Source organism: Anguilla anguilla, chromosome 2, assembly GCF_013347855.1.
Source record: "Anguilla anguilla isolate fAngAng1 chromosome 2, fAngAng1.pri, whole genome shotgun sequence".
In the NCBI taxonomy this organism is placed as follows: Eukaryota; Metazoa; Chordata; class Actinopteri; order Anguilliformes; family Anguillidae; genus Anguilla; species Anguilla anguilla.
This window is the reverse complement of record NC_049202.1, coordinates 24,882,668-24,954,756: the sequence shown is the minus strand read 5'-3', so window position 1 is coordinate 24,954,756 and position 72,089 is coordinate 24,882,668. Positions and strand designations below refer to the sequence as shown.

Below are 72,089 nucleotides of genomic sequence, written 5' to 3'. Positions count from 1 at the left end.
TTGATTGTTTTTTGAGTTCACCTGTGTCTTGTTACCCCTTGTCTATTTAAGTTCTCTGTTCCCTTGACTCGGGTGCTGGTTCCTTGTGTTTGTTTCCTGACTTACATGTACCTGCCTGCTTGTGTTTGTTCCCGAATTTGTTGCAAACCGTATGTACCTGCCTGTGTTTTTTACCTGTTTGTGTTTGTCCCAACTTTTGTTTGTTTCAGACCCAATATACTTGCCTGTGTTTTGTTCCTGACTTGCGTTTTGTTCCTGACTTGCGTTTTGTTCCTGACTTGTTGATTTGTTCCTGACTTGTTGATTTGCCCTTGTGTTCTGCCTGCCTGCGTTCTGCCCTGCCCGTGTTCGAGTTCCTCTTGTTTTCTGTTTTATTTAGATATTTTTTGAGTTTGTGTCTTTTCCCTTTGCGGCCTTGTCTGTTCCCTGCTTGTTGCCTGTCTATAGTAAAGTCTTTGTTAATTTTCCCTTTTTGAGTTTGTGTTTTTTTTTTTTTCCCCTCAGCGTTTGGGTCACCCCTACTCGCGCCGTGACAGGGACAGCATAATCAAAATGAGACCCGCCAATCAGGACCAGAGCTCTCAAATGACAGGAGTCCTTGTAGTTTCTCTTTTAGTTCAGTCACCGAAGTGGAAGTGGGTGAGGCTCTTTTAATAGACCCAAAAAAAAAAGTCTACTGGGGCTGACTTTCTGGGGTTAGCTGCTTCAGGTATAGCTGGGCCCTTAACACATATTTTTAATTTTTCCCTTAACTTGGGGATTGTTCCAAAGATTTGGAAAACTGCTCATGTGCTTCCACTTCACAAGGGTGGAGACTGTAGAGACCTTAATAATTACCGCCTAATTTCCAAGCTATCGTGTTTAGCCAAGACCCTTGAATCTTTAGTTAACGGTCAGCTTCATTTGTTCCTGAGCAGAAATTGCATTTTATATACTTTTCAGTCTGGTTTTAGACCTGGTCACAGTACTGTATCAGCTGCATCCCTTGTTGTAAATGATATTGTCTGTGCTCTTGACAATGGACAGCACTGTGCTGTTCTGTTCATTGACCTGTCCAAACCTTTGATACAGTTGACTTTTAAAAGATAGACTAGCCACCAGTGGCCTAGATCAGAACGCCTGCCAGTGGTTTGCAAGCTACTTCTCAAATAGAACCCAATGTATTGCTGCTGACTCTATTCAATCCACTTTTTTGGGCTCAGTGTTAGGACCTTTACTCTTCACTTTGTATATAAATAACATTGTCTCCTTTGAAAATGGCTGTAAGGTGCATTTCTATGCCGATGATACAGTACTTTATTCATCTGCATCTTCAATGGGAGGAGTGCTATCTATTTTGCAGACAGCTTTTGACTCCATCCAGTGCTCACTCCTAGAGCTCAAACTCAAACTTAAAGCAAAAAAAATATATGCAATTCTCTAGATCACGCTCCTTGAAGGAAATTGACTCCAATATTTGCACTTTGGATGGTTCTGCAATTGAGAGAGTGCCCTCCTACAAGTACCTTGGGATTTTTATTGATGAAAAGTTGTCTTTCAAAATGCATGTTGACGAACTAACTAAAAAGCTAAGGGTGAAACTTTGGTTCTTTTATAGAAATAGATCATGTTTTTTGTGTGAAAATAGGAAGCTTTTAGTACAGTCTACTTTCCGGTCAGTACTTGACTATGGTGACATTATCTATATGCACGCTGCCTCTACCACCTTGAAACAGCTTGACACTGTTTATCACTCAGCACTTCGTTTTATTACTGGTGATCATTTTAGAACATTGTAACCTGTATCAGGCAGTGGGGTGGCCGTCCCTGGCCACTAGGAGAACGCAGCACTTGCTCCTATATGTTTACAAAGCAATCTTACAAAAACTACCTATTTACCTGACATCCCTCATCACATGGCGTTCTAGTCATTATCAGACAAGGTCTCGGGATTGGTTAGTTCTTGAGGTCCCTCAAGTCAAAACTGAGCTAGGAAAAACTGCTTTTAGTTATTGTGCTCCTAAAGCATGGAATGAACTTCAAGAGATTTTCAAATTGGATGCCTTAGTCTCAATAGGTAAATTCAAAAATGCGATAAATGAATTTCGGGTCGAGGCCTGTGCATGTTTTAAATAATGTTGCCATAACGTTTATCAGCTTGGATGTATTGATGTATAATGTTGTTGTATTGTTTTTGATTGTATTGTTTTTATTGGTGTTTGCATTGTTTTTATGGGTTTGTATTGTTTTTATGATTGTATTGTTCTTATGATTTTATTGTTTTAATGATTTGTATTGTTTTTTATCACTGTATGAATGTTTGTAACCAGGGCACCATTGCAAATGAGACATTGGACATTGGTTCCCCTGGGTAAATAAAGGTTAATAAATAAATAATAATAATAAACACACTCGCACACACAAACAAACATGTTTTGCATAAATGATAGAGTATGGTCTGAGACGGATGTGCTGTGGAACATTCTGTCACCCTTTCTCCCTTTTAACCGTTCAACTTTAGACCAGAATCCCCTGCAGGATAGGAAGGCATTTCACAGTGTTAGGATATTTTGCCCTTATTCGTGGAGTCAAATGCAGGACGATGAACACGCTGACAAAGTTTCCTCAGAGGATTTGTGGTTTAATTCAATGCGCAAGGGAGAGACAGACCCAGCACACTCGGGCGCTGCGCTGAGAGAATCTCTGCCCATCACACTGTGTGGTGTCTAGATATACAGTTTTCATTCATACACATCAAAAGGTTGAGTTAAGTGGCGGAACGGAGACAAATGGTCTTGTCCCTTCCTGTGGACCCTCGCAGCCATTTAGCATAGGAATGTGACATCCTTGCCGCAGACACTAGAGGTGTTATATGGAGACACACTACAGAGGTGCTAGACATACAGGCATACAAACTACAGACACAGCATGGTAGGAAAAGGAAACACAATACACTACATACAGTCTAATATATATATAGTACTACATAGTTACATGAAACCTGTAACTAAAACAGGGAACCTATCAACAGATTGGTCTCAGCATGGTGGAGAGAAAGAAATTGGAGAGGCAGAGAACCTTTTAATTGCTCCTTCGTAAAAAAAATAAAATAAAAAATAAAAAACGCTAAAACTAAAATTGTGTCTTATTGAAAATTAGGGACATTTCATACGCCAGGCTGTTGGAAGGGATGCACTGCACCTGGCCATAAAAATGAGATTGTTTCTTTGTTATTCTTTTCAATCTGTTAAATTCAGTGAATAAAAAGCAATTGTACATTCAAATTTACATATGTCATGTTGAAATTTATTCCCTGCAGAGGTTGTGTTAACTTCCTCTCACATAAATAATGCTTATTGCTTTATTATTGCATTACCATTTTTTTCAAAATACTCATTATTTATGAACTGTATAAACTCAATGGCCACTTCATTAGGTACAGCTATCTAGTACCATGTAGGAAGGAGTCTCTGAATTCTTTGTGGCATGGATTGAACAAGGTGCTGCACACATTCCTTAGGGATTTTGGACCCGAGAACATCACACAGTTTCTGCAAATTTATTGGCCACACATTCATGCTGCTAACCACCTGTTCCACCTAATCACAAAGGTGCTTTTTTGGATTGAGACCTGGGAACTGCAAGGCATTGGAATAAACTGAAGTCACTATCATGTCCTTGGAATCAGCTTGAGATGATACGTGCTTTGGGACATGGTGAATTATCCTTCTGGAAGTATCTATTTGAAAAAGGGTACACTGTGGCCATAGAGGGATACAAATGGTCAGCAGTAACGCTTAGGTATGCTGTGGCATTCAAATGATGCTCAATTGGTTTTTATGCGCCTAAATTGTGCCAAGAAAACATTCCCCACACCCATACATCATGACCACCAACTTACACCATTGGACACAAGATATAGATGCATTCTCTTTAAACAAAATTCTCACTCTACCATCTGCATATCGCAGCAGAATATTAAATTCCTCAGACCAGGTGATGTTTTTCCAGCCATCACTTGTCCAGTTTGATAGAGAATGGCAGCTATCAATTAAATCGACAAATTTGTTGATAGGTCTGTCTACAGTAGCCTGGTGGAACAAAACAACAAGTTAAAACAGGCTCTGTATCATGTCTTAAAATGAAATAATTTAGCCTATTTGTAATGAGGCCAAACATGAGTATATGGGGAGGAAACATATTTTTAGGGGTCCAAGCAGCGAAGCTGGTGGAACCCCATTGTATCTGTTAGGATTATTATTATTATTAGGGGTCCAAGCAGCGAAGCTGGTGTCTTGTGTCTACAGCTGCAGTTTCTCGCTGCAAGTACTTATATTGAATATAAACAAAAGACGCAATTTATGCTGTACTCTGCCAATGTCTAAATAAATCATACGGTACTCTGAGCGCAGGTAGCAGGGATGGCGAGTTGATATTTAGTTTTTTGCTACTAAAAGTTTGTTAATAAAAGCTTTGAGAGGATGAATCATTACTTTTCTTTGGCATGGATCCATTTGAAGACAATATCGGGTGAGTTCATTTAGTCTTTGAATCCGTCATTATGCTGAGAGAAATCCTATTCCGTAGCAACAAGATAAACCCGACATTAGACCTAAAATATGCCAATACAGCAGTGAAAACGCTGCTCACTGAATAACGAAATAAACGAGACAAAGTTTTTAAAAATTATACCATGTCATTCTACAGTCAATATCTGGGACTAAACATTGAATAAAAATACAATCTTACCATTGGTTTTACGCGTAGAGATGTCCCTTTTGCGACTGAGTGGTCATATATTGTCTTGGACAATCCGTTTGTGAAATATACATGCATTTGTGATGCCTGGGTATGCTACCTTCAAAAACAGCTGTGCGTAATACTACACCTGTTGCTTACGGCGTTGTTGCCCTTTTTAGTAAAATTTAGCTTGATTGACAATTAATTTATTCAGTAGGTGAGAGTATAAGCTTTCTAACGATGTGTAACATGTCTGATTTTGCTTTTGGAATAGCGTTTTATAGGTCAGCGTAACTGAAAATTTTCTTATCTGCCAATGTCTAAATAAATAATACGATAGGCTACTCTGCGCGCAGCACGCAGGTCGCAAGTTGATATTTTGTCTTTTGTTTCGTTTTTTCTCAATGTCGTATTTATTATTTGAAATGTGTATTTATGTGTTATTATTCTATCTGTCTCTGAGGCGCTCTGAAATGTGCATTCTCTGCTAAGCTGAGCAATGGATTGGAATATGTGTCTGACATAGTGTTGCATGGTATTCCGAAACTTCAGCACTTTTTCGGTACTTAAAAAAAAAAAGAAACTGTTCGGTATTAGAATTTTCTGACGTTCGGTAGTTTTGTGTCAAATGTAAAAGCCAGGGAAATGTGTCTCACGCATTACTGATTTAGAGGATGAAAAGTGTAATTTGTCAGAATCTTCGCTAGATGGCAGTAGTAACTAAGGTTGCCAAGAGAGGTAACTTGCGCTTGTGCACTCAGCTTGTTGATACAGCGCAAGCTTCGACTCAGTTCACTTCAGTAGCAATAGGTGTTCCAATTTGGAAATATTTTATTATAGATAGATGCTGTATTGTTATTAAAATATGCTGTTTTTAAATCTATTTAAAGGTGAAAGACCTGTTTTAAAGATCATTTAGTTTACAACTGTTTAATTTTTAAAATATATTTAATATATTTTTCTATTGTTTAGTGTTGTAACACTATAGGCCTATGCTTATTAATATGTTGAAGAGGCTTCAACTTAAAGGTTGTCAATAAATCAGGTTGTTAATAAACCATGAATTCAAAAATGAGGTCAACCCTTGTGGACATTACGTTTCTGATCTATTAAGGTAATTTCAGTATCGTTAGGTACCGAGTATCGAATCAGCATCGTTTAAGTTTCAAGTATCATTTCAGTATTGAGTATCGTGATACTAAACCTGGTATCAGTATCAACATCAAAATTTTGGTATCGTGACAACACTAGTGTGACGCCTTTTTTAGTTGCGGCACAGAAACACTGCAGCTGTGCATACACGGCAGGCCATCTAAGTGTTACGACATGCCATCTAAGTGTTACGACATAGTAAAGGCCTTTACGGGAAGCGGCCAGGACACATCCATGGTGACGCAACTACGTCATCAGACAGCATGTCTTAGTAAAATATTGATGACTTATGGCCAAATTTGTCAGACACATATTCCAATCCATTGCTCATCATGATATTCAGTAGATATGTTGGGTGAAGGTATATGATCATGAGGACAAAGCCATTTTAAAATCGCTCCATAGGGGGCGCGATAGTGCCAATGCTTGGACCCCTCCCAACGCCGCTTGCGGCTTTAATTGTTTTTGTAACTTCCAACTGGCAGGCCTCAACAACCAGTTCTACATAGACATTATGACTTTATTGTCATTCAGCCTGTCAGCTAGCACCCTCATTGACTGTCCGGCTCACTGAATACCAAGCATCAACAGTTAAAACCCCTCACTTGTCCAACATGTAAAATAAATTTATTAAATTTATTCATTATTATCAAGATATTAATTATCAATTTAATCACTGAATTCACGGATAGGCAGAGGAACCTGTTGGATCAACCAGAAAGTACAACTTACAAACAGATTAAAATGAAGAGATTGATTAAGTTACATGAAGTAGACAACATCTAATCTAAAGATGGTTGGTTGACTACCTGAAAAAAAAATCATGTTACAGACATAAACAAGTTACAGTCACAAAAGAAATGAATGCAAGAAAATATAAAACCACAGAAAACCAAGATTCAAAAACCAAAAGACAGCCGAATATTACAAAAAGCTAGGTGTGAAAAAAATATTCCAGATGAGCTAAAAGACAAAAATGTCAGACCCTGCGCACACCAAACACCAAGAAATACCAGGCCCAGATGCAATGTTCAGATTCCTCAAATGGCAACAGCAGATATCAACCCCTGAATGTCCACTGCAACAGATGTTAACTGGCTGAAGTTAAGCACACAAAAATAAAGAAAACTCTGCATGTTTGATTCTATGATGTTTTCATCTTGATACAATTTTAAATAAGAAAGATTAATTAAAATTTAATTTAAACCTTATTTTTCATGTTTTTTTTAATGACAGTGACAAGGTTTCCAGACTTTCAGCAAATAAAATTTTGCTGAATTCACCTTTTACTCTACCTGTTACTGCACAAAAAAAAAAAAAAAAAGTCTAATTAAAAAAATAAACCATTTAGAAAATAAGAAACTAAAACAAATTTGTGTCACATTACACCGTTAATTCTGAGGATTTCATTGGACTCACGTGCGAGCAGGTTTTTTTGTCAGAGGTAAACCTGTTTTTTCTAAATTTTGCTAAATTACATTAGAAATCCACAGAAGTGCAAATGCCCTTTTGAACCTTGCACCTTACTATCTGCTCAAACTACCCGCTGTTAAACAAGCAAGTGGATATGGTCAAACCCTAATGCACTTACGCCATACATTTTAGACCCTGCACTAAGATCATTAGTATAGTGCCCTCTGATGTAAGGTCAAGATCACTTCTCAGTAATTGCATTTAGTTTTATGAATAAAAAAATGAATAGAATGTAAAGGATCTTCTAGCATTTATGCAACCTACACAATGCACATTATGGTAGTAAATTCAAATCGTTCCTAGAATCACATTATAATTTGCATGGATGCACGTGTGTCTCTTTGTATGGCTAAAAATAAATTCCAGATCAGTGCCATAGAATTGCACCATATCTTTTATTTCGACCATCTAAGTTCTCACGGTGTGTAGTGTACGTTGTTTTGTTGACACAAAAGTGTAGAGAAAGAATCTGTCTACATGAGGAAAAGCCTCTTTCTAGATTTCAAGTGGCTTACATTTCCCTACAGGAAGTTTTAGCTAAAGCTCATCAAATATTAATAGTCATCTTGTGAAAAGCTAAAATTTATCTTCATTAGAACATACTATAAAATGACTATAAACCAGTTTGTGATGGTTATGTGACATGTAGTTAAAATACTACTCATATTGCTTTACTCTCATTTATATACGTCTATTTCTTTAATCTTTAAAACAATAGTAATTATCAAAACTTGTTTGTGATTGTTATGAAAATTAACAAGTTAAGTACCACAGATGATATACATGTAATTTTTATTCTATTAAAAATATAACCCAGAATAAGTGTATTTTCAAAAAATAAAATAGAAAAAATAAAATAAAAATAATATCAATAAAAAAAAAGTAGTGTGTATGAATATGCACCAAGGTCAGTATACTGTGAGTAAAACTGTCAAATGCTATGAGTGGTATACTGCTGAATAGAGGCAGGTACAGTTGACAAAACGCACCAATCTTTGTATGACTTTCAGTCTTTTTATGAGGTCAGATTTAATATCAGATAGCTTCCTCAATTTTGAAAATGACAAAAACCTGACTCCCAGGAAGCAGAAGCCCATTGATCAGTGGTTTGTTACTTCATGATGCATGCCAATGAAAGAAGAAAAGGATCTTGTCTCTCAGCAGATGACAATGTGCAAAATAACTGCATGTCCTTGCACACAATTTGTTGCTTCAGGGAAAGGTTTGATTGAAAATGAATGATAAACAATGATTTAACATGTCACGACTGTTATTATTTTCAGTAACCATGACCATGGAGGGCCCTGCAGGGATCTTTTGAAGAGCAGGTGCTCAAAGTGAAAGGGCACCAAACTAGAAAAAACTTGATACCCAGTTATTGTACAGAATATATTCACATCAACATATAAATCAAAATACAAACATTTATTATTTCTAATAAATATTTAATAAAAAATTATCGTTATCTTTTTTTATCAAATCAAAAGGGCACACCAGACACTTGGCACAAAAGGGGCAGGTGCTTGTGCATCTAGGGCAACCCCCTTCCCTCCCTGTGCCTGACTATGAAACAATCAAATTTTCCCTATACTTCATTGTATCTGATATGAACTTGAAAATAACACAACCGTAAACATACATTTTCAAGCTCCTTATTCTGATTCATACATTCTCTTTATAGCCTAATTATCACTGAGCATTCATGCTAGCATTAAATGGAAATGAGTCTGGCTTTCCATTGATAAAAAATATTGTATTACATATTTAAAAATACAGTTTACAGTGTGGAGCTCATCTAACATCAGTAAAGAGGGAGAAAGTTTCTGGGAAGCAACACAATGAAGCAAAACAACAGTAGGCGATTTTCTAAAATACAATAAAACACACCTTAACGCATTAGCTATTGACACAGCCTCATTATTTCTTATTGGGATGGCAGGTATGCCATCCCGCCAAGTTACGCCTTGGCGGGGGCATGCCCCATACCTATACAGCATCGAGAGTTTGGCACTTTTCAGGGTTCCCCACAGAAATAACCACACCAGCCACAGACACTCAGCCCTTAAAAACATTACATTCTGTACATTCTGACCCCATTTCAACAAACAGATTTCACAAACAACTTCACATGTCCACACAATAAAACCCCAAACTAAGGGGATTTTGCGTTTTCTCCTTCTTCTTCTCATTCTTATTTTTCCTGCCGCCTATCCCACTAATAACATGTCTCCCCATTGGACATTTCACCGACACCCGCCAAATCTTCACCTACACGACCCAATGAAAAACTTGCATACACACGCAAAATACCCATACCTTTTTACTCTGAAACATTTTCAGTATAAACAACTAGTCCGCCTGTGGCCTAGTGGGCAAGGTTACAGTCTTGGGAACACAGGGTCTTAGGTTCAAACCCAGCTAGGAGCGCCTTTCTTTACAGGAGTACCATGGTGATTTTCACACTTTCTCGGTTTTATGTGCTATTTGCACAAGAGGCATTGAAGAAACACAATGAGTAAAGTATTAAATATGTCCTTTCTGCATTTTTGGAGAAATATGCGTTTTCAATTTATCGTCCTATTTTCAACCGGTTGAGAAAGTTGTCAACTTGGTGCATCGAACACAGTAACCACTCCCCTTTCCACGCCCCGTAAACCCACGGATAACTCCAGAGCCATAGTTTGCGCCGCTGGCTTACAGGCAAGACAATGCAAATATTTGACTAACGTTAGGTTCACTTAAATTAGAGTGCCTTTTAAGGACTATTAGATTATTTCTGGTTATATTCATTTAGCTAGCTAGCTAACGTTAGCTAGCTAGGTAGTTTGCTTTCATAAGGCAATGTCATCGATAACGTTAGCTAGCTAGTTTGCTTTTATGAGGACGTTATAGTTCTGCTTTTATCTTAACTTGGCTAGCTAGATAGCAAAAATTATAATTGGATATAAGTCAACGTCTTTACCTTAGCTATCTATCGGTACTTCATATACTACTATGGACGGAGTGTGGCGCAGTGGGTAAGGAACTGGGCTTGTAACCGAAAGGTCGCAGGTTCGATTCCCGAGTAAGGACACTGCCGTTGTACCCTTGAGCAAGGTACTTAACCTGCATTGCTTCAGTATATATCCAGCTGTATAAATGGATACAATGTAAAGTGCTATGTAAAAAAAGTTGTGTAAGTCGCTCTGGATAAGAGCGTCTGCTAAATGCCTGTAATGTAATGTAATGTAATACTAAGCTAGCTAGCTTGTGAAAAGTCTCCCAAAAACAGCACGTATCATGGGGGTAGCTATGGTAACGGGGCACGGTCTGTCAATCATAGCTAACTGACAGTTCTCATTACCACGCCCAGATGGTTCGGGCGAACTTTTATAGTGGGAAATTTAGGCTTAGAAAAATACGTTTTAAAGTACATTTAAATGACTGAATAATTAAAAAATAATGCACATTTGTTTTGTTGTTGCCTAAAGACAACTGGGAAGTGTCACGTTCAACCACCATGTTACTCCTTTAACCTGCTTTTACCCTCACTAATAATTGTCTACTACTTCTCAATTATTGCTTTTGCACCATATGCCGTTCCCCGAACGTATACACTGTATTATGACGTACCGTCTGCACGTTCAATTGTTTACCGGCTACAATATTGCAAAGCCATATGGATTCAACGGGAGCTCTTCTGCGCTTACTCGCCTGTGTTCTTCTTTAAAACCAAGCACAGGTTTGCTAATGATATTTCACGCATTGCATAGCTATGTCATGGTGCTGCCCCTAACAAAGTGACAGACTGGTAAACCTCCGGTTAAACGATTGAATCCCGCCTCGTCCTCAGGCAGATAATTTCCTCTTTTACACTAACGTTCTCTTACGCTTATATTTGCTTTACCAAAACTCACTCATGGCCACCCATATGCATTTTATGACGGCAAATGTATTCCTTTTATTAAAAAGTTACACCAGTTCACCGCTGTGCCATTTCTACTAACTACATTTCTTCACTTGGCTACCGTACAATACCTTCTTATCACCAAACGCCACGTACCTCGCCCTGTTCTCTATCTAGCCACATACAAACCATTACTACGTATGTACGTTCTGCAACTCCCCATTAAAACATTACATTTAAAATCATGATTCACTCATAATTATAACTACTAGTACTGAACATGAAAAAACACAGCAGTGCAATAGATTTCACACGTTACTTAACCCTCCACTTTAATGGTTAACACTGTGTAGCGACTGTTATACCGTTCGATAAGGAATATAAGCTCGCTCATGGTCACTCCATTTACTTCGCACTATACTCCATGATCATGTCAACCTTCACCTACATGCCCATTCTGCTAAAAACATATTGTTTCAACTACGGAATTTCGTAATTTCATCCTAATTTCTCTCACACTGTTGTTATTCTCTTATATGCAAAGCCTGCTGGGACATATGCGTCTGCTCCTATTCTCCACTATCATGTTTTCCGGTTCTAGTTTAGCAAAACAGCGAAGAGGATTCCTACCTGCAGATAAGCCTATCAAAATGCCTTATAAACCTTACAAACACTAAAAGTGCATCTCCACGAAATAACAGACAACGGAGCAGGACAGAAGGATAAACCTTACAAACACTAAAAGTGCATCTCCACGAAATAACAGACAACGGAGCAGGACAGAAGGCTACACAAGTTGCGACCTAGGGAGTTATAATTCTACGGGCTTGCTGATTCTTTTGTCAGTCAAGGCTCGTTGGATGGACGTCAAATCTGTGAGTACATACCATATTTCATCTGTGTTTCTGATGCGTTTACGCTTACGCCACTGCATCCTTTCTCACAGCCACTGTTTTACATATATAGCAAACCGAAACTGCTGAACGGTACACGCTCATCAGACTGTACAAATTCACACAACGATAGCCATAATCCACAACCGTTTCTTACAGGGTCGCATTTCTCACTCTCATAATAAAACGCTTTGCAAAAAGAAATGATATCTCATAAAAAACATGTTTTCAACGTACAAAAATGCCAAGTTACTCAAAAGTATTGATATCAAAATGACGCCAAGTTACGGTACTACAAACAATATAGGCTATCTTGCCTCACCGAAATGACATAAGATGTATTTCAAAGCAATGCTACCCAATATTTTCTCAGTTCTTTCAAGTCACTTGGCCCTGTGTTTTGTAATCTTACTATTTTACAATGTCATGCAAACTTTGTGTCAGATCAAAGAGTCAAGCATATTTCTCCAGAAAACATGTTTATACTTGCTTCTGAACTGAATTTGAGTACATGTGCAAGTTATTGTATAGGCTATTTGCTACGTACAATAAATACTGCATGTAAAATACATATTGTACATACATACATAAACAACTTCTTTATCCCCATGGGGACATTTCCCTCGCAGCATGTTACATTCACATTTACGAACACACACTTATACCAAGAAACATACTATCATTCACGCAACTGAAAGGCTGGGCAGCGAAATACATGCATACCAATACAAATTGGACATATACACGCCTATTCAATCAATCTTGACTGTGAGAGCCATCCACACATATGTTTGGCCTGTCCATGTAGTGCATGCTTATACACAGGGCCAAGTGACTTGAAAGAACTGAGGAAATATTGGGTAGCATTGCTTTGAAATACATCTTATGTCATTTCGGTGAGGCAAGATAGCCTATATTGTTTGTAGTACCGTAACTTGGCGTCATTTTGATATCAATACTTTTGAGTAACTTGGCATTTTTGTATGTTGAAAACGTGTTTTTTATGAGATTATATATTCTCAGTAAGTTAAATGAAATATATTTTCTTATTTTATTTCTACTACATGATCTCAAAGAGTAAGACATTACCTAGCGGAACTAATGAGTGAATCAAATGTAACGTTAGATGAAATTAAATTGACTGGATGAAATACGTGGAAAAAACTACAATGCGCTTTCGTGCAGGTTACCCACGCTAACTGTTGGTTGATTCACTTCTCCAACAGCAATCCTTCTCTCATGTTATCACGACAAAGCTAGATAACATGGCTTAAAATGATCCACGTTAGAAGTGTTTTATCGGCGTTTCTACTGTCTGGTTAGCTTGCTACGATGACGCGTGACTAGATGACACACTCGCTTGCAATAACGCCTTGGCTATTGACACAGCATCATATAGTAGCTAATATCATTATCTCAGATTTAAAAAAAACAAACACAGCATCATATAGTAGCTAATATCATTATCTCAGATTTAAAAAAAACAAATGTGTGATGCCTTCAATCACCATTTTATTTTGGCTGGTTATTTATTTGAGAATACAGCGATGTCCTCTGGAAATGTAGATCCTACACTGCTTATGTGCTCACTGCCACTTCATAAAGGCTTGCTAGCCAGCTAGCTTGCTAAAGTGAACCAAATATGTTAGCTAGCTCGCTCGCTTGATAATGAGGATTGATAAACATAGTGGTCGTATGAACGCATTTAATTAAAAACTTTCACTAAATATACATACCTTTATTGCGGCAATCAAATTTGTGCAGACAAGTCTTGCAGTGGAGAATACTGAATGAGGCACGAGTGACAAACATCTTATTACAGAAGTAGCGCGTCAGCTGCTGCAGTTCACACTTGTATTAGAGCTCCCTCTACTGGATAATTCTAGTCAATAGCAATTACAACGTTCGAACAAACAAGTACAGATAAATAATCAACGTTTTTTTTGTTTATTATACTTATTTAAAAATCGGGAAACATCGGCTGCATAACTGCCGATCCCGATGTCGTCAAAAAAGTCAAATAATGGCCGATATATCGGCCAAACCGATATATAGGTCGGGCTATAGTGCGCAAGTTTCTGAGTGGTTAGCCGGAGAGGATGCCTATACGCTTCACAAGCCTGCACGCATTAACTATAATAGGAACAGAGTGATGGTATCGGCATTCAATTTCAAGCTGACCTGGTTGATATGACTATGTACTCAAAGGAAAATGACCACTTCAAATATATGTTGACTTGCATAGATGTTTTTAGCAAATACGCATGGACACGTGTTTTAAAAAATAGAACAGAAGCGGACGTAGCGAAAGCATTCGAATCCATACTGAAGGAAGGAAGAATACCTCAAAAACTACAGACTGACCATGGAAAGGAGTTTTTTAACAAATATTTTCAGGATGTAACAGCCAGATACAATATTCAACATTTTGCCACAGGCAGTGAGCTAAAAGCTAGCATTGTTGAACGCTTCAATAGGACTATTGTTGCAATAAGTTACAATCTTGAAGATTTCCGTTTCGTTCTCTTTGGCAGTACCAATGGCGAGAAGCGGTAATTGCAGGTGTGTTTTTGGACCTCACTTCCCATAGATCCAACCGGATCCAACCAGTGTCGCCTGTGTGACGTCAGTCAGTTGGGACCTGGGCCACACCAACTTACTATTTAGTGAATAAAAAATGGTTGTTATAAAAGTAACGTTATGTACATACTCATTCATTGTCTAACATTAGGCTAACTTAAGCTGTCTTTACACTGCTGAGCCGGGTTAAAATGCTGTAACAGACCTGGGGTAGAATTAGTGATGATCAATTTCCACAAACGTTCTTTATCCACCTTTTGCCCGGTATGAACATCTTTACACTGCAGAGAAGAATTTGCGGGATTCGCTGTGGCTCGTGCAATTATGTGTCTTGTGCACAATAAGCAGTCTTTTTCGTGAATGATTGTTGTGTGATATTTTTGAAACAACTGCCTTGCAAAATGTTACCCCTGGTCTTTCTGGTTTTGCTAGCTAAGCTGTTCGAGGATAAAGCTGAACTGGGTGTTAAATTAGCAATCAGAACAAGAAGAATAAAACAAAAACAAAGGAGATTTCATCCAAAAAGGCCATCAAGGCTGAAGGAACATATGAGGAAGCGTAATAAAATAATAACAACGCTAATCCATACTGCCGTATTCTTTTATTTAGTTTTCTCTGGCTTGACATCTTTACACAGAAATCAGACCCGGCTCTGCTCCACCTATACCCTGGCTTTATCCGATCATTATAATATATTGATGAACGTGATGGCAATTTAAATAACGGTAACGTTAAGGCCAGTTCAGATCAATGATTCGCAACGAGACGAAACGGTTTTAGAATGTTGCCGAGAAAATAGCAGCGGTGTGAACTGATTAGTTTCAGAGCGTCTGAAGCCGTTGCCTGGGGTCTCAAAAGACCCACTTTGTCAAATCACCAAGTGCAGTTTTAGAACTTTTACAATCAGACGTCTTGGAAGGATTTTGCAAGTTGCATCCAGTCTCGTTGCGAATCATTGATCTGAACTGGCCTTTAGTTAGCTACATTGCAACGTTGTCATAAAATTCCCGACCGTGAAAACTGCCTGACTTGTTTACATTTTGGACAGATGTGGCTACAGAGTAAATCCATCATTGTTTCCATCGCAGCACTTTTGACTCAAGTAATATCGGAAAAATCCTAAAAATTATTCTTACGGTGAAGAGCGGCAACCGTAGAAATGTGTTAACACAGCGGCAAAATTAGGCTATATCTAGAAATACCTTTGGGGAATAAACACTACGGTTGAGGGTCGTGGCACTCTTCACTGTAAGAAGAAATTTCAGGATTTTTTCGATATTGCTTGTGTCTAAAGTGCTGCAACAGAAACAACGATAGATTTACTCAAGAGCCACATCTGTCCAAAATGTAAACAAGTCAGGCAGTTTTCACGGTTGGGAAAAATTTTATGACAACGTTGCAACAAGGTAGCATTGCATTCAACAGACGGTTTGCGAGGTCGGTACCGGTCGGTAGTGTTAGCTAGCGTTTTTCTAATTGTTAGCTGACATTAGATTGTGTTAATTACATTAGCTAGCTAGCTAAAGCAACGTTACCTGATATGAGAGATGGGTACTGTGCGCAACATTGTCTAAACTAATGTTGCCTTTCTTGACATGGTCCGGTAACTAGAGTTAGCTGCTGTGCAAATAGCTATGTAATTTAGTAACGTTAAAATGTCATCAAATGTAATATGAAATCTACATAAACAAATAATGACCTCTCATGTTACACAAAAACTTTTTAGGGTTCCATAACCCCCCCCCCCCCCCCCCCCCCCCCCCCTTCTCTGTTATTGTAACGATAGCAGACACCGGAAAAAACAGTACGCCGCTCACACACAAGTGAGTTGAAGAGCGAGCCTGTTGAGCGAGCTCCGCCTACCCTCTCTGGCGGACCAACCACTGATGGGTGATGGAAAATGCGTCACTAACTATGTGCCGCTTGTGATTTTTTCCCGGGAATGTAGCCACAGACACCCAGTTCTTTAATCATAAATTATTATAATAATATTAATATAAATTAATATAATAATACGCTCAATCACCATTGTGTTACCTAATTCGGCAATAGATAGTGACTTAACAGACATTTATTTTAATGAAAATCTTCGAGATTATTACTTTAAGGGCAGAATGTGGCGGTATCTAACAGCCGTCAATTCCAAGCGATATATTGATATCTTGCAAGATTTAATTACCTCCTACAACAACAGTTATCATTGGAGTATCAAAATGAGACCCGTGGACGTATCCAGAGAAAACAAAAATAATTTATTTAAAACCTTGTACGGGCTGAAGGATGCAAAAGATAAGAATGTTGTGTTTAAATACAATACAGGCGATATTGTGCAAATTTCCAAAGTGAGGGGCCCCTTTACAAAGGGGTACGAGCAAAATGATCAAATTTTTCACCATATCAGAACGCATTCCACGAACTCCGCCAGTCTACAAGTTGAAAGATTGTGACGGGGAAATAATAGATGGATGTTTTTATGAAGAAGAGTTGCAAAAAATCAAAGTTGATAGGGATAAAAGTTTCAAAGTTGAGAAGATTTTAGAAAGAAAGAAAATGGGGAAAAAGATCATGGTTTTGGTAAAATGGCTTGGCTGGCCTTCAAAATTCAACAGTTGGGTTCATGAAGAAGTGGTTAACATTTAAAACCTTTTTAATTTGTGTTTTTGCACACTTTCATTTGGGGGTGAACAACAGCGACCGCCCACCCCGGTGCCCCCATGGTTGAAAAAGCATTGCTAAAGTGTCCTCTAGAGTGGCGAAAACGAAAGGAAGTGCCCTATTGGCTGCCCTTCACATGGGAAAAAAATTATTGAGTGCCCTCTAGCGTGCCCCTTCATGCAATAAATTATGATGATGTGCCCTCTAGAGCAAGAAAATTCGATAACGTGTCTTAATGAGTGCCCTTCTAGTGGAGAAAACGTGATGCAGTGCCCTATAAGGTGCCCTTACAATGGTCTAAACTTGACATTCCCTATGGGTGCCCTTCCAATGGAAAAGGGTACCGGTATGAAGTACCCTCTATGCCACCCCTACATGACAGTATCCCAAAGGGTGCCCTTTCCAGTAGAGAAAATGGGATGCAGTGCTGTATAGGGTACTCCTACAGGTCAGAAAACATCATGAAGTGCCCAATTAGGTGCTCCTCTAATGGGGAAGTACCCCTCCAGTGGATAAAATGTGATGCAGTGCTGTAAAGGATGTCCCTACATGCGTGAGAATGTGGGGAAGTTTCCTAATGGATGCCCCTCCAGTGGAGAAAATGGTGCCATATAGGTGTCCTTACAATGCGATAAACTTGAGGTTCCCTACAGGTGCCTTTCTGATGAAAAAAACTGTCCTCTTAGATGCCCTTCCAAGTGAGAAAACACGATGCATCATAGCTTTTTGCGCACTGGTGGGGCCCCATGTCGTGCAGTAGGTGCCCTTTTTATTTTTTCGCCCCTGCCCTTCAAACAGCCTGAGTCCGCCACTAGTGATGACGGATTTTACATAACGCTACCTTGTAATTCGTCTCATTCAGTGTATCCTGCTAATGAGATATCAAAGTACAGAACAAAACTATTCGGCCCATTAATACTAAAAGGGGATTGGCAGGTCAGGTTAATCGAATTCCAGTATCCAAGACCGTGGGAGACTTTTCGCGATGTAGATGGATCTTTTATCCTCATTGATAAAAAATCTAAAGAGTCAACCGGATGCAAACTGCATGCAGGGTTCTACCCGAGCATTACAGAGTTAGTTGATAAGATTAATCAACACTTAGTTCCACACCATGTAAAGTTTGGTTATGACTCTGTAAAAAACAAAATATACATACAGACAAGGCGTGACAGCTCTAAAGTTCTATGGAAAACTCGCAATAATTCTGGGGTTAAATATGGAGGATGTTTTTGACCTGGCTGAACAGCCAGAGACGTCTGAAAGGCATCCGGAAAGAGTTTATGCACTGAACCCCACTGATATATACGGGGGGTTCTACGCACTTTTGTTGTACACCGATATAATTGAGCATCAAGTTGTGGGCGACTACTTTGTACCATTGTAGAGATGCGTACGTATATCAGGGAAAGACAATGAGATAGTCACTATTAGATACACAGGTGCACCACGTACCTGTGTCTAAAACCCACATCAATGACATCGCTATAGAAGTAAAAACTGATCAAAACTATAGCGTGCCATTCAAGTACGGCAAAGTGGTCGCAAAGCTTCATTTTAGGTCTGCGAGACAAAGGGTCAGATTTTAAAAACGATGAAACCGTGTAACCCATACGCACAGAATCCACAACATTATGTGGCTTATTATGAAAATCAGGCCGTGGGGTGTTTTGCCGGATATGCGGGCAGTACTGTAATGTATGGATCAGGGCTCGGTGCAATTTTTCGCTGACTTTTTCGAATGGCCATGCTGCTATTAAAAAAAGGGTTCAACATTGCTAAACCTCATCTCAAGACCGCTGCTAAAAACATTGTTAGCGAAGTGGTCAGTAATGTCATGACAACTGCAACCGGTGACAAGAACCAAGGCGGTTCAGGCATGCTTGTGATGACACGCAGATCTGTGAAAAGACCCTCGGGGGCGAAGCGTGAACCATGTGCAAAGACAAACAAAGCAGTTCGTAAGAATGTATCAGTGTCAAAAAAGAAACCAAGAGGTAAACAACATAGACATGCATCGGGTGGAAAAGGTTTTAAAACCATATTCTAACCATGTCCCTGATACATGATATGTCAGAAGAGTGTTTTAAGTCAGAGTTGGACTTGTTCACATTTCCTTTGACACAAACAATGATAGAAAAAACACATATGTAAAAGTACCCCCTATATTGGCAATATCTGACACAGCGCCATTGGAGTTTTTCATCGCAGGGAACGGTGAAGACAATATTGACCTAAACAATACGCTGTTGTACATACGACTCAAAATCACAAGACCTGATGGGACAGACATCGCCGACGGTGCGACTGTTGGGTTGATAAACTATCCTGGGGCTACTATTTTTTCCCAGGTTGATGTTTCGTTGGGCGGCAGACTGATCTCGCAGAGCTCGAACACTTACCCATACCGCAGTATCATAGAATGTTTAATGAATTATGATAGACACACCCTGGAATCACTTTTCTCAGCAGGCCTTTTTTTACAAGGATACAGCTGGACATATGGATGAAGCAGACCCAGCTGGCGATAGTAATGGTCTGACAAAGAGAGCAGCCTTTACAAATGCCAGTAATGTGGTGGAATTGTTGGCACCAATCCACAGCGATATATTCTTTCAAGATAAATTGCGTTTGGTTAAGATTAAACAGCGTTGATATTAAAATACGAATGACCGATCAAATGATTAATTTTGCCTAATGCGCAGTGACGCTGTGCCATACAAAATAAGCATTCTTACAGCATCCTTATTTGTTAAAAAAGTTTCTGTATCCCCTGCTGTAAGACTAGGTCACGCTCGGGCATTACTCTCGGCAACTGCAAAATATCCTATTGATAGAGCGTATCTGAAAAAATTTTCCATACCGTGTCTCCAATCAGGAGAATTTGTTTTTAGGAACACTACCAAAGTCTATTGTGTATGGTCGACAATGATGCATTTACGGGTGCTTACAATAAGAACCCTTTTGCATTCAAACACTATGATCTACAATTCTTAGCGGTCTACATGGATGGAGAACAATATCCAGCTAAACCTCAGCAGCCCCAATATCTGATGGGGTCAGCCGTACGTGAGTTTTACCAGCTAGCACTCCCTTTTGGACACCTTAAAAATAGAGCCCTAGCTATTGACCTGTAAGGCCCACGGGAACAGGCCTAGAGTGGAATTTCCTCTCTGACTGTCGTAAAGCAATTCGCCAGGTGCAGAGTCTGATATTGTCGGGACAGAGTGACCCGTAAGACCTTGGCATCTGGTTTTGCGACAGTTAACAGGTGACACCTCTTTTCTATGGTAAAGCAATTCTAAAATTATCCCAACATCCTGGAGGTTTCCGATGGTAAGTAATAAAATCACATGGCGAAAATGGGGCAAATTGCTCAGGACAGTTGAGGGACAGCCACAGTGCCCTCACCTGGTGTCACTGGGTAACTTGTCTCCCAACCTTCATAAGGAGAGAAATTTACTCATGCACACTTTTTGTTAGGAAATAAATCCCGATTTGGGTCGAATACATTGATACACTACACTATGCAATCTTGATACACTGTGGACAGACATTGAGAGTTGACAGTTGGTTCATGTAAAAGATTGTACAGTTATTTCATGTTTTTCAGAGTTTTCATGACAATCACGAGAACAAATATTCATATTTGGTATGGTTTTTATGGTCTCTGTGCGAGTGATGCTCTGGTTTAGGTTTTAAAACCAGCAAACCTAGAGAAAATCTATTTTAATAAATTTGGAAGTCAACTGTATTTTTTGGACACTCCTCCTGGTAAATCCATCTGTCTGATCCTGTCTGAACCAAATTCCAATCTTCCCCCCTCCAAGTAAATTTATGGTTTTATGAGCCTTTTGTGGCGACATCCACCTGCCTGCGCTGGGTTCTTATAGGAGAGGAACAGGGCCCTCTGGGAATCTGCAATCAGACTTCCCACACAAGACTCTTTCTGTGTGTAGACTGCTGTCAGGTATGCTCATCTTTATCTTTGATATGATGTACTTTTATTGTTTTACTATTTTCTAAATTCTGAAATGACAAATTGATTATTTTAAGTGTATAACCTACCTGACATTAAAACTGTTAATGACTTGATTTGTGTGGTCTTGGTCAATGTTTCGTTCTTGTAACAGCCCTCTAAGTCGGTTTCCCCCAATTATGACTAGGGAACTGCCCGTTGGACTTGTTTGATCACCAAGTTTTCAGTTAAGGCGGGACCGTCAGCAGAACCAAGTTGATCCTGGGATGACCAATATTGGCCCTTTCGGAGTCCCTGAACCTTAATTAGGTTATACTCCCCATGAGGGAAATCTCACAACCGCTGTGTCGTCTGCAAACAGCTAGTTAAATTGTCGTTACGGGCGTATCCGCGGTGCGTACCGGGTGAAACTGCGTTGACCCTCGGTGTAGAACTTCAGACGAACTGAGGTCCATTCTAAATCAAGCCTAAATTCTAATTTGGAACATAACTTATTAATTAATATGGAGTCAGATATAACGAGTAAGATCAGCGGGGATAGTAAAACATAGATACAGTATTCACAGGCTGCTTAAAGAATAACCTTTTTCCAACAGCAACAGAGGAAGACATTCTGCATAAACCTTCACTCCGAACTATTTCCCTCCTTGGTGTAGTTTCGAGAGCCTACATTTTGGTGACCCCGACGTGATCTGATTGCTGTCTGTGGTTTTTGCCTGCGTGACCACTTTCGTAAGACGACAACTTCCTGTCCTACTGTACATTGAGATGAGGTTTGGCGTCGCTGTCGTTCTGTTCTACTTCCAGCTGTGGTGGTAAGTACAGTCTTTACTACTTTTTAGAAAGTGTTGAGGGAAAGCTAAAACACCATACAGACACATTTGTAGAACGGGTCGACATACCCAATTAATAGACCGGAGACGTAGAAATCCGGTGGTGATTTAATAATTTTAACTGTACCATGGAGTGTGAGGGATTCGATAGCGGCAGTGTAGACCAGGAGGTCATGGAGATGTTTGGCGTGTGTTTTAAAAATGCCATCGTTCGGGTGCGTGATAGAGGAGTTAGCCTGAATTGGGGCAACGCTGAAATACTTCGTTGGTACCAGACAGAGGGTCGGCAGCTGCAACTTAGATCCCAATATCGAAAACTTCCTGCTGTACTTGTTTACCTGTTGCGCCGAAACGATCTAGCTGCGTTATCTGCAAATGTGAGAGCTGTGATTAGCACTAGAGAGTTGGAAAGATCGCGCTCAGATGAGTTAAGAAAACTGCGAGCAGAGGTAGAATCCTTTGCATTTGACAAACAGAACTGGGCAATCCAGAGTAACGCTCTGCGAATGCGAATTACTGGTTTGGAGAGGGAGCTTGAGAAGAGCAAAACCTATGCCGAGGCCTTAGAGGCTTGTTGCGGCAAAGTTGGATTGCCTATCTCGGCCATTCGACAAGGGGGAGTTGAGTTCGCCAGTGGTGGCATGCCTGAGGATAGCGAGGATGAGGATATATTAGCCCTAGGAGATAAAACCCGTGAGGATATCTCTTCTTCGGGAAAATACAGTCATGTGCGTAAGCGGCCTTCTGCAACCCCAAGCATGCCGGGTACGTCTGTCTCTGAGAGGCCTGAGAGTGAATTTTATTATCGTCCTAACCGGCCTGAGGAGCCTAGGCAGCGAAGCCCCGTAATGACTCGTCATAGAACTAGCACAAGTTTCCATAAGCCGGCGCGGATAGCCGTATTAAAAACCATGACGGATGCTGATGACGCTGTTACCCTGATTAGCCGCCCGTTAACTTGCGAAGAATGTTCTAGGCACAAGGAGGTTGTAGGGATGATGCCTAGAAAAGGCCCATTCCAGCCCTACTGGGACAACCTCATGTTGCAAGCCTCGGTATATAATTTAGAGCTTCGGGACATATGGCAGATTATCCTCCTTACGATCCCAGAGGAGCTGAGGTCTAAAATGCCGGAACTGCGATCGGGGAGGATTGTGGTTAAACAGGAGGGTGAGCTAGACAATGAGGTATATGACCGACTTAAGGAGGCTTTGTTGCAATTGCGGGGTCCAACGCATGCGGCGTGGCATAAGATCCTCGACATAAAGCAGGGACCTAAGGAAGCCTTTGAAGTGTATGCCGAGAAAATGTGGGTATCTTTCAAAGAGCACTCGGGCTTGGAGCAAGCGAACCGTGATCAGGAAGTGCTGTTGCAGCTCCTGAAAAACAATGCGGGGTCCCATATCCAGCAAGCATTAGCCAATGGAGCTGACCCACCAGAGAATACCTACCGGTCATTGGTGGAATGGGCTTCAAAAATAGAGAACCGGCTACAAAAGCAAGGCAAGCTTCGCTCTGTTTTTGCGGCTCACTGGGTAGCCGAAGGGAAAGGGGCAAAGGATGCAATAGATGGCAATGGTAGCTCACAGCCGGGATGCGTATACTGTCATAAGACCAATCATAACCTCGATCAGTGCTTCAGGCTAAGAGAAAAATTGGGCCTTCCCAGACAGGCATCCAAAAATGATAAACGCATACTGCTGGAGCTGGGAAAATTAATAATGCAGAGCAACCCGATGGCCAGCGAGCGACGCTCAGCTGAGCAAGCCCAAAAAGCCGTGAGCAACCCCTATAGTGCGCTCCAAGCAGAATTGGCAGCGTTAGCTGCCAATTATGAGGATTCACAATAGGGGTGCGTGGCCTCCCTTGCGCTCGGGAGCATTATTCCTAGTGGAAACCGGATTAAAATACGAGCTAGTCTTGGAGGCCGATTAGTTAATGTTTTAGTCGATACCGGTGCTGCATGCTCCTGCACGGATATACTATTACCTCTTACGGACCAAACTAGTCAAATTAAAGGCATAGCCGGTACCCTTATGATAGCTACTCGGACACAACCCGTTAAACTTAATCTGGGAGTGGTAGTGCTAGCCGTTTTGGTATCTGCCGGGTAATGGAGAAGGGACTATACTGGGCATGGAGATAATGCGGAAATACGGATTTGTGATTCATTGTCTTGAAAAACAAATTGAAATAAGAACTGAAAGGGCTGCAAAACAGCGCCCTCCGGGAAACCGCATTATGTCTATATCCACTGCAGATCCCATCCAGCAATTGATTAGCAAACATAGCGATGTTTGGGCCAATCATGAACATGATTGTGGCCTTGTGGACTTTGAAGTTGGTATTGAGGGGGATCCACCTCCCCCCCAAAAGCAATACCGCATTAAACCAGAGGCGGAGGCCGCGGTACATGAAATAGTTAAACAACTCAAAATGAGAGGTATTGTTCGGCGGTGCAGCTCAACCGCTAACTCTCCCTGTCTACCGGTGCCAAAGCCAAATGGTAAATGGCGTCTCTGTATTGATTATCAGCGTCTCAATCATGTATTGCCCAGGGCCACAGCTATTGTGGCAAACCCATCTACTATCTTGACTCAGATATCAACCGATGCGTGTTGGTTTACTGTTCTGGACATCAAAAATGGCTTTTGGTCCCTTAAGGTTAAGCGAAGGGACCAGTGGAAATTGGCATTTACTGTTAATCAGATTCAGTACACCTGGGAAAGAATGCCACAGGGATACCACAATAGTCCAGCCATTTTCCATAGAGCAGTAGCTGATGTTTTGGGACCGCTGCTGGCAACGGGTGATGTCATCCACTATGTGGATGACATCCTAGTGGCGACGGGGGGATCACTCAAGGACCACCTCCAAGTAGTGGACACAGTAGTACAGACCCTGGGGAAGGCAGGATTTAAGCTTAATAAAGAGAAGGCGCAACTTGCGCAAAAAGAAGTCCACTATTTAGGCTACACCCTTAGTCAAAATCACCGTGCTTTGACGGAGGACAGGCGTAAAAGTATTGCGGAACTACCCCGACCCTACACTTTAAATGCGTTACAAAAAGTGTTGGGAACAGCTAATTATCTACGTGATTTCATCCCGGATTTTGCTGAAACTGCGGCCCCGTTGTACAGCCTGTTAAAAGGGAAATCTAAGCCATCCGATGTGCTTGAATGGACTGAGGAGCACGATGCTGCATTTACAGCTTTGAAACAGCGTTTGTGCGTGGCTCCGGCATTAGGTTTGCCTAATCCGTCTAAACCATTTCATATTCAGGTGGACGCGCACGCAAATACACTTAGTGGCGTGTTAGCTCAAGAGCATGGGGGGTTGTTGCGTCCAATTGCATACTACAGTCGCAAAAAATCTCCAGTCGAGCAGGGATTTGACCCATGTACGCAGCACGTCCTTGCAGTTCATTGGATGTTAACAACAACAGAACCTATTGTGGGGTTTCAACCTGTTGTTGTGCACACAATGCACACGCCGGTTCGAATGCTGATGCAGGGCCAAATCAAAGGCGTATCATCTCACAGGTTAGCAAGATGATTACTGATATTCAGGCGCGTGAGATCACGGTAGAAAACAACCGAATCCTACCGCATCTGCTTGGGGACATAGAAGGTCAGCCGCACATCTGTGAACCGAGACCAGAGGTGCAAAGCCCGGTTGGTGAGGTAGAACTGCCTGGTCAGACCCGAGCGTATATTGATGGCTCGCGGTTCTGGAGTGAGGGCCGATTTCATGCGGGATGTGCGGTCTGGGTCCCTCAGGACAACTCTAAAAATAGCCAACAGTTGTTATTTAAGTTGTCTCCTAGGATGTCAGCACAGGAAGCTGAGCTTGTCGCGTTGCTAGAAGCCATTAAAGCCCACCCCGAATCGTTATGCGTATATACTGATAGCCGCTATGCGTTCGGGGTGGTGCATGATTTCATGGCTCAGTGGCAACTGCGCAAGTTTCTCACGGCTGCCGGAGCGCCGATAAAACATTTTAATATTGTTACTGCGATATGGCAAGCGACTCAGGACCGCAAAGCTCCCCTTTCAGTAATTAAAGTGCGAGCGCACATTACAAAAAATCCAGATGTGCATGAAAAAAATAACAGCATTGCTGATCACCTAGCTAAATTAGCTGCTTCATGCGGTGATGACTGGCAGCAGGAGACTTCATTGGGCCCTGCTGTGAGTGCGATTCAGGTTACTCCCTTTGACCTCAAGCAATATCAGCAGGAGCTGTGGGAGGAGGGGGATGAACTCATACCACACTTAAAGCAGGACCAGCTGGTGACAGTCGAAGAGGGCATAGTGCTACGGGATGGTAGATATGTCGTTCCTGCTAGTCTTCAAAAACCAATCATCGCAATGTACCATGAATATGCACATGTGGCAGCTGATAAAACAATCAAATTGATAAAGCGGTACTTCTGGTGGCCGCAGATGTCTTTGGATGTTAAGCAATGGTGTGATTCATGTCTTGTGTGTGCCACTGTCAACCAGGGTAAGCGTGGTCGCATGAACCTGCGGCGGCCAGACCCTCCAAAAGGGCCATGGGAGTCCCTCCAGTTAGATTTCATTGGTCCGCTTCCCAGTGCCAAGGGGGGGTATCGCTATTGCCTCGTGATCATTGATAAATTCTCCAAATGGGTTGAAGCATCTCCCACACGTAATAACACCGCGAATACTGTGGCACGAGTGCTGGCGAACCAGATTATCCCCCTCTGGGGAGCGCCGATGCAAATTGAATCTGATCAGGGGACTCATTTCACAGGCCAGGTGACTAAAGACATGTGCAAGATGTTGAATATAAAGCAAAAACTTCATATCCCTTACAGACCTCAGAGCTCCGGAATGGTTGAGCGGGTGAACTGCACAATTAAAGAGGGCATTGCCAAACAAATGGCACAGCACCAGAATGGGTGGATTGAGGCTCTGCCCACCGTTCTGACTGTCTTAAGGGCTACACCCTCCAAAGCTACAGGCATTAGCCCATATGAGCTTATGACCGGGAGGGTGATGAAACTGCCCATTGACCCAGCAATTTCCCCTGCCGACCTGGGACCGTTGGTGCGGATAAAACAGCAGGTGGTGCTGGCTCAACTGCAGGAGCGGCTCAAGATGCTACATGCTCAGGCTGTGCTGAGACAGCAGCAGTCTGACCTGCAGAATGAGCGTCAGTTTAACCCCACCTCTGAAACTAAATTTACAGAGGGGGACATGATCATGGTACGAGTCTTTGTGAAGCAAGACGCTTTTGCTCCCCGATGGCATGGGCCATATGAAGTGAAAGCTGTCTGCAACAGCTGTATAGCCGTGACCATCCGGGGGAAGCTAAAGTGGTACCACATGTCCCAATGTAAATTGTTCAAAGGTGCTGAAGAGAATTAACCGTGTTTCCTTTGTGTCTTTCCCATTCTAGGCTTGCTGCAGCAATCCCATGGGTGCCGGATACCAGGAGGGTGTCAGGGGACTCATGTGTGAAGCTGGGGCAGCGTATCCTCCTGAACTACCATCTGAAATGTGGGAGATGGGTGTGGCGATATTTTAAGGGGCCATCCACACCTCATATCACCATACCGCCAAGGGAACCAGTTACATGGCCTCCCGGGATAGCACCGGAACCAAATTGTGCCGCAAAAATTTGCTGTAGGTCAGGTTCCACCCATCTCCCATCCAGGACAGTAACTGGCTACACACTTTTGCAGCCCATAAAATTCACACAACCCAACACCACAGCCTGGTACAAGCTTAAAGAGTACCCAGGCGCTGACATTGGCAGCTTACATCTGCTACATTATGAAAATAACCATGGCTTAGATCCAAAAAAGTGCTACCGCACGATGGATCTAGAGCCGAGCACCTATCGATGCACCCATACCGAGCCACATAATCAAACACATAGGATACACAGAGTTAATTTTCAATGTAACCTCCTCCTCTATTAACGACCGCAGTGGACTTAAAGCCTTCATCTGGACCAGCCGGAAGGAGGGGACATACTGCGTGGGGCGATGCGAGGCTAGTCTGGAGACTTACACCAGTCCCCAGAACTGCACTTGGACTCGGCATCATTGTTTTAATTTAACCACCTGCGGATATCACAAGCCCACGCAGTGTCCTAAGACCTACCCTCTCCCTCCTGGTGGTCTCATTAAGGGAAATGTAAACAAAACCTTATTACATGACGTAAATCTTGTAATGGCGCATGTTAGTTACAATATCTCGAACATCCTGTCAGCTTATGTAACCCATTGTGACATAAAGGACAAAACATATGCATGGCTGCAGGCACGGCTCGATGATTTAGTTTCTGATTATAAAGGCAGACTTGCCGTTCAAATTCCACCCGTACGCTCTAAGCGAGACTTGTTCGGAGATGTTACAGGTCTTTTCGGTTCAGGTAACTCTATTGCAAACACCTATAAAATAACAAAACAATCTCAATACTCAGCATGGTTGGCAAATCAAGTGGCCACTGGTTTCCAACACCTCACTAATAGCAATGAGAATATCATTAAGGCTGTAAGGTCCGAAGCGCAGGTGCTTCTTGCCATCAGCCATTCATTATTCAATCAGACCCGTACCATCGAGCGTGCCTTAGCCTGCAGAACATATGCTCAGGATCTGTTTACTGCTGCCAGACAAGAGATTTTAGACCTTCGTCTGCGCAAACCCCCGAGGCATGTTCTAAATGATTTGATAGAAACTTTAGACCTGCACAGGTGGATTGTGTCAGAAAAAATGAAAGACATAAAGCATGCCGAATTATTGACAACTTTTATGATGTACACAGGGACTGAATGTGTGGGATGTATTGGGTTCTTTGTTTCTTTTCCTTTAATTCACCCAGAACAGGTGTACCCAAATTCCACTACCATACGCTCTATCGGCGTAGTAGTGAAGAATCAGATTCTAAAATTAGATCACCTTACCGGGTATATCACTATGAGGGGCACAGAGACCATATTCACCACTCGCATGTGTTGTCATGAAACCTCTAGCTATATCATCTGTACCTGTAACACCTTGCAACCTTTTTCTCCCAATGATACCAAATTCATTAGTGTGCAGTCTTTGCATGGCCACGCTGACGCTATCCAGGTTTCCCACACACAATGGTGCGTCATCAGCGAGATGAACTCTTTCTCGTATGGAGGTCTGACCTGTCCAGCAAACCACACTTTCTGCTTGGAAGTGACGGAAGATTTGGCCATGGGTCAGATCAACATTCTAGGCCGAGTTCCACTGGAGGGAGACGTCTCCCCGTGGTGGGAGGACACATTCTACGAACAAGGAACGCGGGCCCTGACTGACCTAATGAGTTTGGTAGAACAGATCATCCGTGACACCAATTACCACATCAACCAGGCTCAGGTGGAGGTGAATCTGGCCAAAAGAACAGCGGAGATCCTGGCCAGCTCCTCTACCCGGTCCGCCCAGGACGCGTACACCTGGTGGGATTGGGTGTTCCGAGGGTGCGTCATCGCTAGCGCAGTCATCTTTACCATCACCCTGGTTCAATGCTGTTATTTTCGACACCTAATACACTCTCTGCGCACCTCCACTCATGCTGCTTTGGTTCTCAGCCCCCTCCAGTTGCCAGCGAGACCGGGCTTGAGACCATAAACACCGGACCTGGACTGCTGTCAAAGTTGGGCATTTTCAGTGACCCCTGGGACAGCGTTCTGTTTGTCCCACGGGGCCAGAGAGGGGAATCTGTAAGGCCCACGGGAACAGGCCTAGAGTGGAATTTCCTCTCTGTCGTAAAGCAATTCGCCAGGTGCAGAGTCTGATATTGTCGGGACAGAGTGACCCGTAAGACCTTGGCATCTGGTTTTGCGACAGTTAACAGGTGACACCTCTTTTCTATGGTAAAGCAATTCTAAAATTATCCCAACATCCTGGAGGTTTCCGATGGCAAGTAATAAAATCACATGGCGAAAATGGGGCAAATTGCTCAGGACAGTTGAGGGACAGCCACAGTGCCCTCACCTGGTGTCACTGGGTAACTTGTCTCCCAACCTTCATAAGGAGAGAAATTTACTCACGCACACTTTTTGTTAGGAAATAAATCCCGATTTGGGTCGAATACATTGATACACTACACTATGCAATCTTGAAACACTGTGGACAGACATTGAGAGTTGACAGTTGGTTCATGTAAAAGATTGTACAGTTATTTCATGTTTTTCAGAGTTTTCATGACAATCACGAGAACAAATATTCATATTTGGTATGGTTTTTATGGTCTCTGTGCGAGTGATGCTCTGGTTTAGGTTTTAAAACCAGCAAACCTAGAGAAAATCTATTTTAATAAATTTGGAAGTCAACTGTATTTTTTGGACACTCCTCCTGGTAAATCCATCTGTCTGATCCTGTCTGAACCAAATTCCAATCTTCCCCCCTCCAAGTAAATTTATGGTTTTATGAGCCTTTTGTGGCGACATCCACCTGCCTGCGCTGGGTTCTTATAGGAGAGGAACAGGGCCCTCTGGGAATCTGCAATCAGACTTCCCACACAAGACTCTTTCTGTGTGTAGACTGCTGTCAGGTATGCTCATCTTTATCTTTGATATGATGTACTTTTATTGTTTTACTATTTTCTAAATTCTGAAACGACAAATTGATTATTTTAAGTGTATAACCTACCTGACATTAAAACTGTTAATGACTTGATTTGTGTGGTCTTGGTCAATGTTTCGTTCTTGTAACAGCCCTCTAAGTCGGTTTCCCCCAATTATGACTAGGGAACTGCCCGTTGGACTTGTTTGATCACCAAGTTTTCAGTTAAGGCGGGACCGTCAGCAGAACCAAGTTGATCCTGGGATGACCAATATTGGCCCTTTCGGAGTCCCTGAACCTTAATTAGGTTATACTCCCCATGAGGGAAATCTCACAACCGCTGTGTCGTCTGCAAACAGCTAGTTAAATTGTCGTTACGGGCGTATCCGCGGTGCGTACCGGGTGAAACTGCGTTGACCCTCGGTGTAGAACTTCAGACGAACTGAGGTCCATTCTAAATCAAGCCTAAATTCTAATTTGGAACATAACTTATTAATTAATATGGAGTCAGATATAACGAGTAAGATCAGCGGGGATAGTAAAACATAGATACAGTATTCACAGGCTGCTTAAAGAATAACCTTTTTCCAACAGCAACAGAGGAAGACATTCTGCATAAACCTTCACTCCGAACTATTTCCCTCCTTGGTGTAGTTTCGAGAGCCTACATTTTGGTGACCCCGACGTGATCTGATTGCTGTCTGTGGTTTTTGCCTGCGTGACCACTTTCGTAAGACGACAACTTCCTGTCCTACTGTACATTGAGATGAGGTTTGGCGTCGCTGTCGTTCTGTTCTACTTCCAGCTGTGGTGGTAAGTACAGTCTTTACTACTTTTTAGAAAGTGTTGAGGGAAAGCTAAAACACCATACAGACACATTTGTAGAACGGGTCGACATACCCAATTAATAGACCGGAGACGTAGAAATCCGGTGGTGATTTAATAATTTTAACTGTACCATGGAGTGTGAGGGATTCGATAGCGGCAGTGTAGACCAGGAGGTCATGGAGATGTTTGGCGTGTGTTTTAAAAATGCCATCGTTCGGGTGCGTGATAGAGGAGTTAGCCTGAATTGGGGCAACGCTGAAATACTTCGTTGGTACCAGACAGAGGGTCGGCAGCTGCAACTTAAATCCCAATATCGAAAACTTCCTGCTGTACTTGTTTACCTGTTGCGCCGAAACGATCTAGCTGCGTTATCTGCAAATGTGAGAGCTGTGATTAGCACTAGAGAGTTGGAAAGATCGCGCTCAGATGAGTTAAGAAAACTGCGAGCAGAGGTAGAATCCTTTGCATTTGACAAACAGAACTGGGCAATCCAGAGTAACGCTCTGCGAATGCGAATTACTGGTTTGGAGAGGGAGCTTGAGAAGAGCAAAACCTATGCCGAGGCCTTAGAGGCTTGTTGCGGCAAAGTTGGATTGCCTATCTCGGCCATTCGACAAGGGGGAGTTGAGTTCGCCAGTGGTGGCATGCCTGAGGATAGCGAGGATGAGGATATATTAGCCCTAGGAGATAAAACCCGTGAGGATATCTCTTCTTCGGGAAAATACAGTCATGTGCGTAAGCGGCCTTCTGCAACCCCAAGCATGCCGGGTACGTCTGTCTCTGAGAGGCCTGAGAGTGAATTTTATTATCGTCCTAACCGGCCTGAGGAGCCTAGGCAGCGAAGCCCCGTAATGACTCGTCATAGAACTAGCACAAGTTTCCATAAGCCGGCGCGGATAGCCGTATTAAAAACCATGACGGATGCTGATGACGCTGTTACCCTGATTAGCCGCCCGTTAACTTGCGAAGAATGTTCTAGGCACAAGGAGGTTGTAGGGATGATGCCTAGAAAAGGCCCATTCCAGCCCTACTGGGACAACCTCATGTTGCAAGCCTCGGTATATAATTTAGAGCTTCGGGACATATGGCAGATTATCCTCCTTACGATCCCAGAGGAGCTGAGGTCTAAAATGCCGGAACTGCGATCGGGGAGGATTGTGGTTAAACAGGAGGGTGAGCTAGACAATGAGGTATATGACCGACTTAAGGAGGCTTTGTTGCAATTGCGGGGTCCAACGCATGCGGCGTGGCATAAGATCCTCGACATAAAGCAGGGACCTAAGGAAGCCTTTGAAGTGTATGCCGAGAAAATGTGGGTATCTTTCAAAGAGCACTCGGGCTTGGAGCAAGCGAACCGTGATCAGGAAGTGCTGTTGCAGCTCCTGAAAAACAATGCGGGGTCCCATATCCAGCAAGCATTAGCCAATGGAGCTGACCCACCAGAGAATACCTACCGGTCATTGGTGGAATGGGCTTCAAAAATAGAGAACCGGCTACAAAAGCAAGGCAAGCTTCGCTCTGTTTTTGCGGCTCACTGGGTAGCCGAAGGGAAAGGGGCAAAGGATGCAATAGATGGCAATGGTAGCTCACAGCCGGGATGCGTATACTGTCATAAGACCAATCATAACCTCGATCAGTGCTTCAGGCTAAGAGAAAAATTGGGCCTTCCCAGACAGGCATCCAAAAATGATAAACGCATACTGCTGGAGCTGGGAAAATTAATAATGCAGAGCAACCCGATGGCCAGCGAGCGACGCTCAGCTGAGCAAGCCCAAAAAGCCGTGAGCAACCCCTATAGTGCGCTCCAAGCAGAATTGGCAGCGTTAGCTGCCAATTATGAGGATTCACAATAGGGGTGCGTGGCCTCCCTTGCGCTCGGGAGCATTATTCCTAGTGGAAACCGGATTAAAATACGAGCTAGTCTTGGAGGCCGATTAGTTAATGTTTTAGTCGATACCGGTGCTGCATGCTCCTGCACGGATATACTATTACCTCTTACGGACCAAACTAGTCAAATTAAAGGCATAGCCGGTACCCTTATGATAGCTACTCGGACACAACCCGTTAAACTTAATCTGGGAGTGGTAGTGCTAGCCGTTTTGGTATCTGCCGGGTAATGGAGAAGGGACTATACTGGGCATGGAGATAATGCGGAAATACGGATTTGTGATTCATTGTCTTGAAAAACAAATTGAAATAAGAACTGAAAGGGCTGCAAAACAGCGCCCTCCGGGAAACCGCATTATGTCTATATCCACTGCAGATCCCATCCAGCAATTGATTAGCAAACATAGCGATGTTTGGGCCAATCATGAACATGATTGTGGCCTTGTGGACTTTGAAGTTGGTATTGAGGGGGATCCACCTCCCCCCCAAAAGCAATACCGCATTAAACCAGAGGCGGAGGCCGCGGTACATGAAATAGTTAAACAACTCAAAATGAGAGGTATTGTTCGGCGGTGCAGCTCAACCGCTAACTCTCCCTGTCTACCGGTGCCAAAGCCAAATGGTAAATGGCGTCTCTGTATTGATTATCAGCGTCTCAATCATGTATTGCCCAGGGCCACAGCTATTGTGGCAAACCCATCTACTATCTTGACTCAGATATCAACCGATGCGTGTTGGTTTACTGTTCTGGACATCAAAAATGGCTTTTGGTCCCTTAAGGTTAAGCGAAGGGACCAGTGGAAATTGGCATTTACTGTTAATCAGATTCAGTACACCTGGGAAAGAATGCCACAGGGATACCACAATAGTCCAGCCATTTTCCATAGAGCAGTAGCTGATGTTTTGGGACCGCTGCTGGCAACGGGTGATGTCATCCACTATGTGGATGACATCCTAGTGGCGACGGGGGGATCACTCAAGGACCACCTCCAAGTAGTGGACACAGTAGTACAGACCCTGGGGAAGGCAGGATTTAAGCTTAATAAAGAGAAGGCACAACTTGCGCAAAAAGAAGTCCACTATTTAGGCTACACCCTTAGTCAAAATCACCGTGCTTTGACGGAGGACAGGCGTAAAAGTATTGCGGAACTACCCCGACCCTACACTTTAAATGCGTTACAAAAAGTGTTGGGAACAGCTAATTATCTACGTGATTTCATCCCGGATTTTGCTGAAACTGCGGCCCCGTTGTACAGCCTGTTAAAAGGGAAATCTAAGCCATCCGATGTGCTTGAATGGACTGAGGAGCACGATGCTGCATTTACAGCTTTGAAACAGCGTTTGTGCGTGGCTCCGGCATTAGGTTTGCCTAATCCGTCTAAACCATTTCATATTCAGGTGGACGCGCACGCAAATACACTTAGTGGCGTGTTAGCTCAAGAGCATGGGGGGTTGTTGCGTCCAATTGCATACTACAGTCGCAAAAAATCTCCAGTCGAGCAGGGATTTGACCCATGTACGCAGCACGTCCTTGCAGTTCATTGGATGTTAACAACAACAGAACCTATTGTGGGGTTTCAACCTGTTGTTGTGCACACAATGCACACGCCGGTTCGAATGCTGATGCAGGGCCAAATCAAAGGCGTATCATCTCACAGGTTAGCAAGATGGCTAACTGATATTCAGGCGCGTGAGATCACGGTAGAAAACAACCGAATCCTACCGCATCTGCTTGGGGACATAGAAGGTCAGCCGCACATCTGTGAACCGAGACCAGAGGTGCAAAGCCCGGTTGGTGAGGTAGAACTGCCTGGTCAGACCCGAGCGTATATTGATGGCTCGCGGTTCTGGAGTGAGGGCCGATTTCATGCGGGATGTGCGGTCTGGGTCCCTCAGGACAACTCTAAAAATAGCCAACAGTTGTTATTTAAGTTGTCTCCTAGGATGTCAGCACAGGAAGCTGAGCTTGTCGCGTTGCTAGAAGCCATTAAAGCCCACCCCGAATCGTTATGCGTATATACTGATAGCCGCTATGCGTTCGGGGTGGTGCATGATTTCATGGCTCAGTGGCAACTGCGCAAGTTTCTCACGGCTGCCGGAGCGCCGATAAAACATTTTAATATTGTTACTGCGATATGGCAAGCGACTCAGGACCGCAAAGCTCCCCTTTCAGTAATTAAAGTGCGAGCGCACATTACAAAAAATCCAGATGTGCATGAAAAAAATAACAGCATTGCTGATCACCTAGCTAAATTAGCTGCTTCATGCGGTGATGACTGGCAGCAGGAGACTTCATTGGGCCCTGCTGTGAGTGCGATTCAGGTTACTCCCTTTGACCTCAAGCAATATCAGCAGGAGCTGTGGGAGGAGGGGGATGAACTCATACCACACTTAAAGCAGGACCAGCTGGTGACAGTCGAAGAGGGCATAGTGCTACGGGATGGTAGATATGTCATTCCTGCTAGTCTTCAAAAACCAATCATCGCAATGTACCATGAATATGCACATGTGGCAGCTGATAAAACAATCAAATTGATAAAGCGGTACTTCTGGTGGCCGCAGATGTCTTTGGATGTTAAGCAATGGTGTGATTCATGTCTTGTGTGTGCCACTGTCAACCAGGGTAAGCGTGGTCGCATGAACCTGCGGCGGCCAGACCCTCCAAAAGGGCCATGGGAGTCCCTCCAGTTAGATTTCATTGGTCCGCTTCCCAGTGCCAAGGGGGGGTATCGCTATTGCCTCGTGATCATTGATAAATTCTCCAAATGGGTTGAAGCAATTCCCACACGTAATAACACCGCGAATACTGTGGCACGAGTGCTGGCGAACCAGATTATCCCCCTCTGGGGAGCGCCGATGCAAATTGAATCTGATCAGGGGACTCATTTCACAGGCCAGGTGACTAAAGACATGTGCAAGATGTTGAATATAAAGCAAAAACTTCATATCCCTTACAGACCTCAGAGCTCCGGAATGGTTGAGCGGGTGAACCGCACAATTAAAGAGGGCATTGCCAAACAAATGGCACAGCACCAGAATGGGTGGATTGAGGCTCTGCCCACCGTTCTGACTGTCTTAAGGGCTACACCCTCCAAAGCTACAGGCATTAGCCCATATGAGCTTATGACCGGGAGGGTGATGAAACTGCCCATTGACCCAGCAATTTCCCCTGCCGACCTGGGACCGTTGGTGCGGATAAAACAGCAGGTGGTGCTGGCTCAACTGCAGGAGCGGCTCAAGATGCTACATGCTCAGGCTGTGCTGAGACAGCAGCAGTCTGACCTGCAGAATGAGCGTCAGTTTAACCCCACCTCTGAAACTAAATTTACAGAGGGGGACATGATCATGGTACGAGTCTTTGTGAAGCAAGACGCTTTTGCTCCCCGATGGCATGGGCCATATGAAGTGAAAGCTGTCTGCAACAGCTGTATAGCCGTGACCATCCGGGGGAAGCTAAAGTGGTACCACATGTCCCAATGTAAATTGTTCAAAGGTGCTGAAGAGAATTAACCGTGTTTCCTTTGTGTCTTTCCCATTCTAGGCTTGCTGCAGCAATCCCATGGGTGCCGGATACCAGGAGGGTGTCAGGGGACTCATGTGTGAAGCTGGGGCAGCGTATCCTCCTGAACTACCATCTGAAATGTGGGAGATGGGTGTGGCGATATTTTAAGGGGCCATCCACACCTCATATCACCATACCGCCAAGGGAACCAGTTACATGACCTCCCGGGATAGCACCGGAACCAAATTGTGCCGCAAAAATTTGCTGTAGGTCAGGTTCCACCCATCTCCCATCCAGGACAGTAACTGGCTACACACTTTTGCAGCCCATAAAATTCACACAACCCAACACCACAGCCTGGTACAAGCTTAAAGAGTACCCAGGCGCTGACATTGGCAGCTTACATCTGCTACATTATGAAAATAACCATGGCTTAGATCCAAAAAAGTGCTACCGCACGATGGATCTAGAGCCGAGCACCTATCGATGCACCCATACCGAGCCACATAATCAAACACACATAGGATACACAGAGTTAATTTTCAATGTAACCTCCTCCTCTATTAACGACCGCAGTGGACTTAAAGCCTTCATCTGGACCAGCCGGAAGGAGGGGACATACTGCGTGGGGCGATGCGAGGCTAGTCTGGAGACTTACACCAGTCCCCAGAACTGCACTTGGACTCGGCATCATTGTTTTAATTTAACCACCTGCGGATATCACAAGCCCACGCAGTGTCCTAAGACCTACCCTCTCCCTCCTGGTGGTCTCATTAAGGGAAATGTAAACAAAACCTTATTACATGACGTAAATCTTGTAATGGCGCATGTTAGTTACAATATCTCGAACATCCTGTCAGCTTATGTAACCCATTGTGACATAAAGGACAAAACATATGCATGGCTGCAGGCACGGCTCGATGATTTAGTTTCTGATTATAAAGGCAGACTTGCCGTTCAAATTCCACCCGTACGCTCTAAGCGAGACTTGTTCGGAGATGTTACAGGTCTTTTCGGTTCAGGTAACTCTATTGCAAACACCTATAAAATAACAAAACAATCTCAATACTCAGCATGGTTGGCAAATCAAGTGGCCACTGGTTTCCAACACCTCACTAATAGCAATGAGAATATCATTAAGGCTGTAAGGTCCGAAGCGCAGGCGCTTCTTGCCATCAGCCATTCATTATTCAATCAGACCCGTACCATCGAGCGTGCCTTAGCCTGCAGAACATATGCTCAGGATCTGTTTACTGCTGCCAGACAAGAGATTTTAGACCTTCGTCTGCGCAAACCCCCGAGGCATGTTCTAAATGATTTGATAGAAACTTTAGACCTGCACAGGTGGATTGTGTCAGAAAAAATGAAAGACATAAAGCATGCCGAATTATTGACAACTTTTATGATGTACACAGGGACTGAATGTGTGGGATGTATTGGGTTCTTTGTTTCTTTTCCTTTAATTCACCCAGAACAGGTGTACCCAAATTCCACTACCATACGCTCTATCGGCGTAGTAGTGAAGAATCAGATTCTAAAATTAGATCACCTTACCGGGTATATCACTATGAGGGGCACAGAGACCATATTCACCACTCGCATGTGTTGTCATGAAACCTCTAGCTATATCATCTGTACCTGTAACACCTTGCAACCTTTTTCTCCCAATGATACCAAATTCATTAGTGTGCAGTCTTTGCATGGCCACGCTGACGCTATCCAGGTTTCCCACACACAATGGTGCGTCATCAGCGAGATGAACTCTTTCTCGTATGGAGGTCTGACCTGTCCAGCAAACCACACTTTCTGCTTGGAAGTGACGGAAGATTTGGCCATGGGTCAGATCAACATTCTAGGCCGAGTTCCACTGGAGGGAGACGTCTCCCCGTGGTGGGAGGACACATTCTACGAACAAGGAACGCGGGCCCTGACTGACCTAATGAGTTTGGTAGAACAGATCATCCGTGACACCAATTACCACATCAACCAGGCTCAGGTGGAGGTGAATCTGGCCAAAAGAACAGCGGAGATCCTGGCCAGCTCCTCTACCCGGTCCGCCCAGGACGCGTACACCTGGTGGGATTGGGTGTTCCGAGGGTGCGTCATCGCTAGCGCAGTCATCTTTACCATCACCCTGGTTCAATGCTGTTATTTTCGACACCTAATACACTCTCTGCGCACCTCCACTCATGCTGCTTTGGTTCTCAGCCCCCTCCAGTTGCCAGCGAGACCGGGCTTGAGACCATAAACACCGGACCTGGACTGCTGTCAAAGTTGGGCATTTTCAGTGACCCCTGGGACAGCGTTCTGTTTGTCCCACGGGGCCAGAGAGGGGAATCTGTAAGGCCCACGGGAACAGGCCTAGAGTGGAATTTCCTCTCTGACTGTCGTAAAGCAATTCGCCAGGTGCAGAGTCTGATATTGTCGGGACAGAGTGACCCGTAAGACCTTGGCATCTGGTTTTGCGACAGTTAACAGGTGACACCTCTTTTCTATGGTAAAGCAATTCTAAAATTATCCCAACATCCTGGAGGTTTCCGATGGCAAGTAATAAAATCACATGGCGAAAATGGGGCAAATTGCTCAGGACAGTTGAGGGACAGCCACAGTGCCCTCACCTGGTGTCACTGGGTAACTTGTCTCCCAACCTTCATAAGGAGAGAAATTTACTCACGCACACTTTTTGTTAGGAAATAAATCCCGATTTGGGTCGAATACATTGATACACTACACTATGCAATCTTGATACACTGTGGACAGACATTGAGAGTTGACAGTTGGTTCATGTAAAAGATTGTACAGTTATTTCATGTTTTTCAGAGTTTTCATGACAATCACGAGAACAAATATTCATATTTGGTATGGTTTTTATGGTCTCTGTGCGAGTGATGCTCTGGTTTAGGTTTTAAAACCAGCAAACCTAGAGAAAATCTATTTTAATAAATTTGGAAGTCAACTGTATTTTTTGGACACTCCTCCTGGTAAATCCATCTGTCTGATCCTGTCTGAACCAAATTCCAATCTTCCCCCCTCCAAGTAAATTTATGGTTTTATGAGCCTTTTGTGGCGACATCCACCTGCCTGCGCTGGGTTCTTATAGGAGAGGAACAGGGCCCTCTGGGAATCTGCAATCAGACTTCCCACACAAGACTCTTTCTGTGTGTAGACTGCTGTCAGGTATGCTCATCTTTATCTTTGATATGATGTACTTTTATTGTTTTACTATTTTCTAAATTCTGAAACGACAAATTGATTATTTTAAGTGTATAACCTACCTGACATTAAAACTGTTAATGACTTGATTTGTGTGGTCTTGGTCAATGTTTCGTTCTTGTAACAGCCCTCTAAGTCGGTTTCCCCCAATTATGACTAGGGAACTGCCCGTTGGACTTGTTTGATCACCAAGTTTTCAGTTAAGGCGGGACCGTCAGCAGAACCAAGTTGATCCTGGGATGACCAATATTGGCCCTTTCGGAGTCCCTGAACCTTAATTAGGTTATACTCCCCATGAGGGAAATCTCACAACCGCTGTGTCGTCTGCAAACAGCTAGTTAAATTGTCGTTACGGGCGTATCCGCGGTGCGTACCGGGTGAAACTGCGTTGACCCTCGGTGTAGAACTTCAGACGAACTGAGGTCCATTCTAAATCAAGCCTAAATTCTAATTTGGAACATAACTTATTAATTAATATGGAGTCAGATATAACGAGTAAGATCAGCGGGGATAGTAAAACATAGATACAGTATTCACAGGCTGCTTAAAGAATAACCTTTTTCCAACAGCAACAGAGGAAGACATTCTGCATAAACCTTCACTCCGAACTATTTCCCTCCTTGGTGTAGTTTCGAGAGCCTACAGACCGAGAAGACTTTTTGAACGGCGACACACTCTATGCATAACCTCACACCCGATAAATGCAGTCAACATTTATCTCTAATTAAGGCTGGAAATCTATGGTTGGAAACTCGTTTCAGACAGCCTCTGCTACATACTATCAAACTGATAGTTTACGCGATATTTGATAGCATAATTGAAGTATCCAACCGTAGACAGATCCTGGTAGATTACTACTGAGACAATGAACACTGTACAACTCACAGCCATTATGGACAAAATTTCTGCAAATACGCATTTTCTTGGTGTGTTAGCGTATGACCAGTTACCTGAAAGACCTGTACAGAAACTACCTTCATTGGTAATAATTAATACACACAGCTCGGATCTCCCTGGGGAACACTGGCCAGCGGTCTACATGAGGTGCGTGAGGGCGATATAGCTCAGGAGGTAAGACCGATTGTCTGGCAGTCGGAGGGTTGCCGGTTCAAACCCCGCCCTGGGCATGTCGAAGTGTCCTTGAGCAAGACACCTAACCCCTAACCTCTAACTGCTCTGGCGAATGAGAGGCATCAATTGTAAAGCGCTTTGGATAAAAGCGCTATATAAATGCAGTCCATTTACCATTTACATAACCGAGGATCGTATCGGGTGTTTTTTTGATAGTTTTGGAAACAAACCAAACCACAAACTTTTTCCACCATCCATCTATACGTTTTTAAGAACTTGTGTTCAAAACTACAATTCTCAAACAAGCAGGTTCAAGACCTTATGTCGATCACTTGTGGTGAACACTGCATTTTTTTCCTCTATCACATGTCAAGAGGGTTAAACTATGAATATGTAATGTCTAAATATTCTGATAATTTGGTTAAAAATGATAACATAGTCTTGCAATTTGTGAAAAATTACAACCCTGTGTGTGTATTTCTAATATGTTTAACTGTGTTCAACATGTACAAATGGGGAAAATGTTCATAACTGTTCATAAATGTGCATAACGTTCATAAATGTTCAAACTTTAATGTACTGTGATGATGATGGAAAATAAAACAAGACAGCAAAATTATACAAAGTCAAAGTTTCATTTATGAACAATGTTGCAATATACAAAACACATTTCATAGTAGGAATAAAAACACATTTCATAGTGTGAATTAAAAACACACCGTAGTAAGAAGTGAAAACACATTTAACAGTAAAAATAAAAAAACAAAAGGTAGAAAATGCTACATATTTCACAACAGTACATTTTAAAAGGAGAGCCACTAGGCAGTGTCCAAAATCGGAGATCTAAACATAGGAGTTTCTGGGGTTCTTGTGGGTGTCGCGTAACCAGATGCGCCAGTGTTTTTAAATGAATTGATTTCGTCTTTAACACGGCGGTTTGGAACTGTAGAAAGCGGTATGTTTAGAGTCGCAATAGCTCTAAGGAATTTGTGCCAACCCAGCAGTCTCTTTCTAACATTCACCATTTGTGGCGCTGTAACACTTTTCACTAAATCAAATATGTGAGTACCAGGAATAACGGTACCATTTAAAATAAATTCACCTGATTCATTCCAAGAAGCCACGTCTTTCGATTGAAACATCTTATCTAAAATGTATTGAGCATTCTTTCTGCTTCTCTGGCATGTTTTTCAAAACTTCTTTAACCAGCGGTGGTTTGTGTTCCTGGTAAAGTCTGCTCTGCATCATTCTTTACAGAAGGTGATGGTACAGCCAGCGTTGAAGTATTAGTTCCGAGTTCCCCCTGCTTAACCAAGGACAAGTATCTATGCAATAATTATGTGTATTGCTTGGCTTTCTCGTGTGGGTCCAAATCATCTCTACTCAAAACATTCTTTATAGAGGCGTCCAAGTCGTTTTCCACAGTCTGTTTTTATAGGTATAGGGGCACAGTTATTCCTTAATCTATCCAAGTGGCGTTGGGGGACTAAATACATTTTCTCAGCATATTCCATCAGATTTAACTCTGTCTCGATGCAATTAGACTACTTATAAACCGAACAGCCACACTTAAGAGTGGAAGAAGGAATCCCCCCCCCTTTGATTAATAGCTTGTTTTTTCCTACGTACGCCAATCTTTTTATCCGCAATAAACTTTATCTCTGTTTTCTTCTTCTCCAACTTTTTATATTGTGAATTTGTAAGTGGTATGGTACCACTGAGAATGTTAAAAGCCACTTCACACAGGGTTAAGATTAACTCATTTGACGCTGATTGCAAAATGAGTCGTCTCTGTGAAGGTTTAGCTTTAAGTAACAGTTTCAAAAGTGGTAAGTTCCTATGAATCCTAGCCGACATATCTCTTATATATCGTCTCAACTCTTTTTCTGGACAAACCTCTGAAAGTAAATCTGTTCTGAGACGATATGCGTCCGGTGTTTTGGCTTTATAATCAATCAGGAGATATCCGTAAGGCTTTTCTGTGGCATTTTCAAAACATGCCATAAAATACTTTGTATTACCAGGGTACATTTGCCCGGCCAGTACATTTATTTTATTATTGTCTCTGGGGTTCTTAAACAAAATCAGATAATTTGTATTCAAACTGATCGTTATGCTAGTTTTACCCTGAAAAAACAAATTCTATACCAGGTAGATGGCACTGAGGTTGCGGTGATGTACATATTGCGTAAACACCTTTTCAACCTGGTGGTTATTACTAGCGTCTTTCATCACATCGTCAAAAATTAATAAATTATTCTTAGCCACAGGCAGGAGGTTGTCGTCACCTAGAGTGCTGGGTATCCCTTCAACGAACTTGATGTCTCTTATCTTCATTAACTCATCGTAAAGCGGTTGCCAACAGTCAAAAATGGATACAATGTTTTCAATTTTATCAGAAATCACATTGTCACATTGCATTAGCAATCAGCATCTTTACAAAAAACGTTTTTCCCGAGTTTGAAGGTCCACTTATTACACAAGAGAAAGGGTGTTGAATCTAAAATCAAAATTTGTGACGTCTCTCAAACCCTGAATAGATCTATCCATACCTCTCTCAGTACCCATAAGGCAGTGTCGAGAAATCAGAAAGTAGGACACGTTTGTTGTACACAACTTTAAAACGCTTAATGACTGATTTGTTTTTCAGCGTGAGTTGCTTTTTATCTCTCACAATCATCAGTGCGTGCAAGTATGTGTTGAGTGCTGTCTCTATTTACCACATAATGGTCAACGAGGTCAATCAGCGTGTCTAACTTGATCACCTTTGAATTTTCAGCATTCAGAGTAATTCCTTTTGCTTTCATACACGTTTTACCACTATGTCTTTGGACCGCCCGAGCAAAATTCTGTGATGTAATCCCTGCCGCCTATTTCATCCGCCAGACCTCCTAGATATGGCCCTAAGGACGGTTCCCAGTCACCATCCTTAGAAACACTGTCTGTGTCACTGTACAACAATCTGTCACCCAGCTTATCCATAAGATTGTACAATTCTAATCGTGCATGAGCCGTTGTGAAAGCACCAAGGCATGTTTATGTCGCGAGTTTGTCCACCATTTGCATGACGCCACTGAATCAACGCCACGTCTTCCAAGACAAACGAAAAGTGGGTGACGTCATACTCGTCACCAAAAATGTATTGAGCAAACTGTTCAGGGTCTTTCAACATTTCTGCTACGGGTAGATTTTCCCTCATTGAGAAGTGCCCCCAGAGGCTGTTGAGGAGAAGTTTGTTGATGGATCCCCGGGCTTGATTCACGCATATTTTATCAGGATTCAACCGAATATTCTCCTTTTCAAAATAGTCTTCAATATAGGCTCTCTTGTCGGCCTCTGACACTGCATGCTCTGGGTAACCACTAGCCTCCTGCTTGTACTGCAGAAAAGTTTTCACATAGTCAGAAAATAGTGTGTCTGAGCTTTGGGGGAAATGCCACACCTCGTCTATCCTGACTACCACATAACCCTTCTCAATAGCTTTCATCAGCTCGATAATAACCCAGCATCCTGAAATCGACCTTTCTTCATCGTTGTGGTGACAGGGTGTAGTCTGATGTTCGACAGAGAGTTAAGCGCATGTTCGACAGAGAGGGAACATTAATTTCCCATTACAGCGATAGGGTAGAACGGGTGAAGTAGCCATCGCGGCAGATGCATCGTTTATTTGACTAAGCCATAATAATTTTCGAGAGGTTCAAAGTCTTTGAAAATTATCTGAGGGTGACCTATGGGGTAGCTTTTCCTAGCCTGACAGTATGGGTATAAGCTTGTGAAATCCAAATACCTGATTTTCTCGCCCTCCTTAGCTTTGTAGTATAGCTTGTAAGCATTTGTCCTACCACCAAAGAGGCTGTCTCTAGTTTTCAGTCATGCCGGGTGTGTGTATGTAGACATAAATTTGACAACGGCAGGATTGTTTTGTTTAGCATGCTTCCACTCGCATTCCCACATAACTTCAACCTTCGTCCCATAAGTCTTTGTAAGAGTTTCAAGTTTGTCATCAAAACGCTTTCTTAAAACCCCATATGGTATCTTTGACAACGGATGAGTGTGGTTTGGGTTATAACGGCATGCGTGACCATGATGCATACAACCGTTAAATTCAACAGCTATTCTCACGCCGTCTTTTTCATAATAGCCATCAACATAATATTTACCCACCATCATCTCACCGTGGGTCAGAGCGTGGTGCACATCTACATTTCTGGTTTCCTTGACAAATTCTAACCATTCAATGGAAATGTTTGAGTACGCTTTGTTTTGGTTAATGTAAGCATTGTTGTGTCAGGGCTAGTGTGTCTCTGGGGAGAAAACATGTCTTGTAGACAGCCATACAGCAGGACGCTAGCGTGGTGTGGTTAAACGGGTCAGGCCCTGTTCTTTTGATAAATTTGTTGCGGTATTTTAAGCACGCCTCTCAGGACGACATAATTTCTACCATAGGTGTACAGTTCTTTCTGGAAGTCAAAAACCCTGTCAGCAACTTCGTTGTACCACTTGTCAAACTTATCAAACATGGCCTCATAACCATAGTAATGTTTGTCGGGATAAGGGCCTCGGTAGTTCTAATTTTCCTGCTTTGTTAAATTTGTGCGGGAAATGCCCTTTCTCCACAGTGCTCAGATTTAACGCTGCGGCCGTTTTAGCAAGACGCATAGGGATGAACGAGTAGCTATCTATGTATCGCTGCTTAAAACACTCGTCGTACATGGAAATCAGCCTACGCTATCATGGTGATTTTTCGAGTAATGCCCACTTTGGAAAAAGGTTCCAAGAGAATAAAATTGTCAAATCCCGCAGCATTGTGTGCTAGCCATGTATAACCTACATACTTGGAACATCTAAACTTACTCAAAAGTTTTTCAATACAGTCATCCCCTTCATCTGTAAACTCTTCGCCGTTAAATGTGATGGCACAGACAAAGTTAGCACTGTGTTTGCCATTCTCAAACCGTGTCTCAAAGTCAAAGAAAATGTACTTGTTGTCTCGTTTATTTCGTTATTCAGTCAGCAGCGTTTTCACTGCTGTATTGGCATATCTTAGGGCTATTGTCAGGTTTATCTTGTTGCTATGACGGAATACGTTATTTGAGCGGTGAAAGAATATTTTTATGAATGCCCAGCTAGACAATATAAATGTGGGTAATGGCGGATCTCCAAGCACTCTCTTCAAAACAAGCATCCATTAAATTTTGTTATCTGGAGCATGCGCAGTCGGCGCACTTGCTATGCGCGTGGTCACAAATTTTGGACTGCGTGCGGACGTCCACATAGGGGTCCGCGCGGACCCTCTGGACATGGGCGGATGACGACATTTACGTCACGAGGACCAAAGCAGACCCTCACGGACACGCGGACGCGGAAAGTATGAAGCAGCCTTTAGGCTTGACCCTCTCAAGGTAATGTTAAAAACGCCATTTTACCCAGCTAAGATTTTAGAAAACTCAACTATATCACTCAGAGTATTATGTAAATGTACTATGTATGCGGCCATATCTGTGTCAGAGACCCCCCTGAAATTAAACGGCCTGTGTAAAACAAGACTATTAAATCGAGGTCTTGCCACTATCGTATAATCGCTGACCACACCACCCTCTCTTACCAACCTTTCTATATCCACATTGTCTAATGCCATGATTAAATGAAGCGTCGGTGCAACCGGCCCCGTTTTACAGAGTATGTAGTGTGTTATTGAAACTAGCAATATCATCAGGCGTACGGTAAATGGAAACATCATTCATGAGGCCGTCTGTTAATGTGTCTGGGTCTCGGCCGCTATCCTCTACATCTAACAATGCGTTAATGGTACGCAGAGTGTTTTTGAACTCTGCAATAGACATAGCGTGTTCGCATTCACCATCTGGGGTATCAAGCCTTCTACGTTTGGTTGGCTGTGACACTGTGGTGTCCATTTGTCTATTTGTTCTGACTCGCAACAAAATTTTTACCTTTTAGTTATTTAATGAAATTAAATGTGTTCCGACAAAGTGGTTTCATAAAAGAAAATAAAAAGCATAAAAGACCTCTAAGATTCACACAAGTTAGCCTAGTTAAAAGAGACCTGCATTAAGAACATCAACTACGGGAAATGTTTGAAAGACGGCTTAAAACATCTGACAATGCACCCCAATCCACTTTACACAATGTGAAAACTTCCCGGATAATCTTTGTCTGATTGTTCAATGTTCTAGTCAACTCCTTGTATCTACGCTCCCATCTCTGATTAGCATCAACCAATGTCTGTATAGCATTCTTTATCCCAACAACATTCTCTGCCAGCTTTTCAACGATCTTGCATTGCCTCTCAAAAACACACACGTTTCTGTCAAACAATTCCGAATAATGATGGAGTTCGCCAATAACCGTGTTGCAATCATCAACTATATCCAAACACAACCGATCATACCTTTGACGGGAATCTTCAACATGTTCTTGGTTGTTGCGTAATCCAACATCGTCGGAATCATCCGCAAAGTCTTTAATAATTCCCCCCAGCGATGCGCTTTCCGTAGACCGATTCCTTGTGTCAGTAGGTGCCGGTAGGCCAATATCATTGTTCTCCTTCGAGTCCATTTGTAGATCCCCAAAGCCAGCTTCATCCCAGACTTTAATTTGTGTATCTGTCGATGTTATCCAAATCCACAGCCTCAGTTTGTGGTGTCTGTTCACACTCTTCAGACAGGCCGGGGTCTCCTAGCATGGTATCCACTGTGTAAAGATCTGCAATTCAGTGTAATAATAAATACTGTGGGTAGTTCAGCACTATCGATCTAGATTTCTCTTTTTCACCCAGTTCGATATTAAGGTCACAGTGTGTAGGATTAGTGGGATCTATTTGGAGAAATGAAATATAGTATTCATAAATATGTTTGTCGTTATCTGTAAGTACGCCGCTTGATGTCACCATCCTACACAATACATCTTTTAAATGACCATGATTATAGGCATTTAGATTTGATCTCACCTATGACATTGTCCTCCAATGAATTTGAATGCTTTGCCAAAACGCCAACCTCCGCATCTGTAGTCTTGTGCACAAGATCTTTCCGCTTAGAACCCCCTCCAGCTTTACCATCAGCAGGCGCAGGCCTTTCCAGTGATTGGCCTGAAAGCTTTCTTGACTCCCCTCGCTGCGGTCACTTGAACCCCGGCAGAGTGATGGACCAGATTTCGCAGACCTATTAAATCGCATTCACCAGCGTTAGTAATAGAGTTTTATCACCGAAAATGGGTATTCATGAAAAAAGAGATAGAAGAATAGGTCCACGCTTACCAAGAGGCTGCTGTTCGGGCACCCCTTGATCACACAATACAGGGGTAATAATATCACCAGACACTGAAAGGTATAATAAAACAGCTTTAATTAATAGCAAAATAATAACACTTGTCAAAATGCTATTTTCTTTCATAGACACAAATGAATAGACCATACTAACCAAGAGAGTCCAATCCTTGAATTTCATTGATTGCATTAATGGTATCGCATTCAGCAGCACCTATCAAATAAATAGGCTACCTGTTAAATAAAACAAATCAGACATAATGCTAAACATGCAATTCTAAATAAAACAAATTCTGTAAGAACAAATAAATCAACTCACTCAAAGTGAAAGAATCCATCATAAGCTTCTCAAGATGCGCTTGCCACCAGGTCAACTCGATAATTAACCTCACGGGTCCCCAGGCATTACAGCCAACGACATGCCCCGGACAACACACAAAGCCAACAGGTCGGGCCGACACATGTTACTACATGCTCGGGCAACACACAAATGTATAGTGTCATATAAATGTATAGTGTCAGAAACCTCACTGGCAAATGGATGTCTCCTTTTAAACACTGACTGGGGAGGTGTCAGAAATCTCACTTACAAACTGACCTGTCAATAAAACTGACCTGTCTGTCAAACTGACCTGTCAATCAAGCTGACAGGGGGGGTCATATATCACAGGGGTCATAAATCATTTTTGACAGAAAGTGTAGGATATTTACTAATCTCTTGTTTAATTCAGTGAAGTGAAGTGAGTGTTGGTGACTTCATGATGGAAGTCGAAGCATTTGGTCCTGGAGGAGAGAATAATGAAGACGAACACCCCTGGCCGTACCTAAAGGAGATGGTTCATTTTCTTGGGGCGAAGGAATCATCATATCTGATGAAATGTCTCCCAAAATGTTTACCCAAAATAACTGAGATATTGGCGTTTAAGAACTCGCCATCAAACTTGAAGAATCGTGTTGAGGTAAGTCGAGCTAGCGTTAGTGTTAAATAATGACAATCAATGATTAAATCTATTTTAATGTAACAAATTTGTAAATATCTGGGAAAGACTAGTTCAGCTTCTGCGCATTTATGTTCGTTTAAAAATAAGCCTTTGTGCACAAGAATTGCGCTTCCCAGCAGATATAGAACAACTGGTCGGGCTAGAGCACATAGGCTAATAGTTGTCAACTCTGGATTAATCTAGAGCACTGTATGCTAGACGTGGACCTGTTTTAACTATTTATTTACTGTGCACATCACAGGCACTATATCCTAAATCACAGTAAGCCGAAAGTGCTATGACATGTTACCACCCATCACAGGTAAGTGTAAACACCTCACAGCTAGACCAATGAGGGTTTGTAGCTGGAGGGGAAGATACCACGTGTTTTCCCTTGGGTGGTGTGATTCAAAACCGGAGATGTTATTTATTTTTCCTCTGTTCGTAGGAACAGGGCACAATTATACTTACGAATACACTGGTTCCGTTGCCACGGGTCAGATATGAATGCGTTGCTTCATATCCCGCTTAAGACTGGCCTGAAACGGACCAGTAACATTCTTGTTACTCTCCGTTCACAAACGGGGCTATGCTGTCATCAGAGATATATCTGACTTGTCGCCGGACTGTCAATATTCCAATGGGAGCATCAGAATATTCACAAATGAGCAGAACAACACATCAAATATATCCATGACCACAGCAAGTAAGCGTAGCAGTTACTATGGTTTACTCTCGTAATAATCTGACTCCAAATTAAATTAGAATTTAAAATTTGGTTTTAACCTTACGTGGATTACACTCGACTCTATTTTGTGCCATCATTCCTCAATATATGCTCCCGGGATTAGCACTATTGTTAAATCTCAGTTCGGTGAAGCCTACAGAGGGTAGGAGGCTGACCCACCATAATACATGCCTTCCTTTGTGCATAGATAGTTATGAGCCCAGGACAGTGTGCATTTTTCGGGCTCCTTAAGGCGAATTTGACAAGAACTGGCGTATAACGCCCATGGGTCCAAAACTCCAGAACCAATGCAACACCAAGCGGGCAGATCATGGTCGCCTGTCTAACTTGAGGACCTCACTAAAGACTTTCGCTGTACTAGACCCCTGATCAGTAGGTCCTAGTCATAATTGTCCCCCTGAGTATTTAATCGGAATTTCGGCTGAAAAGAATATAAAATGGATTAGAGTCATGAAGACCAGTTAAGTTAAAAATAAAGTTAAAAATAAGAAGAATTTATTAACAGGCAGGTAGGTCATTAGCTTCAAATTCACAGTCAATTTAAAATACGGAAGGTTTTAAAACATAAATACAGAGTAAAAAGTTCTTACCCAGCCTGTTTAGCTACACACGAAATCACAGAGTATGCGCAGTGTGGGAAGTCGATTGCGATCTTCCCTGTTCAGCTACGCACAGAACACAGAGTATGTGCAGTGTGGGAAGTCGATTACGATCTTCCCTGTTCAGCTACGCACAGAACACAGAGTATGTGCAGTGTGGGAAGTCGATTACGGTCTTCCTAGATTGCTTTGTCTCCCTTCCTTTTAAGCCAAATCCCGCGTTTGATCTAGGCGGCATTGCCATAAATTAACCTGGACGAATGATAAAATCTGGAATTTAGGCCCCCACCGTTTGGAGGCTGTTGTCAAAACAATTAGTGGGGAAATTGGAAAAAGGAGATGATTACCAGAGAGGACATTCCATTGGGATAGTTTTTTCCTGAGTTTCTGAAACTATGTTTTATCATATTCTATTTGGTATGAAACATATTTCATTCAATTTCTCGAATTTCCCTGAATACGTCCATACCAAACATGTCAAGGGGATGTAATATTATGGTGCAGTTGTCATGAAAATACCCTTTTGTTGAACCATTTTACATGCAATCCATGTTATTACTACATAAGGCATAATACAGCAATATAATGAAAACATGTGCATGGTTTGTCAGGTTTTACGGGGTTTGTGAATATGATAAACAGATGGTTTAGAGTCCAGATCCAGGAAAGAAATAAAAAGTGAAATGACAGAGGGGCCCACATAAGGGCACTGTGGTACTGTCAAGAGCAGTTGCCCCACCATTTTGCCAGAGGCCTGATGATCTTTTCACCGTTAATGGCCCCAACACACACACACCCACAACCATAGACAAAGAGACTAGTTCCCCTTATCTTAGTCTTGTCCAGATGGCAACATTCCAGAGAGCCAACGGCTTGCTCACACAACCATATACAACTAGTCCAGTTCCCCTTATCTCAGTCTTGTCCAGAGGGTAACATTCCAGAGAGCCAATGGCCTGCTCATCCAGAGGAAGTCCGAGTAACCTATTGTTTTATCACACGGCTCTCGGGTCCTTTGAAGCACAGGATGAGTCCCAGCCCCCAGGCTCGTTAAAATGCCAGCCTTTTCTGGGTCCCAGTTTGACTCCCGTCTACATAAGTGTGTGTGTAATGTCCGAAATGCACCGTGTTACCGGCACGCTCACTTCCCCTTCCCTCTCAGTTTCCAAAATCAAAATCGTATAGCAGTTCTCTTTTATCGTCTCGTTTCGAGATCCACCTATGGGGAATGACATCTGGTCATAACTCCTCAGAAGCATCCAATTGCACCAAGTCTGGCTCTCACAGACAGTAGCGCGTCCAATGCTACAGGAGACACCGCCCTCCTGTAGAGCATATAGGATGCTGCAGTGCTGCTACTCATCAGGTCACATTCGCTTTTCGCGATCGTCCAAACTGAGCTCACAGCCTTGGCCTTGCATCTCACAAGAACCTTATCACTTGATTGGCTAAGATGGCACCTCGGATGGCTGCCTCGGTGTGTTGGTGCGCATTGTTTTGCCCTGTTTTGTTTGTAAATTCAGTGTTTTGCGATAGTATCCGGAACTATTTCACCAGAGAAGAGCTCATGAATATCAGGGAAACAACTCCTGTGGATTTATTTCCCATTTTTTTTTTTCCCAACTTTATTTCCATCTGTGGAATTACTGGTCATTTTGGTCAAAGGTACGCTCACCCTTGTTCACGCAGTGAAATGCCGGAGGAGGGGGAAACGTGCCGGTGCGCTCGTGCAGACGTGGTCTACGCACTCTGTTACCGGGAATATTTCTCTCTAACGTGCGATCACTGTGCAATTAACTGGACGAACTTCAGCTACTGGTGGAGAAGAGCAGAGACTTTCCTTCATCTTCCGTTTTGTGCTTCACGGAAACTTAGCTGTGTGAATCGATACCGGACTCTGCGCTGCAGCTGGCAGGCTTTCAACTATTCAGAGCGGATCGCGACACAGAGCTCTCCGGCAAAATGAAAGGTGGAGGTATTTGTTTTTATATTAACAGTGGCTGGTGTAAAGATGTTACAGTGATTATGCATCACTGTTCTCCTGTTCTGAAAACTTTTTTCATTAAACTGTAAACCCTTCTACTCCCCCCACGAGTTCGCTTCATTCATTCTGGTCGGTGTTTACATTCCACCGCAAGCCCTCGTGCAGGAGGCACAGCATATGCTCGCCGACCAGATGTGTGGAGCGGACAAACCCGGACTCTTTCGTTATTGTCCTCGACGACTTTAACAAAGGGAATCTCAGCCACGAACTGCCTAAATACCGCCAGCTGATTAAATGCCCGACAAGAGAGGAGAACACTTTAGATCGCTGTTACACTACAATCAACTGTGCCTATCACGCCGTCCCCCGCGCTGCACTGGGACACTCTGACCACATCATAGTCCACCTGATTCCTGCATACAGGCAGAAATTAAAACTCTGCAAACCTGTTGTGAGGACATCTAAGAAGTGGACAAGTGAAGCTATGGAGGATCTTCGCGCTTGCTTGGGCTGTACTGACTGGGATGTTTTCAGGACTGCTACCAACAGTCTGGATGAGTACACAGAGGCTGTGACGTCATACATCAGCTTCTGTGAGGACAGCTGTGTACCATCACGCACCAGGGTTAGTTACAACAACGACAAACCCTGGTTTACAGCTAAACTCAGACAGCTAAGGTTGGCAAAGGAGGAAGCATTTAGAAGTGGGGACAAGGACCGGTTTAAGGAGTCTAAATACAGGTTTAGCAAGGCGGTGAGAGATACTAAACAACTGTACTCTGAGAAACTTCAACAGCAGTTCTCAGAAAACAACTCAGCCTCTGTCTGGAAGGGCCACCAACTACAAACCGAAAGCCCCCCACTCCACTAATGATTTGCGCCTGGCCAACGACCTGAATGAGTTCTACTGTCGATTTGAAAGACAATGGGACAGTCCTGACACCATCCCCCGTGACCCCATTCACCAGCTCCAGACCTCCTCCTCCCCCATCTCAGCAGGGGCCCGGGCCTCTCCACAATTGCCCACCTCAGAGGCCCCCTCCCCCTCCCCTATCACAATGACCACTCTCTCCCTCCTGGAGAGGGACGTTAATAGACTATTCAAGAGACAGAACCCCCGCAAAGCAGCTGGACCAGACTCTGTCTCTCCCTCCACCTTGAAGGACTGTGCCGATCAGCTGTCTCCGGTGTTCACAGACATTTTTAACACCTCACTGGAGACATGCCATGTACCAGCCTGCTTCAAGACTTCTACCATTATCCCCATCCCCAAAAAAACAAGGACCACAGGACTCAATGACTACAGACCCGTCGCCCTGACCTCTGTGGTAATGAAGTCTTTTGAGCGCCTTGTACTGTCCCACCTTAAAACCATCACGGACCCATTCCTGGACCCCCTGCAGTTCGCCTACAGAGCCAACAGGTCTGTGGACGATGCCGTAAACATGACCCTCCATTTCATCCTCCAGCACCTGGACACTGCAGGAACCTACGCCAGGATCCTGTTTGTGGACTTCAACTCCGCCTTCAATACCATCATCCTGGCTCTACTACAGGACAAGCTGTCCCAGCTGCACGTGCCTGACTGCACCTGCAGGTGGATCACCGACTTCCTGTCTGACAGGAAGCAGCACGTGAAGCTGGGGAAACACGTCTCCGACTCCTGGACCATCAGCACCGGTTCCCCTCAAGGCTGCGTCCTTTCCCCTCTACTCTTCTCCCTGTATACAAACAGCTGCACCTCCAGTCATCAGTCAGTCAAGCTCCTGAAGTTTGCAGACGACACCACTCTCATTGGGCTCATCTCTGGTGGGGATGAGTCCGCCTACTGGAGAGAGATTGAACATCTGGTGTCCTGGTGCAGCCAAAACAACCTGGAGCTCAACGCTCTAAAGACAGTGGAGATGGTTGTGGACTTCAGAAGGAACCCAGCCCCACCCGCCCCCATCACCCTGTGTGACTCCCCAGTCGACACTGTGGAGTCCTTCCGCTTCCTGGACACCATCATCACCCAGGACCTCAAGTGGGAGCTGAACATCAGCTCCCTCACCAAGAAGGCACAGCAGAGGATGTACTTCCTGCGGCAGCTGAAGAAGTTCAACCTGCCAATGACGGTGCACTTCTACACCCCCATCATTGAGTCCATCCTCACCTCCTCCATCACCATCTGGTACGCTGCTGCCACTGCCAAGGACAAGGGCAGACTGCAGCGTATCATTTGTGCTGCTGAGAGGGTGATTGGCTGCAACCTGCCATCCCTCCAGGACCTGCACACCTCCAGGGCCCTGAGGCGGGCAGGAAAGATTGTGGCCGACCCCTCCCACCCTGGACACAAACGCTTTCAAACACTCCCCTCCGGCAGGAGGCTGCGGTCCATCAGGACCAAAACCTCACGACACAAGAACAGTTTTTTCCCGACTGCAGCTGGCCTCATCAACAAGACCCCCACTGACACTGTCTGTTATCCTGACCCCCATGGACACCAAACAGACAGCACCTGTACTTACTCTAACACTTTGTCCCCTTGCACTATTGTTTACTGTTTACTGTTTGCACTATGTTTATGTTATTGCACTGTTTATTTATTTTTGTTTATTTTATTTTATTTCATTTTATTTATTTTATTTTATGTTCACTGTTATGCATCGCCAGACCAAAACAAATTCCTCGTATGTGAAAACCTACTTGGCAATAAAACCTGATTCTGATTCTGATTCTGATTCTGACTTAACTGTCCGTAGGAGGACATATCCTCAGATCGGCCTCTGCCAGACGTGAAAGGTTCGAGAGTTCGGTCAGTGCCATAAAGCTCGCTAGCTTGCCGCCCTCACTCGCTAGCTCCCTTCTGTATCGGGCAGCCTATGCCTTCTAAGCCTGTCTCTCTCGAATTCTCTGAATAGCTACGCTTGCAAGCCTGCTTAGCCACTTGCGGTGCTCTCATCACCGCCAAAGATACCCATTCTCTCTGTGTCATGTGCTTGGGTTTTCATCATGCCCAGGAGGCCCTTGACACTCCGGAGAGTTGCAGCCACTGCCTGGATTTGCCCAGGAGGCTGTGGTGGCGGAGACTGAGAGTCGCTTCTACCCACGGCAACAACCTCGGTCAGGAGGACTCTGATAAAGAGGACGATTGCACTATGGCCCCTCGGCCCCCGCAAGGCCCTCTGACCCTGAGCTGGGCTGACCAGTTCGACCCAGACATGTTGGGCCTTCCCCTCCCCCTCTCTGGTACCCCTATACTGGAGGGAGAGGTGCCTGAGTCGGAGCACGATGACACGCCAGTTGCGTATAATGACTCAGGCGAGGAGGACGCCATTCCTTCCGCCCGGATAGCACCAGCTATGGGGACGGCTAACGCCCAACCACACGCTGTGCTTCTGGAGGTGTGCGAGCGGGCCACCGCCCGCCTCCACATCGATTGGCCAGCTCTCCTAAACCCCGCCGATGAGGAGCGGAATGTTAATGACAGGAAATTCCTAGACCCTCCCCTGGCCCCTCGGAAACAGCTTTTCCCAGTCCTTCCTGCCTGCGCTAAACACAAGGCACCATTGGAAGGATCCCCTTGACTTCAAGTATGGCTTTTCCGGCCTAGAAGACATGGCCACCCACGCCATGGGGGAACCCCCAGCTGTCGAACCCTCCATAGCTCAACACCTGAACCCCACGCAGGGAGGGCTTTTTGCACCACCAAAGCCCACCCGACCAAATAAGATGCTTTACAGCCTCCATTCACCAAGCTTCCTCAGCCCTCGCTCTTCGAGCCCTCAATGTCGCCTCTCTACTCTTGGGTTACCAAGCCAAGCTGATTGAGATGGGGAAACAGCTCGAGAAGGGGACCCTTTCCCCCATACTGTGGCAAGAGATTGTCACTGTTAATAGCCTGGTTCTGCGCAATGCTTGCCAGTGTGTCCAGACCTGTGGTCGCCCTATGGTCCTGGCTGTAGCTGGTGAGCGAGCGCTATGGCTTAATCTCTCTGGTCTGCCCGACAATGAGAAGAGGCGCATCGCAGGTGCCCCAGTTAAGCCAGTCCAGCCTCTTTTTGGCCCTGTGCTGACTCTCATGCAGCAGCGGTGCGATGATAAAAAGAAAGACGATGAGGCCTTCAAACTCTGCCTCCCCCGCAGAGCTATGCCTCAGCTGCCGCCTCCCACGTGGCCCCCACAGCCTCCGGCTGTGAACCGCCGTGCCCATCCAAACCCCAGGGAAAAACCCTAGGCCAGCAGGGTAACCCCCTCCCAGGCCTAGGGGTAACATGACCTTCGCTGTGGTCGCAGCAAAGAAACCATCACCCACCCCCGCTGGCCCCAAGTGGAAGTGGCCTGCCTGACTAGCTTCCCCGCTGGGGGGGCTAAGTCCATGTTCTAGGGTGACCAGCCCTGTGGACACATGTTCATCTCCCCTCTTCAAAAAGAGGAGACTTCAAGTTCAGGGGGACAGCCCCTCTCCTCCCAGGGGTTCCCACCCCTATGTTTGCTGTGGTCAGGGCACCAGTTCCCGTGTCCCCCAGCCTCAGTCCCCCCTCTCAATGCCCTGAGAGGGAGACTCTATTCTAACCAAATTCAGTGTGCAGAACAACACCAGGCTATTTCTAATAAAGGCTTCCACCCTGAAAGGCCAAAAAAGAAAAAAACCGCGTGAAAAGATTCTCTTTAAAACACACGAGGCCTCACCTGGTTTCGCCACTAGATGAAGCGCCGACACCATTATTCGATTTGGCCTCACCTGGCCAAATTTCCCCGCAGTCCTCTACACCGGCAGGGGCTACATCGTAGCTTGGCGTGCTGTGTCAGCCCCAGAATGGGTCCTGAGCACAATAGTCAAAGGCCACAGACTCCAGTTCAGAGTGAAACCACCACGTTTCAACGGAGTCATTTACTCTCAAACCAAAGAGAGTACGGCCCATGTTTTAGAGGAGGAAATCTCTTCTCTCTTACACAAAGGGGCGATCCGTGTGGTTCCACGAGATCAAGCAAAACACGGCTTTTGTTCTCGCTACTTCCTGGTTCCAAAGAAGGGCGGCTCCCTACGTCTGATCTTGGATCTCAGGGTGCTGAACAAACATTTGAGGCAATACAACTTCAAAATGTTAACGTACAGCACTCTTCTATGCTCAATATGTCAGAACGATTGTGTGGCAAGTGAGTGCCACCCCTCCTGGTCCAAAACACACTCACGGGAGACACTGTTTTCGCTATTAGCACTTCCGTGCTCTTTTATTCAAGCTCTCGGCTTTTTTCCGGACAATCATTAAACACACAGGTTTTGTAGCCGTCTTGTCACCGGCGCTTCCCTTTTCTCCGGCTTCCGGTCTCACTTTTAAAAAACCCCAGGCTCACTGTTGAAAGCAATCAGAGGGAATCAGCGCAATTAAACAATTGACAATTATCGGCGCTGATTACCTCCAGCTGACAGTTGTGACGAAGGATCCGCTCCTCTCACACTCTCTCTCTCTGCAGCCGACGCTCAAACCACGCCCACCCCACCACAGATTGGTTCACATCAATTGATCAGAAAAATACCTTTTTCCACGTAGGTATCTATCCCTCTCACACAAAATTTCTCCGCTTTGCCCACTGCGGTGTTTGCTACACAGTTCTACCCTAAGCCCACGGGTGTTCTGTCTTTGCGTAGAGGCGGGTCTGGCTCCATTCAGACTAATGGGAGTCAGAATTATGATGTATATCGACGATTGGTTCATCATCGCCAATTCGAAAGTCAGAGTTGTGCAGGACACACAGCTAGTTCTGACACATCTATCGTCTCTTGGTTTCAGAGTGAACCTCCCCAAGAGCAAGCTCTCTCCATCCCAGAATGTAACTTTCTTGGGACTGGACCTAAACTCTGTGTTGATGCGAGCTCGGCTATCAGCAGACCGCATCTTATCACTCAGAGTCTGTCTCTCTCAGTTCAAACCGGGCTTGAGAGTACAGTATCGCACATGCCTGAGGCTGCAAGGGCTGATGGCTTCAGCCTCTCAGGTCCTTCCACTGGGGCTATTAAGAATGAGGGGCTATGAGGTGGATTTCATGCCTCCACCTCTGCCCCGTGGGCGACCTCCATCGCCGCCTCTCGGTGATACGCGAGTGCTACCAAACTCTGCATCACTGGGAAAGCATAGACTTTTACACTCAGGGAACCCCTCTCGGGATCAATCTCATGAAGAAAGTCGTGACAACAGACGAGTCCCTCTCTGGGTGGGGTGCCACTCAGGAGGGACATATTGTGAATGGGATGTGGCCAATCCAGCTACGCTCAGCTCACATCAATTATCTGGCGCTAAGCATTTAGATAGCTCTCAGATATTTTCTCCCCCGTCTAAGGGGACATCATGTGCAAATCTGCTGCGACAACACGACTGCGGTTGCATATGTCAATCGGCAAGGTGGCATGCACTCCCTCCAGCTCCACTGTTTAGCCCACAGACTGCTGGTCTGGAGCAGCCGTCACTTTCTGTCAACATGCACGACCCATGTTCCAGGCATTCTGAACACGGGCGCAGATCTGTTGTCAAGGGGAAACCCACTTTACGGGGAATAGCGGTTGCATCCACAAATTGTGGAAATGCTATGGCAGAGATTCGGCCATGCGGCCGTAGATCTCTTCGCCTCGCACAGAAACACCCACTGTCCTATGTATTTCTTGCTACGGGACGAAAACGCACCTCTTGGCGTGGACGCACTGGCCCACCCATGGCCCGATGTGCTCCTTTATGCGTTTCCTCCCCTCGCTCTCATCTCTCCCACTCTAGCCAGAGTGAGAGAACAGCGCTTGACACTGATCCTGATAGCACCCAGGTGGCCAAAATTGCCGTGGCTGGCAGTGATTATCCCTCTCCTTTATTCACAGCCATGCACACTCCCGTTATGCACGGACCTACTGTCTCAGGCGAACGTGGAAATACACCACCCCCGCCTGGAGCGAATAGGTCTTTGGGCTTAGCCTATGAAAAGTATACCCTTATTGCATTAGGGGTCCCCTCTCGTGTGGCTGCTACATCCAATGCACGAGAGCGCCCTCTACCAGGTCACTTTATGAAAATAAGTGGCAGGTATTTAAAGGATGGTGTGCCTCTCGTCAGTCAGTGCCTTACCAGTGCTCTGTTGCTGACATGCTGTGCTTTTTACATAACCTTATTGATAAAGGGAAATCCTTTTCAACCATTAAGGTCTACCTGGCAGCTATCACTGCTTGTCATGTTGGTTTCAAAGACTATGCAGTGGGGCAACACCCCCTCATTCGCAGGTTTATGAAGGGGGCTCGCCGTTCTCTGCCTGTTGCTAAAACGTACATCCCTTCTTAGGATTTATCACTGGTGCTGGAGGCTCTGTCTCTACGGCCATTCGAGCCTATAAATGAGATCGAGTTAAAATTGCTGTCTCTCAAGACAGCATTGCTGCTCGCTCTAGCTTCGGCTAAGCGAGTCAGTGACCTCCATGCGCTCTCAGTGCAATGTTCTCCCCTAATAAGGATAGGGTTTCTGTTAAGCCCAATCCGGTCTTCATACCTAAAAGCTTTCCAGCTTTCATGTGTGCGGTGTTGGAGCTTGCTGCTTTTCACCCATCGCCTTACTTCTCTCAAGAGGATCAAGGCTGCATATGCTATGTCCTGTGCATGTTCTCCACACGTATATGACAAGGACTAAGGCTTTCAGAAAGAGCGACCAGCTCTTTGTCGCCTGGGGCCCTCCCTGCAAAGGGAAAGCCATCTCTAAGCAGCAGCTGTCTCATTAGCTTGTGGAAGCTATTTCTATGGTATATGACTCAAAGGGGATAACACCCCCCTCGGGCCTGAGGCCTCATTCTACGAGGGGCATAGCTGCATCGTGGGCCCTATATTGTGGGGTCTCCTTGCAGGAGATTTGTTCAGCTGCAGGCTGGGCTTCTCCACATACCTTTGCTAGGTACTACCGTCTGGACTTCACCAGGACTCCTGTAGCTTATGCAGTTCTGGGGCTGAGCTCTGTGTGTAGCTCACGCATCTCCCCTCACCCACTTTGTGTTTAGTACTTCCTTACATGGGATGTGCCAGGCATGCCCTCTCCTCAAGGGGGGAGGCTGCCCTTGCTGTGAGCATAGGGCAATCTGGGAGTTGTCCATATCTCCCCATAGGTGGATCTCGAAACGAAATGATGAAAGAGAACTTTAGGTTACTATCGTAACCCCGGTTCTCTGAAACATTGAGCGGAGAGATCCACCAAGACTGCCCTGCTTGCCACGCACGAGAAGCGAATATGTTCACTGATGAATAGTAGCGCTGCAGCGTCCTATATGGTCTTACAGGAGAGCAGTGCCTCCTGTAGCATTGGATGCGCTACTGTCTGTCAGAGCCAGACTTGGTGCAATTGGATGCTTCTGAGGAGTCATGAGCGGATGTCATTCCCCATAGGTGGATCTCTCCACTCAATGTTTCAGAGAACCGGAGTTACGATAGTAACCTAAATTTTTTCGCCGAAAAAAAATTAAAAGCCTGTTCCAAACAGAGACCTATGTCAAATAGTGGGCCGGTTGCACAGTCGAGCAAAGTTTTACTGTAATCATAATCATTTTCACTATATGTTAACCAGACTAACACAGCGTTGCTGCACGGATTAGTGTTGATTAGCCAGCTATTTTAGTTTTTAATTGCATTTCAGCTGATTGAAGTGTAAGTGTTAATACTAAAGTAATTAGCCAGTCTAATTTCGTATTATTTTCATATTATAAAGAAAGCATGCACACCATGATAAGAGATATGCAGAACTGACATCAAACACACTGAAGGGAAAATGGTCAGAGATGGAGACTGCTTCCACCAGAAAGTTACACTAAGCCCACTTTACTTTCATCTCTCATGTATTTCAGGTATTGAGTATATCAAAGGGCACATTGAAAAACCCTCACTGCAGCTAGGCGAAGCCACAAGGTCCAGTTCATCGGATGAGGATGGTTACCTTTCCTCTCTGAAGTCATCTCATACACAAGAAACTTCCAAGCAGCTGGAAGGGTACTTAGCCTGTTCAGCGAATGGCATGAATTTGCTCCGGTCTTTTCCAGCTGTTTGCAAATTGTTTGTGAATTTGAACACACCCTTGCCTTCCCCTAAAGCCTGTGAACAGCTCTTAGGTACCACTGGACTTGTCTTCAGCCGCAGAAGAACAAGACTGGATTCTCAAAATTTTGAAAACCAGCTTCTTCTGAAGTTAAACCATAAATTCTTCAACTTCACATTATGAGAGCCAATACTTGATTTAAGAGCCTTTATTTAAGGGAGGAAGAGATAGAGGGAGGGATGAAGAATAGAGTGAAGGAAAGGAAGGCAGACATGGAAGGAGGGATTAAGGTTTGAGTGAAAGAAGGGAGGGAAAGAAATGGACGGCAGGAAGGGAGGGAGCGATGGATGGCAGGAAGAAGGATATAATAGAAGGAAGGAAAGGAGTGAGAAATTTAGGGAGGAATGGAATCATGGAGAGAAAATGGGAAGGAGGATAGTGTCATGGGTTTGGGGTGCAGTTCCATTTTTTGGCCTCCTGGCCTGCTTATTACCGCATTGGATGCACCTGTTTCCAATTATTCCCAATGCTGTGATTTCTGCCACCTGCATCGTGCAAGGCTATTTAAGACGCTGTCTGACTTCAGTCCTTGCTTCAGTGTCAACTTACGTTTTCATTGAGCAGGTAAGGTATTGCAGAGCCTGTTTAATAAATCTCCTGTTCTCACTTCTCAAGAAGCGTTCCCCCCCTTAGAAGGTTTGTATTTCGGTCTGTGTTTCTGGGCTTTGTGCCGGCAGACTTTTAGGGCTTTACCTTCTCGTTTTCCTAAGCTGCGTCTTAGGTTCTTGGGTATCTCAGTGTTCGACACCAAGTTTTCCTTTTGTTTTGGGTCTGAGCTGCGACTCAGTTACGTTGGGTTTCCCTGGTTTCTATCCCAACTATTTTTCGTTCCTGAGCGGTGCTCAGTGTTTTTATTTCTCTGTTACTCACCCTTGTTTTTACAGGGTTGTTTTCTGTTTGGCTGTTTTTTAAGGCTTGACAGGGAGTTTGAGTTTTCACTCCTGTCAGTCTGTCTTATTTTTTTCCCTTCCTTGTTTCCTCTAGTGGCTTATCTCCTCGGGGATAAGCTTTTCGAGTCCCTGTACAGTTGAATGTGGTCCTCTGACACTCCCCCCTCCCTCACAGTACACTGAAGCCTCATGGAGGCATCAGCGACTGCCCTAGACGTAGAAATGGCTACGTCTAGGGCAGTCGTCTCACTTCACCTACTTCCTTGCTCCTGTCTCTAGCAGCTATTCCTGTGCCCACACAATACTCCCATAGCAGAGAAGAGCCCATGCAGGTCGACAGCTCGACGCGCAGTTCAGCAAAGGGGTGTAAATCCGGGGAGGAGTTTTGCCGGTATTGCAAGCGCAAGGGGCACACCATTTCCACCTGTGCTAAGCTGCGGGCAAAAGACCAGCCTCATTAGTGGGGTGAAAGTCACTAGTGAGACCAAATAATGAGTCTAACATTCGCACATTCGTTACCGTGGAACTGGCGTGGAGAGGGTTTTCTGTTCAGGCTAACGCTTTTTTAGACTCCGGTGTAGTGGAAAATTTTATTGATGCCGGTTGGGCAAAAAAACTGAAGCTACCTCTCCATTTACTCTCTCATCCTCAACACATTACCGCGTTGGACGGTCGCCCGTTGGGTACTGGCCTTGTCAAACGAGTCACTAGTTTTTTAAAAATGAGCATTCTGTTCGATGGTCACGTGGAACGGAGTCATTTCTTTTTAGTGGATTCCCCAGCTTACCCCTTGGTCTTGAGCCATTCCTGGCTGCTTGAGCACAAACCGCACATCAATTGGGGTAATAGTTAGAATCCTTTCTTACAGTGGGGTCCCCAGTGTGGGGCTTACTGCAACAGATTATCTTCCCGTTCCCCTAATCTTCTGAATGAGACTGATATTGGGTCCGAGGGCGATGAGGCGGAGGTTGGGGTGTCCTTTGGCCGTTGTTTCTCTCCTGTTTCCGAGGAACGGGAGGAAAGCCTAGCATGGGACTCCGTTTGCGACTGGGGCCCTCCTGCAGACGAATGGTCCCGAAGTGATGGTTCAGATTCAGAGACCGAATCTAAGGCTTGGTCCTCCGCGTGTTCGGAGGATGTCAATTTAGTCGGTGCGATTTCATTTCCTCTCCCAACCAACGTTCCGGAAGTCTATCTGCCGCTTGCAGGTAAGTCTATCTTACCGCCGCCCAGACCCTATGACTGTGTGGTCGAATTATACCCAGGCACGGTTCCACCTAGGGGTGCTGTCTATTCCTTGTCTGTCCCAGAAGGCAAGGCCATGAGAGAATATATAAAGGAGGCGTTAGCCAATGGGTTCATTAGACCCTCTACGTCGCCTGCGGGAGCCAGATTCTTCTTTGTAGAAAAGAAAGACGGTAGTCTTAGACCCTGTATCGATTACAGAGGTCTTAATAGCATCACTATAAAGAACCGGTACCCGTTACCCCTCATGAATTCGGCTTTTGAACAATCTGCCTCTGTCTTTACTAAGCTCGACCTCCGTAATGCGTACAACCTTGTGCGCATACGCGAGGGAGATGAGTGGAAGACAGCTTTTAACACTCACACCGGGCATTATGAATACCTGGTAATGCTGTTCGGTCTCAGCAACGCCCCATCGGTATTCCAGGCTTTTGTGAATGATGTGCTCTGAGAAATGCTGGAGAAGTTCATTTTCGTCTATCTTGACGACATTTTAATCTTCTCTAGCAATCTCAGTGAGCACATCAAGCATGTTAGCCTGGTGTTAACTCGCCTTCTGGAGACTCGCCTTTTTGTCAAGGCTGAGAAGTGCGTGTTTCATGCGGAAACTGTCTCTTTCTTGGGTTTCATTGTTTCTGCTGGGAAGATCCAGATGGATCCGGAGAAAGTTTCCGCTGTACGGAACTGGCTAATCCCAGAATCGGTAAAGCAGGTTCAGCGTTTTCTGGGGTTTGCTGATTTTTCAGGCGGTTTATCCGCAATTTTAGTTCTGTAGCAGCCCCCATCACTGCTCTTACGAAAAAGACAGCATCGGCACAGTTTATTTGGACCCCTCGGGCGGAGGCGACGTTCGTTGAGTTAAAGAATAGATTTTGCTCTGAACCTTTTCTCCTTACTCCAAATCCGTCTCTCCCATTCGTGGTAGAGGTAGATGCCTCTGAACTCGGGGTCGGTGCCGTCTTATCGCAGCATTCTCCCGTAGATCAGAAGGTCCATCCCTGTGCTTATTTCTCTCGGTCTCTCTCCCCGGCCGAGAGGAATTATGACATTGGGGATTGGGAGCTGCTGGCTGTTAAACTGGCCTTAGAAGAGTGGTGTCACTGGCTCGAGGGGGCCGACTATCCCTTTACGGTTTGGACGGACCACAAAAAATCTGGAGTACGTCCAAACTGAAAAAAGGCGCAACTCGCGACAGGCCTGCTGAGCATTTTGTTTTTTGTTTTATATCGCCCGGGGTCAAAGAACAATAAGCCGGATGCGCTATCCCGGATTTTTGATAAGTCCGATGAGGACCGCCCACCGGAGCCAATCATTCCCGGCAATCAGATTCTTGCTCCGGTTATGTGGAGTATCGAGACTGTGGTGTGGGAGGCTCAACGTCTTGAGCTGGATCCTGGGGGGGGTCCTCCTAACTGTCTTTTTGTCCCCATCGGGGTACGGCCCCAAATTCTCAAATGGGGTCATTCTTCCCGCCTCACGGGCCACCCTGGTGTTCACAGGACAAGGGACTTTCTGGCCAGGCTGTTTTGGTGGCCAGGGATGGAAAAGGATGTTCAGGAGTTTGTGTCGGCCTGTTCGGTCTGTTCCCGCAATAAAGGCACACAGCTCTCACTTTTACGGGGCTTTTACGGCCTCTACTGCCCCGAGTCGCCCCTGGAGCCACATAGCCCTTGATTTTATTACTGGGCTACCGGCTTCTGATGGTCACACCATTATCCTGGTGGTGGTGGACTGTTTTTCTAAGGCTGCCCATTTTATTCCTCTGCCCAAACTGCCATCTGCACCGGAAACTGCTCGACTGGTGGTCAGTCATGTCTTCCGGCTGCACGGCTTACCGCTGGACGTGGTGTCGGACCGCGGCCCTCAATTCATTGCTCGGTTCTGGCGTGCGTTCTGCTCACTTCTAGGGGCTTCTGTCAGTCTCTCATCGGGTTTTCACCAGGAGATCAATGGACAGACCGAACGCACCAACCAGACTTTGGAGAACACTCTCCGCTGTTTAGCTGAGTCCAACCCTACCTCGTGGAGTCGGTACCTCACTTGGGTGGAATACGCACATAACACCTTGCGGAATGCGTCCACAGGGCTCTCTCCATTTGGGGCTCAGGTGGGCTACCAGCCACCACTTTTTCCTGATCTAGAGAAAAATATCAATGTGGGTCTGCGGGGCAATTTGTCCGGCGTTGTCGAGCAACATGGAAAAAGGTCCGTGCTTCTTTAATAAGCGCCACCGCCAACCGAAAGAGACTGGCCGATAGGCGTCATCGCCCAGCACTGTCCTACAGGTCTTTTCGGTTCAGGTAACTCTATTGCAAACACCTATAAAATAACAAAACAATCTCAATACTCAGCATGGTTGGCAAATCAAGTGGCCACTGGTTTCCAACACCTCACTAATAGCAATGAGAATATCATTAAGGCTGTAAGGTCCGAAGCGCAGGCGCTTCTTGCCATCAGCCATTCATTATTCAATCAGACCCGTACCATCGAGCGTGCCTTAGCCTGCAGAACATATGCTCAGGATCTGTTTACTGCTGCCAGACAAGAGATTTTAGACCTTCGTCTGCGCAAACCCCCGAGGCATGTTCTAAATGATTTGATAGAAACTTTAGACCTGCACAGGTGGATTGTGTCAGAAAAAATGAAAGACATAAAGCATGCCGAATTATTGACAACTTTTATGATGTACACAGGGACTGAATGTGTGGGATGTATTGGGTTCTTTGTTTCTTTTCCTTTAATTCACCCAGAACAGGTGTACCCAAATTCCACTACCATACGCTCTATCGGCGTAGTAGTGAAGAATCAGATTCTAAAATTAGATCACCTTACCGGGTATATCACTATGAGGGGCACAGAGACCATATTCACCACTCGCATGTGTTGTCATGAAACCTCTAGCTATATCATCTGTACCTGTAACACCTTGCAACCTTTTTCTCCCAATGATACCAAATTCATTAGTGTGCAGTCTTTGCATGGCCACGCTGACGCTATCCAGGTTTCCCACACACAATGGTGCGTCATCAGCGAGATGAACTCTTTCTCGTATGGAGGTCTGACCTGTCCAGCAAACCACACTTTCTGCTTGGAAGTGACGGAAGATTTGGCCATGGGTCAGATCAACATTCTAGGCCGAGTTCCACTGGAGGGAGACGTCTCCCCGTGGTGGGAGGACACATTCTACGAACAAGGAACGCGGGCCCTGACTGACCTAATGAGTTTGGTAGAACAGATCATCCGTGACACCAATTACCACATCAACCAGGCTCAGGTGGAGGTGAATCTGGCCAAAAGAACAGCGGAGATCCTGGCCAGCTCCTCTACCCGGTCCGCCCAGGACGCGTACACCTGGTGGGATTGGGTGTTCCGAGGGTGCGTCATCGCTAGCGCAGTCATCTTTACCATCACCCTGGTTCAATGCTGTTATTTTCGACACCTAATACACTCTCTGCGCACCTCCACTCATGCTGCTTTGGTTCTCAGCCCCCTCCAGTTGCCAGCGAGACCGGGCTTGAGACCATAAACACCGGACCTGGACTGCTGTCAAAGTTGGGCATTTTCAGTGACCCCTGGGACAGCGTTCTGTTTGTCCCACGGGGCCAGAGAGGGGAATCTGTAAGGCCCACGGGAACAGGCCTAGAGTGGAATTTCCTCTCTGACTGTCGTAAAGCAATTCGCCAGGTGCAGAGTCTGATATTGTCGGGACAGAGTGACCCGTAAGACCTTGGCATCTGGTTTTGCGACAGTTAACAGGTGACACCTCTTTTCTATGGTAAAGCAATTCTAAAATTATCCCAACATCCTGGAGGTTTCCGATGGCAAGTAATAAAATCACATGGCGAAAATGGGGCAAATTGCTCAGGACAGTTGAGGGACAGCCACAGTGCCCTCACCTGGTGTCACTGGGTAACTTGTCTCCCAACCTTCATAAGGAGAGAAATTTACTCACGCACACTTTTTGTTAGGAAATAAATCCCGATTTGGGTCGAATACATTGATACACTACACTATGCAATCTTGATACACTGTGGACAGACATTGAGAGTTGACAGTTGGTTCATGTAAAAGATTGTACAGTTATTTCATGTTTTTCAGAGTTTTCATGACAATCACGAGAACAAATATTCATATTTGGTATGGTTTTTATGGTCTCTGTGCGAGTGATGCTCTGGTTTAGGTTTTAAAACCAGCAAACCTAGAGAAAATCTATTTTAATAAATTTGGAAGTCAACTGTATTTTTTGGACACTCCTCCTGGTAAATCCATCTGTCTGATCCTGTCTGAACCAAATTCCAATCTTCCCCCCTCCAAGTAAATTTATGGTTTTATGAGCCTTTTGTGGCGACATCCACCTGCCTGCGCTGGGTTCTTATAGGAGAGGAACAGGGCCCTCTGGGAATCTGCAATCAGACTTCCCACACAAGACTCTTTCTGTGTGTAGACTGCTGTCAGGTATGCTCATCTTTATCTTTGATATGATGTACTTTTATTGTTTTACTATTTTCTAAATTCTGAAACGACAAATTGATTATTTTAAGTGTATAACCTACCTGACATTAAAACTGTTAATGACTTGATTTGTGTGGTCTTGGTCAATGTTTCGTTCTTGTAACAGCCCTCTAAGTCGGTTTCCCCCAATTATGACTAGGGAACTGCCCGTTGGACTTGTTTGATCACCAAGTTTTCAGTTAAGGCGGGACCGTCAGCAGAACCAAGTTGATCCTGGGATGACCAATATTGGCCCTTTCGGAGTCCCTGAACCTTAATTAGGTTATACTCCCCATGAGGGAAATCTCACAACCGCTGTGTCGTCTGCAAACAGCTAGTTAAATTGTCGTTACGGGCGTATCCGCGGTGCGTACCGGGTGAAACTGCGTTGACCCTCGGTGTAGAACTTCAGACGAACTGAGGTCCATTCTAAATCAAGCCTAAATTCTAATTTGGAACATAACTTATTAATTAATATGGAGTCAGATATAACGAGTAAGATCAGCGGGGATAGTAAAACATAGATACAGTATTCACAGGCTGCTTAAAGAATAACCTTTTTCCAACAGCAACAGAGGAAGACATTCTGCATAAACCTTCACTCCGAACTATTTCCCTCCTTGGTGTAGTTTCGAGAGCCTACAGACCGAGAAGACTTTTTGAACGGCGACACACTCTATGCATAACCTCACACCCGATAAATGCAGTCAACATTTATCTCTAATTAAGGCTGGAAATCTATGGTTGGAAACTCGTTTCAGACAGCCTCTGCTACATACTATCAAACTGATAGTTTACGCGATATTTGATAGCATAATTGAAGTATCCAACCGTAGACAGATCCTGGTAGATTACTACTGAGACAATGAACACTGTACAACTCACAGCCATTATGGACAAAATTTCTGCAAATACGCATTTTCTTGGTGTGTTAGCGTATGACCAGTTACCTGAAAGACCTGTACAGAAACTACCTTCATTGGTAATAATTAATACACACAGCTCGGATCTCCCTGGGGAACACTGGCCAGCGGTCTACATGAGGTGCGTGAGGGCGATATAGCTCAGGAGGTAAGACCGATTGTCTGGCAGTCGGAGGGTTGCCGGTTCAAACCCCGCCCTGGGCATGTCGAAGTGTCCTTGAGCAAGACACCTAACCCCTAACCTCTAACTGCTCTGGCGAATGAGAGGCATCAATTGTAAAGCGCTTTGGATAAAAGCGCTATATAAATGCAGTCCATTTACCATTTACATAACCGAGGATCGTATCGGGTGTTTTTTTGATAGTTTTGGAAACAAACCAAACCACAAACTTTTTCCACCATCCATCTATACGTTTTTAAGAACTTGTGTTCAAAACTACAATTCTCAAACAAGCAGGTTCAAGACCTTATGTCGATCACTTGTGGTGAACACTGCATTTTTTTCCTCTATCACATGTCAAGAGGGTTAAACTATGAATATGTAATGTCTAAATATTCTGATAATTTGGTTAAAAATGATAACATAGTCTTGCAATTTGTGAAAAATTACAACCCTGTGTGTGTATTTCTAATATGTTTAACTGTGTTCAACATGTACAAATGGGGAAAATGTTCATAACTGTTCATAAATGTGCATAACGTTCATAAATGTTCAAACTTTAATGTACTGTGATGATGATGGAAAATAAAACAAGACAGCAAAATTATACAAAGTCAAAGTTTCATTTATGAACAATGTTGCAATATACAAAACACATTTCATAGTAGGAATAAAAACACATTTCATAGTGTGAATTAAAAACACACCGTAGTAAGAAGTGAAAACACATTTAACAGTAAAAATAAAAAAACAAAAGGTAGAAAATGCTACATATTTCACAACAGTACATTTTAAAAGGAGAGCCACTAGGCAGTGTCCAAAATCGGAGATCTAAACATAGGAGTTTCTGGGGTTCTTGTGGGTGTCGCGTAACCAGATGCGCCAGTGTTTTTAAATGAATTGATTTCGTCTTTAACACGGCGGTTTGGAACTGTAGAAAGCGGTATGTTTAGAGTCGCAATAGCTCTAAGGAATTTGTGCCAACCCAGCAGTCTCTTTCTAACATTCACCATTTGTGGCGCTGTAACACTTTTCACTAAATCAAATATGTGAGTACCAGGAATAACGGTACCATTTAAAATAAATTCACCTGATTCATTCCAAGAAGCCACGTCTTTCGATTGAAACATCTTATCTAAAATGTATTGAGCATTCTTTCTGCTTCTCTGGCATGTTTTTCAAAACTTCTTTAACCAGCGGTGGTTTGTGTTCCTGGTAAAGTCTGCTCTGCATCATTCTTTACAGAAGGTGATGGTACAGCCAGCGTTGAAGTATTAGTTCCGAGTTCCCCCTGCTTAACCAAGGACAAGTATCTATGCAATAATTATGTGTATTGCTTGGCTTTCTCGTGTGGGTCCAAATCATCTCTACTCAAAACATTCTTTATAGAGGCGTCCAAGTCGTTTTCCACAGTCTGTTTTTATAGGTATAGGGGCACAGTTATTCCTTAATCTATCCAAGTGGCGTTGGGGGACTAAATACATTTTCTCAGCATATTCCATCAGATTTAACTCTGTCTCGATGCAATTAGACTACTTATAAACCGAACAGCCACACTTAAGAGTGGAAGAAGGAATCCCCCCCCCTTTGATTAATAGCTTGTTTTTTCCTACGTACGCCAATCTTTTTATCCGCAATAAACTTTATCTCTGTTTTCTTCTTCTCCAACTTTTTATATTGTGAATTTGTAAGTGGTATGGTACCACTGAGAATGTTAAAAGCCACTTCACACAGGGTTAAGATTAACTCATTTGACGCTGATTGCAAAATGAGTCGTCTCTGTGAAGGTTTAGCTTTAAGTAACAGTTTCAAAAGTGGTAAGTTCCTATGAATCCTAGCCGACATATCTCTTATATATCGTCTCAACTCTTTTTCTGGACAAACCTCTGAAAGTAAATCTGTTCTGAGACGATATGCGTCCGGTGTTTTGGCTTTATAATCAATCAGGAGATATCCGTAAGGCTTTTCTGTGGCATTTTCAAAACATGCCATAAAATACTTTGTATTACCAGGGTACATTTGCCCGGCCAGTACATTTATTTTATTATTGTCTCTGGGGTTCTTAAACAAAATCAGATAATTTGTATTCAAACTGATCGTTATGCTAGTTTTACCCTGAAAAAACAAATTCTATACCAGGTAGATGGCACTGAGGTTGCGGTGATGTACATATTGCGTAAACACCTTTTCAACCTGGTGGTTATTACTAGCGTCTTTCATCACATCGTCAAAAATTAATAAATTATTCTTAGCCACAGGCAGGAGGTTGTCGTCACCTAGAGTGCTGGGTATCCCTTCAACGAACTTGATGTCTCTTATCTTCATTAACTCATCGTAAAGCGGTTGCCAACAGTCAAAAATGGATACAATGTTTTCAATTTTATCAGAAATCACATTGTCACATTGCATTAGCAATCAGCATCTTTACAAAAAACGTTTTTCCCGAGTTTGAAGGTC

At 44.1% G+C, this 72,089-nt stretch overlaps 2 protein-coding genes across 2 annotated transcripts; both read left to right on the top strand.

The window, feature by feature from the left end:
- The first annotated feature begins 28,073 nt into the window (after positions 1 to 28,073).
- Positions 28,074 to 29,908, top strand: LOC118219818. Its single transcript, XM_035403265.1, has one exon. The coding sequence runs from the start codon at positions 28,374 to 28,376 to the stop codon at positions 29,799 to 29,801; it is 1,428 nt and encodes a 475-aa protein (XP_035259156.1). The 5' UTR covers positions 28,074 to 28,373; the 3' UTR covers positions 29,802 to 29,908.
- A 7,276-nt stretch (positions 29,909 to 37,184) lies between these two features.
- LOC118219790 lies at positions 37,185 to 67,999 on the top strand. The gene is made up of 2 exons (XM_035403200.1): positions 37,185 to 37,961; positions 66,344 to 67,999. The coding sequence occupies exons 1-2, from the start codon at positions 37,415 to 37,417 to the stop codon at positions 67,582 to 67,584; spliced, it is 1,788 nt and encodes a 595-aa protein (XP_035259091.1). The 5' UTR covers positions 37,185 to 37,414; the 3' UTR covers positions 67,585 to 67,999.
- The last annotated feature ends 4,090 nt before the right edge of the window (positions 68,000 to 72,089 follow it).

Bases quoted from the DNA above. Each gene is read 5' to 3' on its own strand.
- LOC118219790 (XM_035403200.1), top strand. From the start codon at position 37,415: ATGGATCTAGAGCCGAGCACCTATCGATGCACCCATACCGAGCCACAT. The intron at 37,962-66,343 runs GTCTTTTCGGTT...ACTGTCCTACAG, and splicing joins CTTGTTCGGAGATGTTACAG to GTCTTTTCGGTTCAGGTAAC.
- LOC118219818 (XM_035403265.1), top strand. From the start codon at position 28,374: ATGGCGCATGTTAGTTACAATATCTCGAACATCCTGTCAGCTTATGTA.